Source organism: Canis lupus, chromosome X, assembly GCF_048164855.1.
Source record: "Canis lupus baileyi chromosome X, mCanLup2.hap1, whole genome shotgun sequence".
NCBI lineage: Eukaryota > Metazoa > Chordata > Mammalia > Carnivora > Canidae > Canis > Canis lupus.
This window is the reverse complement of record NC_132876.1, coordinates 37070109-37142197: the sequence shown is the minus strand read 5'-3', so window position 1 is coordinate 37142197 and position 72089 is coordinate 37070109. Positions and strand designations below refer to the sequence as shown.

The following is a 72089-nucleotide window of genomic DNA, read 5'->3' as shown; positions in this document are numbered from 1 at the left end:
ATTCTCGGACCATAATGCCTTGAAATTAGAACTAAATCACAACAAGAAGTTTGGAAGGACCTCAAACACATGGAGGTTAAGGACCATCCTGCTAAAAGATAAAAGGGTCAACCAGGAAATTAAGGAAGAATTAAAAAGATTCATGGAAACTAATGAGAATGAAGATACAACCGTTCAAAATCTTTGGGATGCAGCAAGCAGTCCTAAGGGGGAAATACATCGCAATACAAGCATCCATTCAAAAACTGGAAAGAACTCAAATACAAAAGCTAACCTTACACATAAAGGAGCTAGAGAAAAAACAGCAAATAGATCCTACACCCGAGAGAAGAAGGGAGTTAATAAAGATTCGAGCAGAACTCAACGAAATCGAGACCAGAAGAACTGTGGAACAGATCAACAGAACCAGGAGTTGGTTCTTTGAAAGAATTAATAAGATAGATAAACCATTAGCCAGCCTTATTAAAAAGAAGAGAGAGAAGACTCAAATTAATAAAATCATGAATGAGAAAGGAGAGATCACTACCAACACCAAGGAAATACAAACGATTTTAAAAACATATTATGAACAGCTATACGCCAATAAATTAGGCAATCTAGAAGAAATGGACACATTCCTGGAAAGCCACAAACTACCAAAACTGGAACAGGAAGAAATAGAAAACCTGAACAGGCCAATAACCAGGGAGGAAATTGAAGCAGTCATCAAAAACCTCCCAAGACACAAGAGTCCAGGGCCAGATGGCTTCCCAGGAGAATTTTATCAAACGTTTAAAGAAGAAATCATACCTATTCTCCTAAAGCTGTTTGGAAAGATAGAAAGAGATGGAGTACTTCCAAATTCGTTCTATGAAGCCAGCATCACCTTAGTTCCAAAGCCAGACAAAGACCCCGCCAAAAAGGAGAATTACAGACCAATATCCCTGATGAACATGGATGCAAAAATTCTCAACAAGATACTGGCCAATAGGATCCAACAGTACATTAAGAAAATTATTCACCATGACCAAGTAGGATTTATCCCTGGGACACAAGGCTGGTTCAACACCCGTAAAACAATCAATGTGATTCATCATATCAGCAAGAGAAAAACCAAGAACCATATGATCCTCTCATTGGATGCAGAGAAAGCATTTGACAAAATACAGCATCCATTCCTGATTAAAACTCTTCAGAGTGTAGGGATAGAGGGAACATTCCTCGACATCTTAAAAGCCATCTATGAAAAGCCCACAGCAAATATCATTCTCAATGGGGAAGCACTGGGAGCCTTTCCCCTAAGATCAGGAACAAGACAGGGATGTCCACTCTCACCACTGCTATTCAACATAGTACTGGAAGTCCTAGCCTCAGCAATCAGACAACAAAAAGACATTAAAGGCATTCAAATTGGCAAAGAAGAAGTCAAACTCTCTCTCTTCGCCGATGACATGATACTCTACATAGAAAACCCAAAAGTCTCCACCCCAAGATTGCTAGAACTCATACAGCAATTCGGTAGCGTGGCAGGATACAAAATCAATGCCCAGAAGTCAGTGGCATTTCTATACACTAACAATGAGACTGAAGAAAGAGAAATTAAGGAGTCAATCCCATTTACAATTGCACCCAAAAGCATAAGATACCTAGGAATAAACCTCACCAAAGATGTAAAGGATCTATACCCTCAAAACTATAGAACACTTCTGAAAGAAATTGAGGAAGACACAAAGAGATGGAAAAATATTCCATGCTCATGGATTGGCAGAATTAATATTGTGAAAATGTCAATGTTACCCAGGGCAATATACACGTTTAATGCAATCCCTATCAAAATACCATGGACTTTCTTCAGAGAGTTAGAACAAATTATTTTAAGATTTGTGTGGAATCAGAAAAGACCCCGAATAGCCAGGGGAATTTTAAAAAAGAAAACCATATCTGGGGGCATCACAATGCCAGATTTCAGGTTGTACTACAAAGCTGTGGTCATCAAGACAGTGTGGTACTGGCACAAAAACAGACACATAGATCAGTGGAACAGAATAGAGAATCCAGAAGTGGACCCTGAACTTTATGGGCAACTAATATTCGATAAAGGAGGAAAGACTATCCATTGGAAGAAAGACAGTCTCTTCAATAAATGGTGCTGGGAAAATTGGACATCCACATGCAGAAGAATGAAACTAGACCACTCTCTTTCACCATACACAAAGATAAACTCAAAATGGATGAAAGATCTAAATGTGAGACAAGATTCCATCAAAATCCTAGAGAAGAACACAGGCAACACCCTTTTTGAACTCGGCCATAGTAACTTCTTGCAAGATACATCCACAAAGGCAAAAGAAACAAAAGCAAAAATGAACTATTGGGACTTCATTAAGATAAGAAGCTTTTGCACAGCAAAGGATACAGTCAACAAAACTCAAAGACAACCTACAGAATGGGAGAAGATATTTGCAAATGACATATCAGATAAAGGGCTAGTTTCCAAGATCTATAAAGAACTTATTAAACTCAACACCAAAGAAACAACAATCCAATCATGAAATGGGCAAAAGACATGAACAGAAATCTCACAGAGGAAGACATAGACATGGCCAACATGCATATGAGAAAATGCTCTGCATCACTTGCCATCAGGGAAATACAAATCAAAACTACAATGAGATACCACCTCACACCAGTGAGAATGGGGAAAATTAACAAGGCAGGAAACAACAAATGTTGGAGAGGATGCGGAGAAAAGGGAACCCTCTTACACTGTTGGTGGGAATGTGAACTGGTGCAGCCACTCTGGAAAACTGTGTGGAGGTTCCTCAAACAGTTAAAAATATACCTGCCCTACGACCCAGCAATTGCACTGTTGGGGATTTACCCCAAAGATACAAATGCAATGAAACGCCGGGACACCTACACCCCGATGTTTCTAGCAGCAATGGCCACTATAGCCAAACTGTGGAAGGAGCCTCGGTGTCCAACGAAAGATGAATGGATAAAGAAGATGTGGTTTATGTATACAATGGAATATTACTCAGCTATTAGAAATGACAAATACCCACCATTTGCTTCAACGTGGATGGAACTGGAGGGTATTATGCTGAGTGAAGTAAGTCAGTCGGAGAAGGACAAACATTATATGTTCTCATTCATTTGGGGAATATAAATAATAGTGAAAGGGAAAATAAGGGAAGGGAGAAGAAATGTGTGGGAAATATCAGAAAGGGAGACAGAACGTAAAGACTGCTAACTCTGGGAAACGAACTAGGGGTGGTGGAAGGGGAGAAGGGCGGGGGGTGGGAGTGAATGGGTGTCGGGCACTGGGTGTTATTCTGTATGTTAGTAAATTGAACACCAATAAAAAAAAAATGAGCTTATCAAAATAATTTTATTTAATTTTCTTGTTTAATGGCTTTGTATTTTGTGTTTTCTTTTTTTTTTGTATTTTGTGTTTTCTGATGCTGATAATTTCATTAATTTTCTTTTTGACATCTGGTATAGATGGTATATTAGCTTATAATTCTCTATTACATTATGTAATATTAAAAATGTATATAATTCTGCTAAATTTGAATATTGGTTAGTTTTTTTGCTGAGAATGTTTCTATAACAATAAATATATACTTACTAAATGTAACTAATGATCATTATAATTAATGATAAATGTATATTGCTTATTATTTAATGATTCATGTCATAATGGAATAATTTGAGAAGTTGAATTAATAATGCAAGGGTATTATGCTGAGTGAAATAAGTCAATCAGAGAAGGACAAACATTATATGGTCTCATTCATTTGGGGAATATAAAAAATAGTGAAAGAGAATAAAGGGGAAAGGAGAGAAAATGAGTGAAAATATCAGTGAGGGTGACAAAACATGAGAGACACCTAACTCTGAGAAATGAACAAGGGGTAGTGGAAGGGGAGGTGGGTGGGAGGTTGGAGTGACTGGGTGATGGGCACTGAGGGGGGCACTTGGCAGGATGAGCACTGGGTGTTATGCTATATGTTGGCAAATTGAACTCCAATAAAAAAATAATAATAATAAAGTAGACTAACAAAAAAAAATAATGCGACAGTACCATTACAGAAGAGCAAAATCAAACACAAAAACTAAAACAAAACAAACAGAAAACTCAGCAGAGTATATGAACTCTAATGTGAAATGCCTCACCAGAACCAGATCCGGCTTTCTAACATACTTATCAGTACTTTTTTTATTAGATATATTAAATAACATGTTAAACATTGAGTTGCTTCTTATAAAAAATAATCTTTCTGTTAAATAAAATCTATTCCATTAAACAGAGAGAATTTAATCTAAAAAATTAATGACTAAATATCAAGATGTTAAATAGGTAACAGAAAAACTAAATGTTTTTGATAATTCTTGAATTTCCCTTTTATATCATAAGCTCATCAGAGACCTTATTTCTTCTCTGCTATTTTAGCATGGTGCCTACACAAAGCACTATTTGTCCAGTGCTAGCAAGGTTACACTGAATATCATAGCCCTTACTCAAGAACCTACAATGAAACCTAGTTTCTGATCACAAACAACCTAAACCCACCAAACTAGCCTAGTCTTGGAAGACATCTCTGTCCATTACTTATTGCACTTCTTTGCTGATGACCTCCAGGATTCTATTCCAATCCAGACTGCTCCTGATCTATCTGACATTTTATGGTTATTTCCAACTGAATATCCTATACATACCTCAAATCCCCCTTTTTTTTCTAATAAGAGAAGAGAAGGCATGAGACTAGCTTTTCCCCATCACATCTTTTCTCCTTAAAGTTGTGTATATTCTTTTTAAGCATATAGAGACAATTTAAAGATTATTGGCAATATATTATCTATAAAATCAGTCTTTAACAAATTTCAAGGAATTTGTATTATACTATATTTTCTGAACATGTTTCACTTAAAGTAAAAATCAATACTGAAAATAAAATTAAGCAGAGAGGATTTTCATATGAGCTGTTGTGTGTGATATTAAAAGGAGCTAGCAGGTCCTGATTTGCTTTTTGCCTATTTTGCTTACTGCTTATATCATATATTTTTTTTCATCTTTTTTACTTTCAGCCTATTTGTATCTTTGAATCTAAAATGTGTCCCCTATAGACTACATGTAGTCAGATTATATATTTTTCAAATCTATTCTATCAGTTTCTGCCCTTTGGTTGGAATGTTTGATTCATTGTAGCTTAATGTAGTTACTGATAAGATAGGATTTAAGTCTGGCATTCTGATGTTTTCTGTTTGTTTTATGTCATTTCTGCTGCTTTATTACTCCATTACTGTGTTCTTTTGCGTTAGATAGATTCTATTGTATCACTTACATTTTTTTCTCTATATTTGGAATACTTTGGTGATTGAAGGGCTGTGCTGGGAATTACAACTTTTTTAAAAGATTTTATCTATTTATTCGTGAGAGACATAGAGAGAGCCCAAGACAGGCAGAAGGAGAAGCAGGGTCCCTGTGGGGAGCCTGATGTAGGACTTGATCCCAGGACCCGGGGAGTATGACCTGAGCTGAAGGCAGATGCACAACCACTGAGCCACCCAGGTGCCCCCACTGCCAGATTTCTTTCAGTATTTCTTATAGGAGATGTCTCCCAGTAATGCATTTTCCCATTTTTGTTTATCTGTGAACATCTTAATTTCTTCTTATTTTTCAGGAATATTTTTGCTGGGTATAGGCTTTTTTGTTGACAGTTATTCTTTCAACATTTTGAATGTCTGCCACTACCTCTGGTCCCATGGATTTGGGTGAGAAGTCAGCTTTTTATCTTATTGAAGATCATTTGTTCTGGCTATTCTCTTTCTCTTTTCATAATTCTTTTTGCATTTGGGTTTCAGCAGTCAGACTATAATGGGTCTACATGTGGACCTCAAAGAGTTGATCTTACTTGGAACTCATTGAGCTTCTTGGATATATAGGTTAATGTTCTCTATCACATTTAGGAAATTTTCAGCCATTCTTTTTTTCAAATACTAATTCTGCCCCTTTCTGTCTCTCCTCTCTTTTTTTTGCATGTGGAAGTGTGATTGAAGATGGCTTCCAGATCTCTGAGTCTTTATTCAGTTTTCCTAGTCTTTCTGTTGTTGTTCCTTACACTGGATACTCTCAATTGACCTGGCTTCAGGGTGACCTGTTTCTTTCTTTTGTCTGTTCAATTAGGCTGTTGAGCCCCTCTAGTGGATATCTCATTTCAGTTAATACAACTTAAGCTCCAGGATTTCTACTTGATTCTTTTTAAAATAATTACTCTATCATTGTTGATATTTGGTACATGTTTCACTTAAAGTAAAAATTATGGCATTATGGTCATGCTTTCCTGTAGCACTTTTAGACATGATTTCTTTGAGTTCTTTCAGCATATTTGTAGTAGCTGATTTACAGTCTTTTTCTAGTGAGTCAAATGACTTGACTATATCAGGAATAGTTTCCACTGACAATTTTTTCCAGCCCAGGCCATACTTTCCTGTTTATTGGTATTTCTTGCACTATTTTTTGTTGTTGAAAACCAGATTTCAGTAATAATATATGACAACTTTAGATATCAGATTTACCTTGCCCCAAGGTTTATTGTTGTCACAGTCATTCTTGTTGCTGTTTGTCTATTTAGTGTCTTTTCTGGACTAATCTGATAACATCTGTATTCCATGTCTTCTCCAGCCACTAAATTCTGCTTGATTAGCTTAATGATCAGCTAACAATTGAACACAGATCCTCCGATGCCTTTAAATAATTATTCTTTGAACTTTTTCTGAGGGATTCTGTGTTTATGTATTGGGGCATTCTTTCAATGCTCACAGTTTTCATTTAGCCTTCATTTCCTAATTGTGCAGAGCCTCAAGATGAGCACAGATAGGAGATCAGCACCTTCTTTTCCTTTTTTCTTTTCTTTTTTTTAGATTCTATGAGTTTTATTTAAATTCCAGTTAGTTAACATACAGATAATATTTATTTCAGGTGTAGAATTTAGTGATTCATCACTTATGTACAACACATGGTGTTCATCACAACACAACAAGGGCCCTCCTCAAAACCCATTGCTTAAAAAAAAAAAAAAAAAAAAAAAAACACCCATTGCTTATTTAACACATCCCCTGGCCAACCTCCCTACCAGTAACCATCAATTTGTCCTCTATAGTTAAGTATCTGTTTCTTGGTTTGCTTCTCTTCTCCCCCACACATTTTCATTTGTTTTGTTTCTTATATTTCACATATGTGTGAAATCCTGTGGTATTTATCTTTTTCTGACTTATTTCACTTAGCATAATACTCTCTCCTCCATCCATGTCATTACTCTCTTCTACATCTATGCAAATGGCAATTTCATTCTTTTTTATGGGTGAGCAATATTCTATTGTGTGTGTGTATATATATATGCACTCACAATAGAATATATATATTATATGCCTATATATATATATGCAACTTCTTTATCCATTCATTAGTTGATGGATATTTGGGTTGTTTCCATGATTTGGCTATTGCTGATAATGCTGCTATAAATATCAGGGTGCATGTATCCCTTCAGATAAGTATTTTTGTATTCTTTGGGTAAATACCCAGTAGTGCAATTGCTGGGTCATATGATAGTTCTATTTTTTTTATAAATTTATTTTTTATTAGTGTTCAATTTGTGATAGTTCTATTTTTAACTTTTTGAGGAACCTCCATACTGTTTTCCAGAATGGCTACACCAGTTTGCATTCCCACCAACAGTGGAGAATGTTTCCCTTTCTTCATATCCTTGCCAACACCTATTGTTTCCTGTGTTGTTAATTTTAGGCATTCTGACATGTGTAAGGTGATATCTCATTGTTGTTTTGATTTGTATGTCCCTGATGATGAGTAATGTTTAGCATCTTTTCAAGAATCTGTTAAAAATGTCTTTTCATGGGACCCCTGGGTGGCGCAGCGGTTTGGCGCCTGCCTTTGGCCCAGGGCGTGATCCTGGAGACCTGGGATCGAATCCCATGCTGGGCTCCCGGTGCATGGAGCCTGCTTCTCCCTCTGCATATGTCTCTGCCTCTCTCTCTCTCTCTGTGTGACTGTCATAAATAAATAAAAATTAAAAATAAATTTAAAAAATGTTTTAAAAAATGTCTTTTCATGTGTTCTCATTCTTTTACTGGATTATTTGTTTTTTGGGTGTTGAGTTTGATAAGTCCTTTATATATTTTGGATACTACCTATATATTTTTTGGATACTACCCTTTATTGGATATGTCATTTGCAAATATCTTCTCTCATTCAGGAAGTTGTCTTTTAGTTTTGCTGATTGCTTGCTTTGCTGTGTAGAAGCTTTTTATTTTGTTGAAGTCCTAATACTTTATTTTTGCTTTTGTTTCCCTTGTCTCAGAGACATATCTATAGTAAGAAGTTGCTAAGGCCAATGTCAAAGAGATTACTACCTGTGTTCTTCTCTAGAATTTTAATAGTTTCCAAGATCAAGGCTTTCTTAATTCTTTCATTGTTATTTCCAAGTCCCTGCATATGCACTTAGCCTTCTAAATCCCCAGTACTATGCCAGAGTTTTTAAAAGCTTCCTATGGACATCTCTTCTCCAGATCTTCTGTTGAAGTTTTTGGCCAGCCTCTCATTTGTCCCTACTTGCATTTATATCTTAGGCAGCTAAAACAGTAAATAGTTGCCTTGGGATAAAATTTTTCCTGTGGTTTGAGCTGAAGCTGGGAGATAAGTCAAATAATAAGACCCAGTGAATGGGGTTTTTCCAGGTTTTACTTGCCAGTCTGGTCAAGTAGGGAAAATGGTCTGGAGATGACACTTGAAAAACTCCAAATCTTGTCTATCTCCTCTAGTGGATGTGAGCCTGCTGGTTCTCACAGCTACCATATTTGTGAGGCTACTAATTTGCAAGGTTATTATAGAACTAGGAAGAAGGGGGTGGATAGATATAGGTTACATTAAATACCACAAACTCTGATCTTCTTACCAAGATTCACCAGTGTTTCTTTAATACTCCTTGCATTTGTTACATTTGGTTAGTTTACAGAGCTTTGAAAAAGTTGATTTTGACCATTTTCCAGTGTTTTCTTACTGTTATGAAAGGATATATTAACTAAGGTCCTCTCTACCTTATGCCAAAACCTGACTTTTAACCACTGCCCTATACTTTTCTTTCTTTGGCCAGCCCAGAGTTTTTCTTTATTTTTTTTTAAGATTTGTTTGTTTATTTATTTATTTATTTATTTATTTATTTATTTATTTGAGAGAGAGAAAAAGAGCAAGGGGAGGGCAGAGGGAGAGGGAGAAGCAGAATCCCCACTGAGCACAGATCTCAACACAGTGTTTGTTCCCAGGACCCCAGGATCATGACCTGAGCCAGAGGCAGACATTTAACTGATTGAACCACTCAGGTATCCCCAGAGTTCTTCTTTAAGTTTTTTTCTTAGAAATTACTTCTTTCAGGAGTGACTTGGTCAGTTAAGTGTCCAGCTTTTGATTTTGCCTCAGGTCATGATCTCAGGGTTGTGAGATCGAGCCCTGCATTGGGCTCTGTGTCAGCAGAGAGTCTGCTTGAGGTTCTCTCTCTCCTTCTCCCTCTGCTCCTCCCCACCATGCTCTCTCTCTCTCTCTCTCTTTCTCTCTTTCTCTAAAATAAATAAATCTTTATGAAAAAAAAGAGAAATCACTTCTTTCAGGATGCCTAGAGAGAGCTTGGTTCTCCCTATGCCCTATAGTAACATCCTGTATCCTATTGTTCTTTAATAACAAATAAACAGGCAGTTATAATATGATGTGATATTCCTCCCATGAGACTGTGGCCTTCTTGAGAATAGGAACAGTGTTTCTCATGAGCACAAAATATAAAGCATAGGGATAATGTGCACTAAATGTAGGGGCACAGGTGTTTTATTCTGAATTTGTAAATGTCAACAGGTAAAAGGAAACTTGAAAGTGGAAACAGATTGAATACACTTTCTAAAAACAGTTCCCTTAAGAAAAACTCCCATTTCACTTATCCTTGTTACTAAATTAATTGTTGCTCTTAATCCTTTTCTAATCTATGCATAAGGTTCTCAACTGGCCCTAAGGCATTTGCTTCATTAGACTATGAGTCATTTTGAAGTATAATAAATATTCACAAAGTCTTTTCTCTCATCTCTTGATAATTGTCACTACTATAAAGGAATGTTTTTCCATAGACAAACACAATAAATTCATCTCTAATTCAATTTGTTGAGACAAAACTGGTATAGCAAAAAAGGGAGAAAAATCTTAAAGATGCAGCAGCCTACAGCCTTCTTCATGAAAAAAAAAAAAAAGATTAAGGAGAAATTCAGGTAAAATACAACAATATTCCAGGACCTAAACTTTGTGACAACAGCCTATCTCCAACCTAATCTCTGGGCCAGTCTACTAAATTAAACATAATAATTGCTCTGCCACACATCAGCATAGAAAGCTACCTCCAAGTTTTGTGTTCTCTGTCTTAGGATGTTGGTGCTCTTGGTTGTTATTGAGAATGAGCTGAGGCATTTGGAAGAACTACTTGACCAAAGGAAATTGAAAAAAAATATGCAGAAGAAAGGGGAAAAGATGACAGGACTAGCAAAGGAAGATGGAAAATGATGTTTCAAGAAGGAAAGTTGAGAGTGATAATTAGTATATAAAGGTTATGAGAGAATGCAGAAACACCAGCTACATGTTGAGGTAGAGGAACAAGAAAAAAATTCTTGTCTGTGTTTTGGCAGAGCCCACAAAGTTTGGCAGACTCTTGGGGCTTGGACCTGTGAGTTATAAATCAAAGTAATCTGAGCTGCTTTGGATTGTTTAGACTTTTCAATTATTATTATTATGGACTTCACTCTGATATTTACTACCCATTTCTTCTCCCTTCCTTTCTATTCCCTTTCACTATTATTTATATTCCCCAAATGAATGAGAACATATAATGTTTGTCCTTCTCCAATTGACTCATTTCACTCAGCATAATACCCTCCAGTTCCATCCACGTTGAAGCAAATGGTGGGTATTTGTCATTTCTAATGGCTGAGTAATATTCCATTGTATACATCAGAAAGGGAGACAGAACATAAAGACTCCTAACTCTGGGAAACGAACTAGGGGTGGTGGAAGCGGAGGAGGGCGGGGGGTGGGGGTGAATGGGTGATGGGCATTGAGGGGGGCACTTGACGGGATGAGCACTGGGTGTTATTCTGTATGTTGGCAAATTGAACACCAATAAAAAATAAATTTATTATTATTTTTTTTTTTTTTTTTTTTTTTTTTAAATAAATTTATTATTAAAAAAATAAAAATAAAAAAATGGACTTCACTCTGCTTCTTTACTTTTATTTTATTTATTTTATAATTTTCCAAAACACCTCAGATTGAGAAGATAGTTTTCTATATAGCATTTAGCTAAAAGTGAGACCAATGGAGGCACCAACTAAATGGAAAATAGTTTTCATAATTTAATAAAACTGTAAACTATACAGCAGCTGGAAGCATTTTCTTAGGAACCATCAAGGCTGGGTTCCAAGACAGGATGCTATGTTCGTAGCCAGGTTGTACTGACTTCTTAGTGACTATGCCATGCCATGCCATGGCTCTATGCTTATGCTTTTCTTTTTGTCTAGAATATCTTTCTCCAACCTAGAATACCTGACAGATTTATAACACATTCCTTAATAGCAAGTGAAATACCTCATACTCTATTTTCTTCCTTCCTCTAAAGTATGGCGGGTATGCTTAAATCTTCTGGAGCCAGATTGCCTGCCAGCTCTGCTAGTTCAACTCTGTGAGATCTTGGGCAAGTTACTGAAGATCTCTGGGCCTCAGTCTCTTCATCTATAAAATGAACACGATATTAGAATCTACTATACAATGTGCTTGTGGAGACTTAATAAACAATTATACAAAGGCTTTAGACATTGGTAATGATGTATTAGGTATTCTATGAGTGTATGCTTTTATTCTCTTTTCCCCATAGTTCAATGATTCTTTGTATCTACTCTGTCCCTTCAGTGTAGATAGTTGCTAGAATATCTGTTTTCTGGGACTAAACTGTGAGCTTAAGGGCAGAGACCGTATTTGAGTCATCTTTGTATCCCCAGCATGTAGCACAGTACCAGGCAAAGTGTGTATGTTTAAAATGGGCAACCAAATGTGGTTGCCCTTTCTCTCTCTCTTTGATGGCTCTTCTTTCTCCTCCGAGCCTGTAATTCCCAGAATTCCCATGGGATATCTTTTTATCTGAACTAATTCCCTTGGTTTTGACTGTCTAGTCTCTGCTGATGACCCTCCAGTTTACTCACTAGCTACATATTCCCAGCAGTCTCTAGACGCTGGCTTTATACTATTGCTAGGATATCTCTTTTTGGAAATGCTGTCACCACCTCAAATAAACTCTGTTCCCAAATTCAACTTTGTGTCTTCCCTCTCAAGCTCCCTGTTTTCTTGCCAACATTGTGATTGAATTGCCTAGGCAAAGCTGCTTTCATCATAGTACATCATCTTGTGTTGGTGTTTTATGCTGTTGTAATTCAAAATGCTAGAGATCAGAGCTTTATATTTCTGAGTATCAAATTTGAGCACAAATATGCACAGTAAACTATAGATAATTATTCCACAGAATCCACAGAAGCAAGGAGAATAGTATTGATTGAAAATATAATCACCCTCTGTGCCTTCCTACTCCTGCTGCAGCCTTCCCTCAGTGTCCCACTTCCTTATATCCCAGTTCTTTTTCTCTTTTATTCTTTACTCCTTTGTATGCCTTTTTCCTCTCATATTCTGTCAGAGTATTTGTCTCATCTTCTCACTCTGTCTTCTTTTTCTTTATTTTTGTTCTTATACAAAGCTTATTTTAAGAGGTTATACTTCACCTAAAAAGACTTCCCTAGCCCTCTGGCTTCCTACCTCACCTTCCAAAATAAAAAAAAAAACTCAATAACCTGAAGTCAATTTAAGATTTTGGGGACGTTTCCTATGCTTTGTTGTCATATACAAACCATATACATATGGAGTAAGAAGGACTTTTTTTAGCAGAAATAGTTAAAGCAGGGGTGTAGGAATGCAGTTTCAAAGATTACAGAATAGGTAAGGGCCATTTCATAGTGCCATAGGTAGGGTACAAAATTTTCTGGCTAGAGAAAGTAAGAAAGATAATGGTGATCATGTATTGAAATTAATCTAATTCAGTTTCTCACTCTCAATGTCTTCCCTGACCATCACTTCTAGGGTATTCAGAATGAGCAAAACTGATTTGCCAGATTCCTTTTCTACAATTGATAAACAACAATTCAATAAACTAAATAACATAGATCTAGTTACTAGTAAGTATGTTATGGAGAGTAGTTATTCCACCTAAATCTTATTTTAAAAAAAAGATGTATTCATTTATTTGAGAGAGGGAGAGAGAGAGAAAGAGAGAGAGAGAGAGGAGGGGCAGAGGAAGAAGGAGAGAATCTCCAGCAGACTCCTCACAGAAAGGAGCGTAATGTGGGGCTTGATCCCAGGACCCCGAGATCATAATCTGCTTGAAATCAAGAGTCGGATGTTTAACTGACAGAGCCACCCAGGCATCCCCACATGATTCTTAAGATCAGCAACAAAACAGTATTATTTACAGTAAATAGAATCCCAGAAGGGCTTTTGTGCATGTCTAATTCTCTGTCATTAGTATGACAGGTAGTAAGAAAACCTCTGGGGATGACATAGACGATGGTATTATTTATTTATTTATTTATTTATTTATTTATTTATTTATTTATTTATTTATGATAGTCACACACACAGAGAGAGAGAGAGAGAGAGAGAGAGGCAGAGACATAGGCAGAGGGAGAAGCAGGCTCCATGCACCGGGAGCCCGATGTGGGATTCGATCCCAGGTCTCCAGGATCGTGCCCTGGGCCAAAGGCAGGCACCAAACCGCTGCGCCACCCAGGGATCCCGATGGTATTATTCAAATGAGCACATCAGACTTATTCCTATTCTTGAAACTCCAGAACAAGAAGAGGGAGAATTAAGTGTGTCAGCCTTTCAGGAGACAGATGAAGACAGAGGGAAAGTAGGATTAAGTATAGAAAATCAACCGAAGCAAAACTCAAACAAAAGAGAAACCTTTAACAAACCAATCAAATAGAATATAAAATATGCAAAAATAGTTTGAGATTTTTAAAGCCTTGCAAGCATAAAAATCTAGTACAGATATAAAATAATCTAGATATTTCACATGTCTACTGATGCATGCTGAGTATGTTAGTGAACTTCATTAAATATATCCAGTTTCTTAGCATCAAGGAGGGTCTGGTACACCCAGAGAAAGAATTGCTGATACTGGTGTAACTAAGAGAACAGCGAGGTCTGATTGCTTCCAGATAATGGTTCTTTCCCCACCTCTCCTCTTCTCCATTTCTCCACATTAAACTAACAAGCCTTTCCCTTTTCTCTTTTACATGTTCAAGTAATCCCAGTAAAATAACTTGTAGAGGGCTTTTGAGAGAGGCTTTCTTCTGGATGGAATGGATCTATTACACAGCATAGATTGTGAGTTAGAGAGAGGTCAGAAAACAATACCTGCACACATGCTACAGCTTTTACAATTTCACTGACCTGGTGTACATGCATGCACACACGCTCATTGTGTGTGTGTGCATGCACGCACATGTGCGTGTGTGTGTATATACCAGCACACATCTAAGATCTAAAATATTAGCATATTTATGGAGCATGTACCCTCGCTCTCTATCATCTTTCATTCTTCTTTTTCAGAAACTGTAATAAAATAAAATTCATAATAAACCATCTCTCTCTGTGAATAATATCCAGCCCATGCAGGCATAGCACTTTTTCATGTAATATTATGTGCTTTGTACTGATATAGTTTTCTTATCTGTATGATGCCGTTGAGCCCCCCGAAGATGCTTTCTTCTCTTCTTTGTTGTTATGAGGGATAATTCAGAAACATACTAAACTGTGGGAGTTCATTTGATGCATATACGTGTATCCTGTTGTATGTATAGTATATATTTTTACATATGCACACCTAAATGTATTTACGTGTTAACTAGGAGTTAGTATATCTTTATTTTATTTTTTTTTAGTATGTCTTTCAGAGGAAAAGGTTATTTGATATTTATACATTTTCCTAGCAATTTGAAAAAAGTAATGGTTCCAGAACATGTTCATTATTTGAGACTACCTAGGTGTTACAGAAATAATATTGAGACCTTAGGGTGTTTTTCTCACCAAACGTTATTAATTTATTTAAGAGGGTTAGAAGCAAAAGCTGTAATGACATTTAGCAAACATTTCTGCCTGCAATCAAAACCATTTGTGCTCCTTTTCCAATCACCAGAGAGATTAAAATCATAACCATTTTACAAGACTCCATTTTTGACAGATTCTCTAATAAAAGGAATAGAGCTGATAGTACAGGTGGTAAGAAATTATTCCCCCGAATGCTGCTAAGGTTATGAAGGCTGCCTTTTTCAAAGAGCTAGTTTTGGTGGATAGATTTCAATTGTGCTTGCGATACAGAATCCTCCTACGTTGGAGATTAAAGACTCCTTTATCAGCGATGATTTGGAGATCTGAAATGAAATATAGATCCAATTAATTTCATATTCCCATGTCAGTGATGTTCTTTTCTCCTTTCATGAGGAAACTGGCCATTTGGATTCTATAGAGTTTTATGTGAAGCTTCCGTGGTGACACCCTTATCTTGGTAAAACAAAGACCTTGGCTGGGCCTTTAGTTGAATCAGATGTGACTGAGGATTTGAGGATTTGAAGCATCTTGTGTCAGGCTGAAAATAACACTCTTTTCCACTTGTAAAGTGATACCTGGACTAGCAGAATTTTTCAGTCTTATCTAATTCCGTTGTCCCATACTGATTGTTATATTTCCACATACTGAGAGGAATCTATTATGTACTGGAACTTTTCAGAGGAAAATTTCTTTTGTTTTCCTTTCTTACCCCTTTTATTTTATTTTTTTTCTTACCCCTTTTAAAGGTACTTCCAGTTCTGTTTTAAAGTTCAGCATGATCTTTTAAAATGAGGAACTATAAGGTTCAATTTCTACCTTTGTCATGAACTTGTATGACTTTCAGCAAGTCCATTAACCTCCCCGATTAAAACTGTATTGTTACCTTAGGTTAATATTTCACTGTCCCTGTTGAAAATGATGATGATGAAGATGATGATGATGATGACAGTGTTTTGTTTTGTGAAGGTGAACTATTAATAATAATTTTCAGAACATCATTCCTCTGAGCACATAGAGAGTAGCTCCTTCCATGAGAAAGAGAGGAAGTAGGAATAGCTCATAACCTGAGCCAGAAAAGAATCGATCATTCCTTGAGCTTGTGTTAATCATTTCTGCTTCGTAACTCTGCCAAAAACAAAGGGGAGCCCTTTAGAAACCAATATGCAGTGGAAGATTTAGTGGGTGATGATTTGGGTAAGGATGAGGTAGAGATCTTTAGTGTGGCTGTGGAACACTGATGAATATCGCGATCAGTTGTGCTCTGCATTAATGTTTATTACAAACTATGTTTTGTCGGAAGTTTCCAAAAGGTTTACACTTAAAGGTAAGATAAAATGGACAGAATATGGTCCCAATGGTAAAGTCACTCAGGCTTGCACTATGAAGTGTTCTTAGGAATGGGAGAAAAACAAAGAGTGGAGTTACAGTTAACTCACTGGAGAGCATATACATCAAAAGTAGTATTCCCACTCTATTGCTCTCAATCCCTACTCTGTTATTTTTCCAATATCACACACACACACACACACACACACACACACACACACACATATTTTAGACTTTATTTATTTATTCATGAGAGACAGAGAGAGAGAGAGAGAAAGGCAGAGACACAGGCAGAGGGAGAAGCAGGCTCCATGCAGGGAGCCCGATGTGGGACTCGATCACAGGACCCCAGGATCGCCCTGAGCCAAAGGCAGATGCTCAACTGCTAAGCCACTAGGGCTGCCCCCATATATTTTGTTTATTTATTTTCTCTCTCTCCAATCAAAAAAGTAAGCTCTGTGAACTCTAGTGCCTGGAGCCTGCCATATAGTTGGCATTCAAAAACTATTTGCTGATCCAGAATATGACACCTCAAAATATGCCACTTTGGCATAAGTATTATTTTGAGTTGCAGGCAACTCAAAAAAAAAAAAAAAACAGACACAGGAAAAACTTTCTGCACTCCCCTTATCTATCTAAGAGCAGGGTAATATATTTCTTTTGTGAACATGTTGCTCTCTCCTATACCAAGAAGAGGAGAACAACTCTTAATACCAGAGATGGAAATAACACTGAGATGAACCTGCAATGAACAAATCTTACTAAATAACCCTATCTACCCTTCATTTTCCCCATATATTTATCACAGTTACCACCCTTAGAAGCCCAAACTCCCTTTTCTTTTTCTAATCATTTCTTTCCAATTTATTGCCCTTTGTTAAAATGGTATGTCAACCCTGAGGTCTAACCATTTCTTTTGATCCTTTTATTGCTTTGTGTATGTGAAGCCCCTATGCATGTAAAATAAAATTTGTATGCATTTTCCCCCTATTTGCCTGTCTTTTTTAAGTTTAATTTTCAAGTCCCAGCCTTAAACCTAAGCAGGTAGAAGAAAAATTTTCCCTACCCTACAGTTCAATGGATAATTACCCGGATCCTGAAGGGTATCTTTTTCTATGCCACAGCCTATATAAACTACCATTTCCAGTGTTAACCAATGGGGAATTATAAATGATGGGAGTGCTTTACTTCCTTGCCATTTGGAAAGAAGTATTATCAAAATCTGATTACATCCTGGTGGGTATATCTCACATACAGATGCTGGTTGTCTAATGTGAGTAAAGTTAGCATAAAATAATAAGTATAGAAAATATGGTATTAACTATCATTTGAGTACTTTATAGAGGCTTTTTGAGTTTTGTATTGTTTAATCCCCTAAGAGGTAAATAAGATTACAAGTCCTGTTTTACAGATGAGGAAACAGGCACAAAACACAGTAACTTGCCCAAGAGCCAAGATTAGGCTCTGATTTTGAACCTAGGAAGCCTAACTACAGTACATACATACTTGCCTGCCACACTGCTGCATACTGTGTGCTGACTCTTAGCTATAGTAACATGATTGAGGCAAAATTATGTTTAAAAACGGAGTCAAAAAAAAAAAGGGAGTCAGGGAAGATGTCACTTTCTGAAATCATAAGCAAGCGAGAGTTCATAAGGGCACTAAGTATCCCTTATCCTTCTGCATTTCAGTAAACAATGGGGGCCAGTTGATAAGAAAAAGAAAATAAAACTAGTAAGAACTCATCTTGCTCTCTAAATATTTTTTAGAACAATTCTTTTATATTATTATGTTTTGAGCAATGATTAGAAATGGGGTAAAGATGGCTAGCATTGTTTTATAGGCAGCTGGGGGAGAAGGATCTAGATGACAAAATAAATGACAAACAAGATAGAGAAAGAAGATGAATCAAACCCTATAACTGAAACCCTATGAGTGAAGAAAAATAAGTGAGTAGACTAATGGTGAATAATTGGCCTATAGAAGTTTCCATAGGAGAATGAATAGCAATGAAGAGAAAGGCCAGAGATTTGCCCAAATAGGCACTTATGGAGGACTTTCAGTTTTACTAAGAAATAATTTTCAACAAAACAAACTCACATTACACTTAATATTTTACAGCAATGTGATATTAAAAAATAAAACTGTCAAGTGGAGCAGGACTCTGCTTCTCTCACCATTTTGTTTTCTCCCTTATATGGAATACCTAAATATTATCCAAATTTTAACTGATGAATCTGAACTTAGGATAAGAAGAGTTTATTAGGCTTTCTATTTAATTGCATTCCTGTAATAAAGATGTACTTGCTACAGGGACAAAATATTTTATCTCTGGGCCAGGGCATTTTGCATTCTGCTTGTTTAGGATTATCTTTGTTTGTTTTAGTGATGTTTTTGTTATATTTACTGGTCAACTCTCTTAATTTAGATTTTTACCTAAAGTCCATTTTAAAGAGATTTAAATAATAAGAAAATAATGGTATACATTAACCCAATGTAGTTACTATTTCCAATGCTCTTTATTCCCTTTGTGTAGATGCATGTTTCCATCTGGCATTTGTTTCCTTCTGTCCTATGACCTTCCTTTAACATTTCTTGTATTAATGGTCTATTGGTGATTATTTAATCTTTTTGTATCTCAAAAAGTCTTTGTTTTACCTTTTCTATAAAAAGATATTCCCATTGGGTTATAGAAGCCAAAGCTGATTAATTTATATTTTCTTTCAACACTTCAAAAAAATTGCCCTACTATCTTCTCACTGTTTTGTTTCTAATGAGAAATCTGCTACCCTTCTTTTCTCTGCTGCTCTGTACATTTGTTGCTTTTTTTCTAGTTGCTTGTAAGAGTTTCTCTCAAGCACTAGTCTTAAGCAATTTGATTTGGTATGACTCAGTATTGCTTCCTCTATTTCTTTTTATTTTTTATTGTGATAAGGGCACTTCATATACAATCTATCCTCTTGAGTGCACAATGTGATGTTCTTAACAATTCCTTCTTTTCTTTTTTTTCCAACTAGGCTCCACACCCTACATGGAGCCCAGTGTGAGACTTGAACTCATGACCCTGAGATCAAGACCTGAGATGAGATCGAGTCAGATGCTCAACCAACTGAGCCACCTAGGTACCCCCAATTCCTTCCTTTAGATACAATACTAATTGCAGTCAAGTCCCTGTCAAGGCTTGCAAATCTGAGAGTCATTTTCTTTCCTTGAGTAGCCTGAAACAGCTTTCTACTCTTGTTAATGTGTTTAAAGATTTTATTTATTCTTTTGAAAGAAAGAGAGAAAGAGAGAGAGAGAGAGAGAATGAGCGGGGTGAGAAGCAAAGGGAGAAGCAGACTCCCCGCCCAGTGGAGAGCCCAATGCAGGGCTCCATCCCAGAACTCCCAGGATCATACCTGAGCCAAAGGTAGATGCTCAACAGACTGAGCCACCCAGGCACGCTTGTTTATGTGTTTAAAATTTCAGTCTCAGAGGACAGGTTCCCTTGTCTCCACGTGTCCCTTGGTTAAGAGATGCTATAACTCTAGCCGTGTTTGTAGCCCTCATGTCACTTGCTGTCTCATTCATTCTTCTCTAACAATAGCTTTCCTTTAGTTACTTGAAAACAATGAGCTCTCTCCCATGTCAGAGCTTTCACTCGCATTTTTGTCTTTTCCCAGAATAGTTTTTTTCCTGTCTGTCAAGAAACTAATTCTTGCTCATTGCTCAGGATGCATCTTAGATTAACCACCCCCCCTTATTATTCTTATAGAATGCTGGTTTCAGAGAATTTATCAAAATGTATAACTATATTTATTCAAGTTTTTACTTATTATTATCTTTCCCCACTTAATGATATAAGAGCAAATACAAATTCAAATAAGTGACTTAAACATTCTCCCTATTGAAAAGAAAGGAAGAAATCCTCCTCCTTTTTCTTTTGGAATTTCTTTCCCTGTCCTCTCCATAAATATGTAAATCTTTTTAATGACTAAATAAAACTCTTGCCAGTCTCACAAGTCAGGAATATTTCCTTGAGTATCTGAGAGCCATCCTGTTGAAGTATAATCATCAAGGAATATAACACCCTTTCTCCCAGTGTCCTCATAGGACATATGCTTAAATTCAGCTGCCACCTTACTCCAAAGGGCAAAACCTACCTTCAGTCCTAAAAAGAGTAGAAAATTAGCCTTTTTTATTATTTATTTATTAATGAGAGAGAGAGAGAAAGAGAGAGAGAGGCAGAGACATAGGCAGAGGGAGAGGCAGGCTCCAGGCAGGGAGCCAGATGCGGGACTCGATCCCAGGACTCCAGGATCACGCCCTGGGCCGAAGGCAGGTGCTAAACTGCTGAGCCACCCAGGGATCCCTGAAAATTAGCCATTTTATCTTGAAAATATCAATTTAATGTCTTGTATCTATTTAGCTATATAAAAGAGTGATATTTCTTGCTGTCTTTGCAATCTCTTTAGTGGATTGCCTTTAATGTGCATTGCATTCTTATTTATTGCTTATTCAATAATAAAATTGTTTTCTTTGTCTGCTACTTTTGTGGAAATGTTTTCTGGGCTGGGAGGAGATTTTGTTTATAATTCTATTTCCCCAGTAATGGTGAGCTCCATGATAACAGCAACCAGGTCTGTTTTATTTACCACTATATTCTCAGTGCATACACAGAGTGACCTGACTATAGGTCAAATAATTGTTTAATTAAAGAGTAAATGAAGAACCCAGCAGGAGACTCCATTTTCCACCCACTTTTCCTACAGGGCATTATGAGGACCAAATGGAGTCAGACTAACCTAATTGGGAGCTTTAGTTCCATCAGTATTTTGTAGTGTGATAAGGACATGTTGCTTAAACTCCCTGAGCTTGAATTTTCTTATCTGTAGAACAGGGATAATAATAGCACTTATCTCAGAAGACTATTGTGCACATAAATTGATAGAATAAGCAACATGGTGCCTGCCTGCACAGAAGGAACAATAAATTTAGCTGGTAAAGTGTCATTATGATCATTTACCCCAAATATATAAACATTTTTGTTGGGACCCACGCATCACAATGATAAGGATGACTGTGGATTGGAAGAGGTTTGAAAATTGCCTTTGACATTTTATCAGAAAATTTTGTAATTCTATCACCCCTGTCCTCAGATTTGTTATGGTTTTTTCATTAAGCTGACATTATGGGACTGCAGTCTTTACCCTAACCATTCTCCCTACCATTCCTCACTGATCCATAACTGATACTTCACTCAGCCAGGAATTCAGAGTGTAAGTGTGAGATATGGCAGGGTGCCTTTAAGTCATAGGTAAGCAAAATATAAACCTAACGTTCTTAGAGTACGGCCTTTCCCATGTTTTCTCCTGATCAGTTGGTATCTTCTCTCTGTGGATCACTGTCTTCCTGTCTCAACTCAGGTAAGAGAGACTTCTATTTGTTCAAGTAGGGTGAGCCCAATAGGGTTATTTGTGAATTTACAGTCTTTTAAATTTTTCTTTAACAGACCTAGCATAGATCAGGCTATGAGTTCACTTTCCCTCCCCACATTTCACATCCCCATACCTCACTCTGAACATCCTTAAGTAGATGCAACATAGTCAGTGCAAAAGCCATCAACTCAAATAGTTTTAAATAATTTAGAAAATAAAGCTACAAAGTGTGTGTGTGTGTGTGTGCATGCACATGCGTGCACTTGTGTGTACACATGAACCCTTAGATTGAGAGAGAGAGAAAAAAAAAAGAGTTATTCGTGAAAGATCACTAAGTTAAGATTAAGAAAGCTGGCTTTCTCAGTGGGATTACCAGTGTGTCATTATGTGAACTCAGGCTAATGATTTAATTTCTTAGTTCATCTATTTTTCATTATTAAAATTGGAGCTGACAGTATCTTTCTGCAAACTAATTGGCTGCACCTTCCACAGTATTAGGCACAAATTCATCACTCAATATCTATAAATTAATGGATAGATCCATAGGAAAGTAATATATGAAAATGATGAGAGTATTTTAAATCCCCAGAATAAATGCTTCCAATGAATTTAATGTAATATGCTATGTAATAATGTAATACTGTACTTCATTATAGTACTGCCCTCAGAATTCCACATTTTTGAACACTTCAGTAAGGAAACCTCTAAGAATGGGAATCATGTAAGTATGTCAGTTTAACACGGAAACACTGGACTCAGAAGTCAGCATATGAAACCTGTGTGAAGACAATGGGTTGCTGAGATGCTTTTATGCTCATCCATAGGAACATATACCACTGTGAAATTAATAATAATGATTTCCTTGTGTGACTCATAAGCTGATTCGGGTGTCAGTTACCAGAAAAATTCCACACATTATTAGAGTGACTACAAGGTTTCTGCAACCATATTTGCTGAACTCCAAATCACAACATGTGATTCAATCAAGTGTTTTTCCAGATTTATAAATATCTGCAAAAAGTCATGAAAATTATTCAGATTAAGCAATGTTGCATTCTACCTTGAATGAATCACCTTTATTGAGTATAATAAAATTATAGGACATCTGGATTATATGTCCTTGACAATTTGGAACCGATAGTTATCAAGTATACAGGCAAGATGATTACTTTGAAGAGGATAAAACTAGTCCTACTCTTCTACAATCCTATCTTGTATTAATATATGTAAGGTGCTCTCAAAAGAGAATAAAAACAAAATGACTGAATCTGTTGGTTTTTTTTCCCCAGAGTTAATTGATTGCCATAGTAGGTGATAATTCCTTGTTTCTCTGTATTTAAAAAAAAAAGGGGGGGTAGTTATTAATAGACTACGATACAGTTGTGATTCAATCACATCTCTATACTTGACAAAACAGCTTGGCGTTCATCTATTATTTGGCATAATAGAGTTCTTTGTCACTGAACTTTCACAAAGGATCAATCCAATATTTTCAGGAAGAAGGTATCCTGGCTTCCTCCTGACATTTACATAGCTATAGGAGACCATTATCCCTGTGACAATACTGTTTTTTAAACTATCATTATCTTTAAAGAAAATAACATCTGCAGCCCTTTTAACTTTCTTGTTTTGGAAATCACAATTGAGCTTTTCTCTTGTTATTGTCAGCATACATAAGACATTTTTCCCTCTAAGGAGTTCTAGCTTCTCCATATGTCCTCGAGGGCCCCATGTGAAGTACTCAATTTCTTGTTTTCAACAAGTTAGAAGTCACTGTTGCTGATCATGTTTGTTCCTTTCTCTGACTGTACTAGCCTCAAGCCTGAGGAAGGTAGAGCAGAGATGGCTGACAATTCAGTCTGGAAGGAAACATCTGGGCCTGCCTTTACCTTCCTTCTACTTGTCAAATTCTTAAGCCTCAGGACTATACAGCCCCATAACTCCTGAATTAGTACATGTTTGGGAGCTTTCCCAGATTTAACTTGAATTAGGGGCCACTTTTTATAAATTTACAGCACCAGAAGACTGTGCAAAGGTATTATCCTCTCCAGGCTTCTTAAAATTAAAGACATTTCGTTTATATCCAAAAGAGAAGTGCCTTACAGAATAGATGGTTGTGGATGGGGGAGTGGGCAAAAATCAAATTATTATTCAATTCTCTGTTATTACTTTCAGCCAAAATAGAATTGAGAGCCCTAGAAGTATTACTAGAATGAAATAGGAAACATATTTTATTAGCATACAAACCTAATTTTATTGTGCTATCACAACATTGTCAATCAAATTGGAAACTCAGTTCCCACCTAGTGAGTAGACATGAACATTATTGTTTTTTTTCATGGAAAATCTTTCTTCATAATGATGGAAAAAAACAAGAGGAACTCTTTTCAGTTCTTTTTGCTAAATCATTCTGATTCTAATTCTGCCCCTCAGAGAGCATTGCAAAGAGCCTTTACACAAAAAGAGAGAAGAGACTATGTTGGGACAGTGTTGTCACATCAGAACAAGGCCATTTGAAAATGAAAATCAGTCAAGGTCAGATTGTGTTAGTGGTCATTAGGGGGCTCTAAATGCTCAAACTCTATCTTCACAACATCCACTAGCTTCATCAGGTTTTTTTGTTCAAAGTGTATTGTTCCAGGGGTACCTGGATGGCTCAGTTGGTTAAGTGTCTGACTTCAGCTCAGGTCATAATCCCAGGATCCTGGAATCGAGCCCCACATTGGGCTCCCTGTTGAGCAGAATGCCTGCTGCTCTCTCTCCCTCTCCCTTTGCCATCCCCCTGCTCCTGTTCTCCCTCTCTCTGTCTCAAATAAATAGAATCTTAAAAAAAAAGAAAAAGAAAAAAAACATATTGTTTCAGCACATTTAACTAAACATAACTGATAGTTTGTTTCCACACCCTTGGAGCCTAATCTCCTTGGTTGCCTCCTAGTTTGCAAGAAGCCAGGACCAGGGACACCTGGATGGCTCAGCGGTTGAGCGTCTGCCTTTGTTTGGCTCTGGGCATGATCCCGGTCTTGGGATCAAGTTCCGCATCCGCTCCCTGCAAGGAGCCTGCTTTTCCCTCTGTCTATGTCTCTGCCTCTCTCTGTGTGTCTCTCATGAATAAATCAAAAAAATATAAATAAATAAATAAATAAATAAATAAATAAAATAAAATAAATAAGCCAGGACCAATTGATAGGTAACACTGAGTAGAATAAGACTACGTGTAAATAGAATTGATTGCTGCAGAAATACTACTACGAAATACTTTTTGTAAACACTGAGTCCTTGATAGAATATATCCTCAGTTTGCTTAGTGTTTTTAACCCTGAGGCTGTGTACAGGAGTATGAAAATGTTTTTATAAAGTCCAATAATTTTGTGATCCTCCCTAGGCACATCCAGAGAGTTCCAGATTAATGGGCAGATGACACTGCAGCGTCATTGAAAGAACATGGGCTTTTGACTCAGCCAGATGGCCTTTGACAAGTTATTAACTTGCCTGAGTGTCAATTTCTTTAGGTGGAAAATGCATATCACTGTTAATCCAAAAGATTGTAGAGAAGATTAAAATAGAAAGTGTTTGCAAAACGTCCACCACAGTGCATGGTGTACACTAGGAGTTCAAGAGAAGATGCTCATTATATGAAACCTAACTTCCAGAACATTTAAAAATGCACTTTAAAAATTACAATTTTTATTTTCTATGCATTTCCAGGTTAGAAAGTGCATTTAATGTTAATAAGAGCCCTGTTAGATAGGAAATGTACTTATTATATTGTAATTTTACAAATGAAAGATCTGAGAACCCAATAGGTATACAGCTTACCCTAAGTAATCCAGTTAGCAAGTGGCGGGCATTGGGGAAAAATGTGGTTTTTCTCCCCCCTAAGTCAACTGCTGTCTCAATGTGTAAAATAGTCATGACTTTGGAAGAATTAAAATACAAGTATAAAAGGGGGAAAAATTGTAACTGGGGATGAATAATTTGTTATTTATAATCACCATGCAATTTCTATGGAGAGCTGATCCTAAGGTTAGCCCGTTGTTACCAGAGTTGCATTATAATTGTGAAGTTAAAAGAATAAGAAAAAAATGAATTGCTCTGCTGCACAGGAAAAGGGAGACCTGTTGGAGGTGTGGCATACTTGATTTGGTAGGCCCAAGCCAACAAGGTAGCCCAGTGGAAAGCTGGGTCTGAGGGATGAGGGTGCTGGTGGTTGAAGAACTTTAGAGGGACAACAGAGATACCTCATTGATTCTTTCTTAGAATTTTGCTTTTGGGTGTAATGTAAAACTAACCTCCACTCCCCAAACAAATCATCAGCAAAATATCAGTTTATTAATACTGCTGGTAGAGTGAATTCTCTATCAGGGTATAGAAAATGACAAGATATATTACAAGTTAGTTGGAATTGTTTCTGTCTTCACCCCGTTGTATCTGGGTTACAAAAGAGTGAATTGCCATCCTAATCTTTACAGACAATTAAGGGTACTCTTTAATGATCTTTGTGTGTTCACAGATGCAAATGCTATGAATTCCGAAATGACGGAGCAGCTGATATAAGGAAGGCAGGCAGGCTGAGTGGAGCGTGCATGCATCTTCCAAATGGGACTGCCTCAACTCAGACCTGACAGATGGCTTCAGTGAAGAAATGAGTATCAGCCGATCTGATTTTTTTTTTTCCAAAAAGAGAAAAAAAATTACAAAACAACTGCTGGTCTGAAATATTATGTGGACTTTTTGGATTTTAAAATATCTACCATATTTTAAATACACAATGAAATAAGCAAACATCAAACACTGTGTTGGCCAAGCAAAGCAATATACAAGCTGGGTATGCCTCTGAACCACCTGCTTCCAACTTCTGGTGCCAGTATTCCTCTTCTTCCACATGCTACAAATGAAGTTGACTTCATGTATACTATTATATATACATCCTAAACACCCCCGACTAGGGTTTTCATAAGAAATCGTATGACCTTGGGAGAGTGTCTTCTCTGTGCTTCTGTTTCCTAATCTACAAAGTGGGAAAAATCATTGTCCTTACCTCATAGGATTGTTGTAAGGATTCAATGTATTAATGCATCCTTCTCTTCGTTCAATTCTCAGTTGTCTTCTTTTATAATCACTCAAAGTCTGTATTTAGCTCTATCTACCTAGTTCATCTCTAACCAACTATGACATCACTCACCAATAGTGGCATTGCCCAAAAAGGAAGTTTTCTCTATATATTATCTTTTAGTCCCTAGCCCTAATCAATATCCAAGTTATGTTTTTGACCAGTACCATGTCTCTCCAAATTTACTTAAGGCCACAGGTACATTTCTTTCCTTTTGCAGGGGTGGGAGGGTATGGAAAGGCAGAAGAAGAAGGAGAGAATCTTAAGCAGGCTCCAAGCCCAGTGCTGACCCTGACTCAAGGGTGTATCTCACTCTCTGCAGATCATGACCTGAGCCATGACCAAAATCAAGGGTCAGGTACTTAACCAACTGAGACACCCAGGCGCCTCACCACAGGAACATTTCTAACTGAACTCTAGTAAGATATTCCTTGCCAGTGTTCCTGCTATATAATGCTGGGCAGGTGGGCTTTTTACTGGCACTGTTTTAATCTCATTGGTTTTGTCCTAAAAGTTCTGTATTCACTCTTCATCCACTACTTATGACCAAGCCAATTTTGTTATCAATTTTTTTTTTAGTTTACAAAAATAAATGCTTAGAAAAATTCAAATAATGTGAAAAACTAAAACATGATTTTTTTAAATCAGTGAAATCCTCACAAGATAAAACTACCACATTTTACATGCTGTTTCACAATGTGCTTTTTTTTATGCATCATTGTGTTGTGGACATTTTCTCTAGTCAATCAATTTTATTCACTAAACAAAAGTGGCATCATTTGTAAATAGCTTCCTAACATTCTCTTATGTGGAAAAATCATGACAATTAACCAAATATCTATGGATGGGCATTTACCTTATTCTCATTTTTTTTGCATTTATAAGCAAGGCAAAGACAACTATTTTTATACATGTCTTTCTTTTTTATGACGATTTAATGATGATATATTGCTATACAGGAATTTCCGGAGTATATATACATACATAAAAATTTTATCTTACTATTTATTTTTTTTAATTTTTATTTATTTATGATAGTCACAGAGAGAGAGAGAGAGAGAGAGAGAGAGAGAGAGGCAGAGACATAGGTAGAGAGAGAAGCAGGCTCCATCCACCGGGAGCCCGATGTGGGACTTGATCCCGGGTCTCCAGGATCGCGCCCTGGGCCAAAGGCAGGTGCCAAACCGCTGCGCCACCAGGGATCCCCATAAAAATTTTATACTTATTGGTAGATAACTTTCTGGAATATTTTACTATTTGGAACTTGAAGATACCAAGAATGTGTGTTCATTTTCCTACATGCTCACCAATACTGGATATTTCAATTTTCTCTTTAATTCTTTCACTTTTGTTAGGCTCACAAAAGCAAATGACATCTCATTGTTGGTTTTCTGTTTGTCTGTCTGTTTGCATTTCTTTGGTCAAAGAGCTTTTCATACATTTATTGACAGATTTTTGTTTTTGTTTATGAATTGTCTGATGCTGCTTTTTGCAAACATTTCTATCAGAACATTCATTCTTTTTCTTATTAATTTATAAGGACTCATTTTTAAAAATAATTATTCATTTATTTGGTGGGAGACAGAGGGAGAGGGAGAGAAAAACCCAAACCGACTCTGTGCTGAGCACTGAGCCCAACATGAGGCTTGATCTCACGACCCTGAGATCATGACCTGAGCTGAAACCAAGAGTAGGGTGTATAACCTACTGCACAACCCAGGTATCCCTAAAAGGACCCTTTTTATATAAACTCTTTGACAGAAATACTGCAAATATTTATGCAGATATTTCCCTGTTTGTCAATTTGCCACCAATTTCTAGTAGGTTGCTGAGGAACAGTGATAGTAATTAGTAAAACTGTTATGTAGCCTTCACTGTGTGCCAGGCCATGTTCTAAGTTAATTGCATGTGTTAGCTCACCTAATCCTGTCTACAAACCTAGTATTATTATTCCTATTTTCAGATGAGGAAACGGAGATATAGAGCAGGTCTGTGACTTGACCAAGGTTCTACAACTAGTGGTTCTGCCGGGATTTGAAACACTGTCATCTGGCAACATCCCATGCTCTTAATCACTGCCAAAGGTCAATAAAGTCAGATACCAGCTAAAGTGGTAAGGATAGATTTTATTGAGTAATACTATTACAATACAGAAAAGAGTTCAACATGAACTAAATTCAACTTCAATTTGTGCAAAAGTGACTGAGTAGAAGCCAAACACAACAGAGTATATACTGTATTCTTCAATTTATATACAATTTTAAAACAGGCAAAATTAATAAGAGATGTTGGATGTCAAAATAATGGTTACATTTGGAGAGGAGGTGGGTAAAAGAGGTGATTCTGGGGTCCTGGTAATAATGTATTTCTTAATCTGGGTGATTTTATAAGTATGTTCATTGTGTATAAAATTCATTAAATCATGTAAACATTATTTGTGTACTTTTAAGTACACATATGTGTAAACACGTATAAACAATTACGTTTATATTAATTAGTATTAATATAGTATTATCTAATAGATCAATATTGTAATAATTATTTATAAAAGAGAATATTCCAGAAATTCATCAAGTTAAGGATTTTGGCATTTAAAAAATCCTGAACCTGGGGTGCCTGGGTGGCTCAGCGGTTGAGCATCTGCCTTCAGCTCAGGGCATGATCCCACGGTCCCGGGATCGTGTCCCACATCGGGCTCCCTGCATGGAGCCTGCTTCTCCATCTGCCTATATCTCTGCTTGCCTCTCTCTGTGTGTCTCTCATGAATAAATAAATAAAATCTTTAAAAAAAACAAGTATATGTATATAAATGTATATATATATATAAATATATAGTTCATAAAATTTTCTGATATTACTTTTATATTTGGCATCTGGTATTGTTGAAAATATAAGAATAGCCTAACCTAATCATTTTTTCCCTTAGTAGATGACTATAGGAGACACTTAGTTGCCTGTGTATTAGCCAATTCCCTTTTACTTCTTACTTGTCATCAGAGTCCATTGTTAATAACAGAGCATGAAAATGTCAGGTACTCACTTCCATAGCCTCCCTTATAGCTATAAGATAGTGGTAATATGGCCTTGTTCTAACTCAATAGATATAAGGATATTTAGCTAGATTGTTCTAAGAAAGATTTTCCTTGGGGCACCTGGGTGGCTCAGTTGGTTGAGCGTCAGACTCTTGATTTCGTTTCAGGTCATGATTTCAGGGTCAAGGAATCAAGCTCCACATTGGGCTCTGAGCTCAGTGCAGAGTCAGGAATTCTCTCCCTTTCCATCTGCCCCCCACCCTCGCCCTGCTACTCACACACATGCATACACACTCTCTCTTTATAATACTAATAATAAAAAAGATCTTCCTCACTAGTAAATGGAGACAGAGGTGTGGAGAGAGAGGCTGAGTCGAGATGCTATCTGTTTCCATCTGTCACATAGACCCCACTGGAGCTGCCACCACTATGGATGCTCATGAAGATCTGGTGTACCAGGTAAAGCTGGCCAAGCAATCTTTGTGATAGGACGAAATGGTAAAATTAATAAAGAAAGTAGCAGGGATGAATGTTAAGATGACACTCAAAGAATGAACCCTTCTATCTGTTGCATACAAACATGCGATTGGAGCTAGCTAGAAGATCCTCTTGGAGACTAATCAGTAGCATTGAACAGGTAGAAGAAAACAAGGAAGGAGTAGACAAACTGAAAATAATTCAGGAATATTGGCAAGTGGTTGAGATTGAGCTAGTGTTGGTCTTTTATGACAGTTTGGAAACATTGGACAAACACTTCGTTCCAGTGGCTAACACTGGAGAGTCCAAGGTTTTCTATAATAAAATGAAAGGGCACTATTACAGGCATCTGGCTGAATTCCCTATAGGAAGGAGGCTGTGGAGAACAACCTAGTTGCGTTAAAGCCACTAATGATATTGCAGCTGTAAAACTTGGGCCACCACATCTCACTCACTTAGGTCTTGCTCTCAATTTTTCTGTATTCTACTGTGAAATTCTTAATTCCTCTGACCATGCCTGCAGTTTGGCCAACGTGGCTTTTGGTGATGCAGTTACAGAAATGAATATGTTAAGTGAAGGAAACTCTAGAACTCTATACTTATGATGCAGTTGTCACGTGATAATCTGACACTGTGGATTTCAGACATGCAGGGTGATGGGAAAGAGCAGAATAAAGAATTTCTGCAGGATACAGAAAATGAAAATCAATGAGACCTAAATGCCAACAAGAGAAACCATCTCTGACCTCCCTACTCCTCCTCATCCCCTCCCTGCGACTGCCCCGTTGCCTTTGGAAATTTCCCACTGTCACTGAGGAACCCCAAATCTGACTTTTACATTTGATCTCAGAATTTAGGTTTCTGCCCTGCTGGGTTTTTAAAAACATTTTTTCAAAAATTCTTAAAGGCAAGAATGCACGTCGGTGGGTTTTACTGGTTCCAGTTTTTCGGCTCTTTGAGACACTCGCAGAACTGCACAGAAACTTTTTTCAGCATTACTGTATTATCTTCTGCCAGATGGGGCAAGATCACCATTAGGGATGGAAATTAAATTCAAAAGCCATTTAACTCCTAGGTAATGCAAGCATCTAAGAGAGAGGTTAATCACACTATGGAGGTACAAGTGGTATCATTTTTCCTTTCTTTAAGTAGTTAAATCAAATTTTATGTCAATGCTTAAAATTAATTGGGTGTTAGCTTGAGGTGGTTAAGGTTGTTTGGGAGTTTGTTGTTATGAATTTGTTGTAAAAAGTGCTTTCAGATGGGACGCCTGGGTGGCTCAGTGTTGAGCATCTACCTTCAGCTCAGGTTGTGATCTCCGAGTACTGGGATCGAGTCCTGCATCAGGTTCCCCTTGGGGAGCCTGCTTTTCGCTCTGCCTATGTCTCTACCTCCCCCTCTGTGTCTCTCATGAATAAATAAATAAAATCTTTTTAAAAAGTGCTTCAGATTCTTCTGAAATGTTGCTGAAAAGCATGATGCTGGTAACTGGTCAACAGTTATGAATCTTATTCTTGCCTCCTTTTTACTCTTCCTCTAAGGGAGGTTAGCACTGAAGGTGATATGGAAATGTCTGCATGGATATTCAATTCTTTGTTTTTTTTTTTTTCTCTTTCTCTGGCACGTGCCTTCCCCCACTTCACTTCCTCAACCTTTTTTGTTCAGTGTGTGTAACTTGAAGCTCAGTTGTACTATGGGATATCTGCCTCGAGCCACAGATACAGAATCTGTATTGTTCTCACCTCAACACCACATGGATGTAGCATTAAAATTAAATAAAACAAACATGAATGAAAAATTCCAAATATTATTGCACCTCCATCCTTTGTACTGCTAAAATAAAACCTCTAGTCAAATAAACAGCTAAATAGATTGGTGATAGATGGATAAGTAGATAGATAGACACACAATGAGGAGAAATATCTACCCTTTATTTCTATTTTTGGCAAATAGCTGTGTAAGGACTTGAGACATGGCATAATAGTCATGTTGACCATGAGAGAAACAGCTGAATACAAAAGTCTTCATGCTAAGGATGGTGATGTGGAAACTTATAAAGAGCCTAGATCCTTGTGGACATTGCTTAGCCACTGTACCAATTTGGGAACAACTTCTTTTGGACTTCTTCTAGTGTCAGGAAAACAAAAACAGAACAAAAATAGAAACACTAAATTTTAAGCCACTTTAAACCATTCATTCTTTGACTTGTAGCCAAAAATATCTCCATACTATAGTGGTCTTCTTCTTATATCTGGGTATCTGTAACAATCCTTCTCCATTTCCAAAGTTAAATAATGAGGAATACCTCTGTGTTGTTTTATCATTATAAACTTTTCTTGGAATAACGAATCCTTTTGATTTACAGACTCAAGACTTCTGTCATTTCTGGAAGATTTTCTTCTTTTATACTGGTCAATATTTTGTCGTTGTTGCTCTATTTTTTTCTTTTTATCAGGCATATCAGTTATTCAGATTTTGAATCCCCATTTTATGAGTATTTACCCTATTTTGCTCATAGTGGGTTTTCTTCTTTATCCTTTTTAGCATTATCTGTTATGCACTCATGCTTGTCTTCCATTCTAGTTTTTACCAATAAAAAAACAGCAGCAATTTTCTACTTTAATCGCATTTTAATGCTAGGTGATACTATTATAGTTCCTCAATTTGTTTCTTGGCTGACATCATACTCTGGGCTGCCCATCCAATTTGAAAAATAGCAGTGAGGATTTTTTTTTTATTCTTTCTTGTCCTTGTATCCCACCAAATTACATTGATCTCTCTATAGTTGATTCTTAGTGTATATTTTTTTAATTTAAATTTTGTTAGTGAACATACAGTGCAATATTGGTTTTTGGAGTAGAATTCAGTGATTCATCACTTACATACAACACTCAGTGCTCTCTTTAATGCCCATCACCTATCCAGCCTATCACCCACCCACTTCCCCTCTATCAACCCTCACTTTGCTCTCTATCATTAAGAGTCACTTGTGGGGATGCCTGGGTGGCTCAGCGGTTGAGAATCTACCTTCGGCTCAGGGTGTGATCCCAGAGTACCGGGATTGAGTCCTGCATCGGGCTCCCTGCATAGAGCCTGCTTTTCCTTCTGCTTGTGTCTCTGCCTCTCTCTCCCTGTGTCTCTCATGAATAAATAAATAAAATCTTTTTTTAAAAAAAAAGTCACTTGTGGCTTGTTTTCCTCTCTCTTTTTTTCCCTTTTCCCTCTTCCCTTTTCCCTCATCTGTTTACTTTCTTAAATTCCCTTAGTGTATACTTTTAACTTCCTCCAAAATATTATCTGTGTGATATTCCTCCAAGTTGTGTTACATGACCAGGATACTGTCTTAATTTCAATGATACTTTAATTTTGTTTACCCTTTCCGTGTCCCCCTTGGGAAGAAGTGATACTATAAAACCTAAATTTATACCACTTTCATTTTTTTTAAGATTTATTTATTTGAGAGAGAGAGTGTGCATGTGTGAGTATGTGCAGGTGCCCAGGAGGTGGGGCAGAAAGAGGGAGGGAAGCAGACTCCCCACTGAGTGCAGAGCCTGACCTGGGGCTGGATCCCAAGGACCCCAAAATCATGATCTGAGTGGAAATCCAGAGTCAGATGCTTCACCAACTGAGCCACCCAAGCACCTCTATACCACTTTCATTCTTAAAACATACTACTCTCTGCTTTGGTTATTTTATGGTCATAATTTGTCTTTTGTCCATAAAGAAAGTAAAGTTTTCTTGACTACCACCTAAGGACATTGAATGTTGCTTTCACATGCCATCTTTACACTAAGTAATTCTCAGAAAGAAAAACAAAAGATGTGAAATAAAAAAGGAATATGAATTATTTAGTCATGTGATATATTTTTATTATGAAATTTCCTCAGCTTTTTATGACTTTGAAATTGGTATTTTTACAATTTCATATGAGAATAGAAGCCTGTATTCTTGTCCATTTTTATGTTTCTGTCTTTGTTCACATCATTGAATGATTTATGGGGTGATGGTTAGTAGACCAATATATCTGAAACTCATAACCAAAACAAATACATTGTTTATTTCATACAGTCACCTTATGAGACCATACACATACTCTAACTTTATTGACATCGCTGCAAATCTGGGTGCATTTCAATTTTGGTAGCTGCCATCAGCGCCAGTTGATGTGTCACACAAGAAAATAACTTTCATTATCTTATAATTACACTTCAATTTAGATCCTAAACAGTAATGTGAAATTTGTCTTCTAATCTCTTTTTCTAGACTTGACTTTTGAAGGCAATTTACACCTTCATGTTTTGTACTCCTATTTATGCTCATTTATTCTCCTCTGCCATCTAAGGCAGTGTTTTTAAGATAAGTGCTTTAATCATAAGAGCAAACAATATCATATGCCACGCTGTGGAAACTAATGTAAATCACAAATATAAATTTTTAATGTTAAAAAGTTTTTATTTCTGCATTAATGGTGTGCTATGTCATATAACAAGAGTGTTCCTTGAACAGAGAACAGTGTTTTTTGTTTTGTTTTATTTTGTTCTGAGTTCCATACCAAAGAAAGTATGCATCAAGGGAGAAATTTTCACATCTTAAAGTATCTTAAGTTGCAGATTTTTATGTTCCATTTGAAATATACTTAGAATATAAGCCAGCATCCCAAACACTGAATTTTTTATTGTGCTTAATGAGTCTTCCTTCCTTCCTTTCTTCCTTCCTTCCTTCCTTCCTTCCTTCCTTCCTTCCTTCCTTCCTTCCGTCCTTCCTTCCTTCCTTCCTCCCTTTTTCTCACTTTTTTTAAGGTATCAGTAAATTCACTGTAGATATTTCTTGGAAATAACAGATGGTTGTGCCATCATAAATTAATCTTCTGGTTTGAAGATGTGAAAATAAAAATAGTTTGCACTTCTGGATTGTAAGAGCAGACAAGACACAGTAGAAAATTTGTATATATATTTTGACTATGATTAGGAAAATCAATCATAGGAAAATCAATCAAAATCAATCATTGAGGGCAGCCCCGGTGGCTTAGCGGTTTAGCGCCGCCTTCAGCCCAGGGTGTGATCCTGGAGACCCAGGATTGAGTCCCATGTCTGTATCCCTGCATGGAGCCTGCTTCTCCCTCTGCCTGTGTCTCTGCCTCTCTCTCTCTTTCTCTCTCTCTCTCTGTCTCTAATACATAAATAAAATCTTTAAAAAAATCAATCATTGGTTCTTGACTGTTAAGGTGACAACTGTGACCCAGATAGGCTAAAGTTCAAAGCTAGTGGGGAAAGAATAGGAGAAAAGGTAGAATGGGGATGATTTGCTGACATCACTATAAAACCAATTCCTGAGAAGGATAATCAATAGCTTTAAATTAAAGTGTTCAACCAAACATGGTTAACTTGTGCTTTATCTTGGCTGGCAATGGAGTCCTAAGGAATCTGATCTACTGTGAAAAGTCACGGAAACAGGAGGCTTCAGAAAGCGCGATTGGCAATTTCAGATTTATTGCAGCACTATGTGTTTGTAGGTGTTATATCAAATTTTGAGCAAGGCTCTGGGCAGGTGGAGGAAACATAGACAAAAGTAGTTGATGATACATGGAAAGTTTTTCAAGGCCCCAAACATACTCTGTTTTCCAGTATTCAGGATCCAGACAAGGCTTCAGTTACAGTGAACAGATTAACAATCAGAAACCAAGACCTAACTCAATAGCACAAATTGTACATATATGTGGTTTAACAGAGAAATTGGGGGATATCAGACATTTGACTTATAGCAACGGGATTAATTCAAAATCTGTGTGCACTTTTCCCTGGTTGTGTATGGCTTCAGAGCCTACAGTAGGAAGATGTGAGTGCCTACAGATGAGATACTAAAAAAGGATTATAAAAGGAGCTAGTTTTCTTGGAGATTAAAGATCCCCCTTTTTTATATCTTACAGATTTTATCTTACAGATTTTATCACTGTGCCCAGCCATTAGTAGGTGGCTCTTGAACTGGAGAATATCTGACTTTAATAAAGAGATTGAGGAATATCAGATATTTGACTTATAGCAACAGGAATCATTCAGAATCTTATGTACACCTTTCCTTGGTCTTGTGAAATGTAAGGGAAGCAAGGGAGAGAGAAGGGACAGCAGGGGACTGCTTGAGAACAACAACAGAAGGGATAGAGAGATGGGCGAACAGAGGACCAACTTGATGTCCTTCACCACTTTGCTAGAGATTAACTTTGAAAACAGAGATGAGGGATCAACTGGTTTGGTAAAAGCCCAATTAGCCCCTCAATTCCCAGTGAGAGTTCTCAAACATTCAGAGATAGGGAGGCCACATCAAAATGAAAAATCTCCAAAGAAAAAATTTACTTCATTTATAGTTTGGCCTCTGGCCAGCCTTGTAAAGAAGTATTGCACAGAAAATACTATTTCATTTAAGCCTTACCATGTTATGCTCTGTATGAAGTCAGATATTCATTTTAGAGCTTTTTCTCTATGTTCATACTCATTCCATTGCTTCCTGGACATTGACATTAAATTAACAATAATATAAATTCCTACAGTACGGTTACCAACTCCTCCTCCAGTGTAAAGGGCACCTAATCCAGTCAAAAATCTTCTTAGGAAAACTCCTAAAAGTTGATGCAAATGGTCTTGGCCTTTTTAGGAATGCAGAAGTAATATTGGAGAAAGAAGACCTTTTTGAGCTTTTAGAAGCACAGCATAGAGGCAGTTACCTAGCCTACAACATTGGTCATGACAGTGTACTCAAATACAACTCAAAAACATCAAGAAAATGTTTCTGCTAGACTTATAGATATAAATGTAAAATACAAATGTAAAAAGTTGGAGATGGAGAACTGGCGAATAGTTTATTGCCATTCTATAAATAACAGCATCAGCTTCTCCATTGAAGAAAACATTTCTTTTACTCTGGCATTTATGAAAAATGAATGACTTCTGTATATGCTGATATATTTTAGTAGCTTACCTTCTGCCATCCACTGATGTCTAATTGGACTGTTGGCACTGATGCTATTACTGTTGGCTCCTATGTTACTATGCTTTCTGATTAAAACTCAAGCTGAAAGAAAAATATTAAGAATAGCAGACCATATTATTATAGTGCTTTTAAAGTTTTCAATGCCTGTCCTTATCTACCAACTTCATTTTCTTTTCAAAACAACTCTGCCAGTTAAGTAGAGTGCGTATAATCCACATTTTATAGATAAGGAAATGGAAGCACAGAAGCTGTGACTTGTGCATAATTGCATAGCTAATTAGTGGCAGAACTGGCCTGGGTGTTCATATCTTCCTGTTGTACACCATGCTGTTTCTATTACAAACAAATAAAACTGGAGGGAAAATGAAAGAAAAGTATTAGTTTTCATTTTCTCTTTCCTTCTGAAACAGAAGTAGTCATCATAATAATACCTATAAATCAGTGTTTTGGGACTACTCCTGTCCATCCAGCAAGAAGGATACAGTAAACACCTACTATTTATCTGACACGGGGATAAAAAGAATAGGTAGCTATCCAATAATAAGATAATTGAATTTTCCTTTAAACTAGTTGTAATTGTTACAACAAAGGTTCTACCTATATTTATTATACTGTAAATAACAGCTAGCATTATTTGTTATATGGTAGAGTATTTTACTTTAAAAATACTTTCCTATACAGTATGATATAAATGTGTGTACAAATTAAGACAACTTCACTGTAGGGACAGTTATTTAGCATCTGAAATAACTTAGGTAGGAATCCACAAAACAGAAATAATTATTTAACATTTCCAATATTATTGTCAAAATCAATACATAGAACTTGCAATTAAAATAAGAGATGTTAGAGATGTTAATATGTTTCATTACTAGAGAGATGGCTGGTTAGAAAGACTGTACAGGTCCTGCTATGCTTAGAAGAAGCAGGTATAAGAATCTGACAATCCCAACAACCTATGATCCTCTGTGCAGAGTTCAATATCTAGATCCACATTCCCTGTGGATTCCCTGTCCCTCCTCTTCTGCCCCCTGATGAGACTACCCCATGGGCTGTTCTTGCTGGAGGAATATCATTGTATCTACCCCAGACTAAACCTTTCCTACAAAGTGTCATTCTGTGTACCTCAGTGCAGAGTGGAAATTCACTTCAGCTACGTGGAGTCATAAATGTTTTTGTGCTTACAAATATTTGTACATATGACAGAATTTGGTCAAAGACCTATTTTCAATGAAGCATACCATAGAGTGGTGAGGTTTTGTGGTAGGAACTGCATAGCCTCTGCCACTTTCTAATTACCAAAGGCTCTCTTTATTTACCAAAAGGACTTGACAATTGTTAAAGGGTGAAATTGCCAATGGGCTCTTGTGAAAGACTGTGTGATGCACCAGGCACTCTGCTAAGCATATTACCTACTTTCCTTTAATCTTTACAACACTCCTATGATTTTTTTTATCTTATTTTGATTGTCCTCATTTTTCTGTTAAGGAAACTGAAGCTGAAAAGAATTAGGTAACTTGGCCAAGATCTCACAGCTGTTAAGTGGTAGAGCTGAAACTTTTATTCAGATCTATTTACTGTAAAATGTAAATACAGTCTACTGTTTGCCAAAGTGTAAGACACATACATCTGTGCTATACATGGATTATTTTGGGTGACACACAGAGATAGCTTTTACAAATAATAACTGTGAGAAAGCTATTTTCTTAATCTTCTTTTTATTATTCTACTCGCCCAATCAAAAATGATCTCATCCCAGTCACTCTCTTTCATATTACTCTATTTTATTTTCTTCAGTGAATTTGCTCCAACTCAAATTAACTTATGTGCTTATTTGTACTAATTACTAGTTTCTGCCAGTTAGGGTCCTAGTGAGACCAGGTATCTTGAGTATCCACGCACAGAGTAGGAGGACAACAAATATCAATTGTATGAATGACTGGATCACGTTGAGGAGAAAGTCCCAGTTTGGTGCTAATGAGTCTTTAACTTCATGCTAACATTTGAAAATCTTCTTATTTCATAAATAGGAAACGGGCTTGGGATTAGAGCATTTTGACAGAAGCTAGAAATCAGAACTGTTCTTTGTGACTAGGAATCCTGACTTTCTACTTAAGCTGTATATATATATCACTGCCATAACTTTCCAACATCTTGCACCCATTTACCTATTATTTTCTCTCAATACACTCATTATATATATATGATTAAAATATCCTTTTTTGTTACATTCCATCATCAATTAAAATAAAGGAAAGAGGGATCCCTGGGTGGCGCAGCGGTTTGGCGCCTGCCTTTGGCCCAGGGCGCGATCCTGGAGACCCGGGATCGAATCCCACATCGGGCTCCTGGTGCATGGAGCCTGCTTCTCCCTCTGCCTGTGTCTCTGCCTCTCTCTCTTTCTCTCTGTGTGACTATCATAAATAAATAAAAATTAAAAAAAAAAATTAAAAAAAAAATAAAGGAAAGAATATTTTGTAGTGGAGAAATAAGTAAAATGTGCTTAAAAATGCAATTAAACAATTCAGTTGAATAGTAAAGGTCTAGGGTAGTTCCTAAGGAAATCTGTCATGGTTCCTACTCTCAATTCAAATGGGAAGACAACATATATTAATTGCTATTGTTATATGACAAAAGATCAAGATATAGATCATAATGCAAAAGGAAATTTTAAAAAAAAGGAAATTTTTACAAAGGGAAAAATTGATTTGGGCTTGTGTAGAGAGGAAAAAATAGCTTCATAGGGGTGTAATGCAGTTGTGTTCTAAAAATAGACTCCCACTACACACTCACCTACTGATTCAACCATCAGTTGAAAGCCTACAGTGAGGAAAATCATGTCCCCAGCATTCTGGGAAAAACGACCCTAGAGGTGCTTCCTCCTGCTCTTAGAACAATCACAATCTAGTGAGGGCTTAATTTACAGTACCTATTCCCTTATAAATTAATATAAGGTGAAAGCTGATTCAGAGAAAAGAGTGGCCAAATCGCATCTGAAGGGGAATGATCAAATCAAGGAAAACAGATGATGGCTCTTGAGTTAACTCTTTAAGGAGGAAGAATATATGCATAGTTGGGCAACTGAAGGATGCCATATTGGGAAGTAGAGGGAGATGATGTTAACTAGGTAACGAATGGTCAGAGTGGGAGCACATCTAGGTTTGGTGGGTTTTAAAGCTTATATAATTTGAGGCCCTCTGTAAGGGAAATAGTATGAAATTTTGAATGCAATTTTAGGTGCAAGCAAAAATATTTAGAAAAAGAAAAGCAATCTCAACGAACTTCAAGTTTTAGAAAGTTGACAAACATTTTTAACATCTAGAAACAACATTTTTATTAAATTGAACACCTCTACAATACTTTTCTTTATACAAGTTTTGCCTGACACTTGTTGATTGCCTCTTCATTAGACAATGGTTTTGTAATATAATGTTCATGGAAAGAATAGAGGGATGATTTCTTTTAACCTGTAGTGTGATAGATAGGAATTTTTTTTCTAGTTTAAAACCACTTCATTCAGCTTCACAAGTCATTATAAATAATGTCATGTAAATTTTTAGGATTGTCAAATTTGATAAAACTGCTATCGAATTTCTTTCAGATGTAAGCTGAAAGATTCTTTGACACCAGATTTTCTTGGGCAATGACTGATCTTAGACACTCTTTGAATTGATGGCACCCATTAACAAATTTGTCATCAGTATACTCATTATAATGGCAAATTATGAATTTTGTGTTATCCTTGTCAGCTTCTGATAACTTGTCAACTTCTCTTTAGTCAGATTATAAAAAGGCCTATGACTATGATCCCTCCAATGCCATCTGACGTAAGGCAAAATCAGAGTGGAAGGAAACAGGGGTCCTAACTGAATTTAGTTAAAGTATGATACTTTTGCAGAATTTTCAGAAATTCATGGCCATATGAACACAGAATCCTTTTTTTTTTATTCATGGGAGACACACACACACAGAGAGAGAGAGAGAGAGAGAGAGGCAGAGACACAGACAGAGAGAGAAGCAAGCTTCATGCAGGGAGCCGATGTGGGACTCTATCCGGGATCTCCAGGATCACACCCTGGGCTGAAGGCAGGCGCTAAACCGCTGAGCCACCCGGGCTGCCCTGAACACAGAATCTTGAAAAGGGACCCATGCAAGTCAGGTATCTATAGATTAAGTTCAATTAGCTTCACAGAAATTGTACCTCTGGGTGAGATTTTTGAGATTTTTGAATGCCAAGATGAAGAGAGTAAACCTAAAAGTTATATTTGATGAAGAAATAAGACACATAGAATAAGGGATATAATACACTAAGAGAATATAAAATGTTAGTGTGGATTTTTAAAATGTAAATTCTAGAGTAAATTTCCATACAAAGTGATATGCTAGGGGCCCAAGACCAACTGCTCTTTTAGGGGTGAACTTGCTTACCACGAAGATGCCACTCCTATAAAAGAACTATGACTACAATATCTATTACCTTATTTTGCAGCAAACTGCATGAGTCAGGTTAATACCCTCCAGGATACTGACATGCTTGGGGAATCTAAAAAGCAATAAAGAATGGTTAAGAAAAATGTTCTAATGTGTTAAACGGTGAAAAGTACAGATCATTTTAGGGTTTATTAGCTAAATGCATCTTGAAGCTAAAATTTTTGTGGAAGAGCAAGCTCTGGATCGTGCTGCAGAATAAAACTTGAAGCTAAGTTTCTCCAGAGGGCAGTTCTGGAAGAAACAAAGAAACTGAGGTATTTTTTCTTTGTTATCACTAGTACAGTAACCTTTTCAGTGGTAGGCCCTGTAAGACTCTAGAGAATCTCTTTTACCTTCTGAAAAGGGAAGCATAACAGTAAAGCAACTGATGATACACAGGAGTAAGATTAAGCAACAAAAACTATGGCTTCTGTTTGTTTTTCTGTTCCTTTATTTTAAAGTGTGATATAGTCACATTCAGCAGGTATAGTCAGACTATTTTGTAGTGTTTGCTAGTGTTTATTGAATAAGTTTATAATGGTCACCAGATCTCAGCATTACAATGAGGCTTTCTAACTCTGCATTTCCAGCTCGAGGCAACATGTCTGAATGAGGGTCACAAATTTGCTCACATCACAACTCAGACTGGCAAAGAAAAGGAAATGCCTCTTGCAGAATAAAAGAGACATAAGAGAAATAACAACTAAAGATAATGTATATATAGACCATGTTGGGATCCTGATTGGACCAAACTCAACTGTAAAAATGTGTTGAGAAGATCAGATCAATTGAAATTTGAACTGAGTATTAGGTGATAGTATGGAATTAACATTAATTCTGGGGAATGAGATGATGGCATGGTGTTTCTTGTAGCAAAAAGTCTGTATCATATGTCCTGAAGTATTTGTAGGTGGAATAACATGATGTCTGGTATTATATTTAAAATAGTCCAATACCCACACATTACAGAATTAGGACCTGATAGAGGAAACAGAACTGGCCAAAGGTTGATGATTATTGAAACTAGTAATGTGGACATAGGAGTTCTCTACATGATTTTCTCTGATTTTGTGTAGGTTTGGAAAGATAGAGGGTTAGTCTTCTCATCCCCAGTGTTCCCCTTTTCTCCTTGTTGTGGCCCCAGCACTGTGCCTGTTCTTCTCAGCAGTATATTGAGTGGTGGCCTTTGTATGTCTTGAACAGCAGCACAGAAGACACACTAATATAGGCTGAGGATCAATCTGAAAGCAACCCATAAATACATTCTGTTGGGCCGTTGGGATCAAGGAGGATTGGGAGGCACCAACAAAATGGCAGTGGACCCTCCATCTTGCACCCTCGCCTTGGGACTTTCCCACCACCAGCAGACCACCAAGGACACGTCATCATAGGGAGACAGGACCTATGCAGGAAACAGAAACCGCACCTTACCCAAACCCCATATAAGGGCATAAGCAATTATCACCCCATACCAATTCCACCAGTACTATGCCCTATCACCCTATACACACAACCCCTTACCCCTCCCCCTTAAAAAAGCCGTTAGTACTCCCCTGGGCCTGACTTCCCAGCCTTGCGACTTCCCCTGTCTCACTCCCTTGCAGCCCGCAGAACGTCGCCTGAGACTGTGTCCATTAAAAGCCTGTTTTGGGGCAGCCCGGGTGGCTCAGCGGTTTAGCGCCACCTTCAGCCCAGGGCTTGATCCTGGAGACCTGAGATTGAGTCCCGCGTCGGGCTCCCTGCATGGAGCCTGCTTCTCCCTCTGCCTGTGTCTCTGCCTCTCTCTCTCTCTCTCTGTGTCTCTCATGAATAAATAAATAAAATCTTTAAAAACAATAAATAAAAGCCTGTTTCGACCAACTTTTGCCTGGCCTCTCTATTTCATTTCACTACCAACCGGATTAAACCAGACATTCTGTGCAGGGTCTACACATACTGCCATGGGTATATCATAAATAGAGTTAGACAATATTATCTCTTAATTATAATGTTAGAACTGATGAATGTATTAAAAATTGAGTTCATACTCATAGAGAAATTTGGTTTAATAAATCACTCCAATAATAAATATCATGTATAGATCATTGACTGAACTAGGGACGGCAGCAATTGCTTTACTTACATGATTATTCTCACTTGCTCCTCCCATTAGCTTTGCGAGAATAGTAATATTATCTTCATTTTATAAATAATGAATTGCAGTGAAGTCACTTGTTCTGTGTGATTCCATGGCATGATGTTTCGTTTGATTTTCTGTTGAGGTCTTCCGGGTCATTTCTGTGATTATTTGATTCTACTTTAAAGGAAAAACAAAAATAGAAAGAGAGAAACAGGAAGGGATGTTTATTGCTTCTGTACATTGTGGGAGGTGGGAAATGTGCTAGATATTTCACAAATGTTATCTCTTTTCACAGCAAGCTTGTGAGATAGAATCATTGATATTTTTCTCAATAGTACAGGTGAGAAACTGAGTGTCAGCCTTGTCAAGTAATTTCTGCAAGACCACACAGCTGGTAAATTTGTATCATCCAATCTGAGATTGTCAGTCTCTGAAGCCTGTGTCCTTCATAAAAACAATCTAGCTATTATCTTAGAGAGAAGTAATAAATCTGTTCATTCTAGAATTCTATATGGAACACTGACTACATAGCCAGCCATGTGTTGCATGCAGGGAAGAGTACAAGAAAGCTTTGATGAAATGATTCCTACACTTAAAGAAGTGTATAATCTATCTGAGAGAGGAAGCATAAGCATACACAGTAACAACTAATATGAGAATGCATGCATGAGACTAACATTTTAAGAAACAAGATTGGTCTTTATTAAAATGCAAATAGCAATGACAGAGTTTTGCACTGAAACCCTAATAGTATATATCAAGAGATTTCTCTTGTCCAAGGATGTACCTGGACCCCCAAAATTGGACACATGCTGTAGTTATAGTTTCCTTCTTTTCACTTATTCTTTGATTCCTAGCTAAAGGATTGATAGCTCTGAGACAGAGAGTAACGTTTTAGGCTTCATCAGACACTGATATCTCATATTCATTTATTTGACAGCATGAGGATAGTGAACAACACTAATGGGAAAGAGCACCAAGGGGATGACCTCCAGTCTCACTCCAAGAAAACTTTATTTCTCAGTTATAACAAGTGGTAAGGGGATTTTTCCCCCTGAAAGGATACTTTATCTCTGACAATCAGGACACCCTCAGTAGTTCTTTGACAAGAATTATGGAGGGCAATTCTGGAAGCATACAAATTTATCTTGAAAGAGGAATTCAACCTCCCTCTTTATTGTTAATATCATAAGAATGTAGAAGACCTTCATTATAAAGAACCTCAGTATTCCACACAGTATTACCCTGTGAGTCAATGTGGGTCTACAACTACTCACCTACTTACCTACTTGTCTGTTTCTCTGTCTCTCCCTCCCTCTCTGCACCATATGAGCATCTTTAATGTAACTGCTATCTTTTTTTTTTTCTCCAGACCAAGGCATTCTACCAGGCTTGACTCCATATTTCATCTGTTTGGCTGGGAATTATTTTATCAATTCACTTTGTATTTTTCCCATATGCTTATAACTATGCTTCTTTAAAACTATTCACTTAGAACAGATTTTTTCCCCCTAATTTACTGGAATCGATTTTAAAATCTGTGGCCCTTCACCTAAAGTTAATGAGTATTATTACTGTGGCTGTTCATGGCAGTTAGACATATCACCTTGAATATTATTTCTTTTTCCTGTCTCTAAAACAGTGACAGCAGGTCTATTGAAGCTTTCTGCTTAATAACTTCATCCTGCAAAAATGAAAATTATTCACGGAGGGACCATTTATTCACTTGTTATGTGTACAAAACATTAAAATTCCGGCTGTCTTAAAAAACAGGAGCTGTCACAGAGTTAGGGTAAAATTGCGAGAATGTTCTGGTTAAAAAATGACACTTGGAAGGCAAATACAACGCTTTAATAAGCTTAGGAAAGATGCCAGGAATTTAGTCCCTTTTGAAAAACATTGGCTATGCCAATTCCAAAGGATGCCAGGCATTTTCTCCCCTCAACAACCCTGGAACTGCAATATAAGTACAGTACTTTGAAAGGTGTTTGCAAGATTATGGAAAGTGCACATAGAATTCAATTGCTGAAATCTGTTTCTGTCCAGATTAATAATTGGAGACAGAACATCTGCCAGTAACCTCTGTTTGGCTATATTCCTTTAGATTGCCTGAGAGAGGTACAGATGCCTTTCTTTTTATTTCACTACACATTCAAAAGCTTTCTGAGAAAAAGAGGACTTTAAAATTATTTCTAATTTTTTTCACAGTTATCTGGTTCTTTTAATCTAGCATATTCTTTTAGTCTAGCACACTACATCTAAACAGTTTTAACTCTCTGTATGGCACTGCTACCACAGATATTAGCCTGGCTCTAGGATTGGAGCATGTTGACAAAAATCATCCTTCTGACTGTCATCCTTAAAATGAATTATATGGCAAACATTTTGCCCCTAGAATGTCCCACAAAAAGAAAATGTGGATCATTTTATAGTTTGGCCTTTTCAAACTATAGGAATATACCTACTTATACCTATAGACTAGCTATAGTTTTCCCCAAGTAGATATTAGCTTTCTTATTCTTCCTCTTGTTTTTATTGAAATAAAGTTCTCTCCTTTCCATGACTTTTGATTTTTCAAATGTTATAAGTCTGAAAACCTACACTGACATTAACCAATACCCTTTTCAATAAGGAGGGTCCTCCCAGGCTACGACAGAAGCAATGCCAAGAAACAGAAAACATAATTAGCTATTTGGGGCAGGAGGTGAATGTCAGAACTGAAACTTCTAAAACTGACTCCTAAATTTGGGAAACAGGAAGATTTTCTGTACCTGCTGATGAGGTAGTAAAAAATGCTCATAGTACTTTTGCTCTACTGGCAGTGAAACATCAGTGCGTGAAAAAGTATTTTAGAAGCTATTCCTCATACTAGTGTTGGCTGAATGAAACTCAATATCCAAGTGTTGAGTCTCTATTGCTGTCAGCTGAATCTATCTGTCACTGCCAAATGCTGTACAGTTTCATGAGCCTTCAGTAGAATGCTCTATCAGCTGTAGTTGATGTGAGACTCATACCTAAAGCACAGAAGGCTGCTAATTTATCATTTTGACTTGAAACACAGAAAAAGAAAAAAAAGCCATATTTAACTGGCATATATTTTTGGAAGTTTGATTCTGATCATTTGAACTTCAGGATAGCTAAAGATTAGCAGAACATTGCCATTTATTTATTTTTTTTAAATAGGCTAGTTTTTAGAGAAGTTTTAGGTGCACTGCAAAACTAAGCCAAAGGTACGAAGGTTCTTTCATATACAGCCTGCACCTACCTACATATGCACCACCTCCCCCAGCTATCTTATTTTAATATTCGAATAGCACATGCTGCCCCTTTTCCCACTGGGAAATGCCAAGGAATGTGCCAAATTGCCTGACTTTATAATTAAGGAAGGTTTCAAAGTTATCATCTTGATTGAAGATCCATCCTCATTATTCAGAACATTAGATGTCAACACAGTAGATTTAGGAAATTGGGGTGAAAGTATACTGACTACAGGTTGACTACTCTGGATTAATTTTTCTGGGTTTTTTTTGCATTTTAAAAATTAAAACTCTGATCTCTTCTTTTCTGGTGGAGTGCAGATAAGACATACAGTAACTTGAGGATAATGGTTACTTGAGTTTGGTTAATGGATGTGTATTTTGATTGATAAGTAAAGCTGGAACTAGGGCAAAGGGACTATGACTTTGTCTCAGGACATTAAAATTGAAGGGAGGCAAATAATGCTAATACTGTTCATTTTCAAAGTATAGTAACCAGTATAAATAGGAATCTGCCAGAAAGTGGGTTGACTCATTTTTGTGAGCTACATCATGAATTTTAATTCAATTAATTCAAGATTATTGCATTGTCTTTAGTATTGTTTACCTTTTGAATAAAACATCTGGCCCCCAAAGTCCTACTTTGACATCATACAAATGTACATCAACTCTTACTTGTTTACAGACCAATTTTACTCTCAAAATGTTCTTATTAAATGTCAATTCTATCTTGAATTTATTGCTGTTATTGATTTTATCTCAGAGGCACCTGAGCTGCTTTGAGGTCACGGAATTACAATAGTAAGATTTTGTCAGCAAAAGTCTTTACAAATTAATACTGCATAGAATTTAGTTATTTTAAAAATAAGAAACATAGTTGTTCAGTACTTTTTCAGTTCACCTGACTTGGGTAGATGACATAGACTGAGAAAGAATGCCAACTCTTTTCTGTATAGGGATTTTGAAGACTAATGTTTTGCCTATCTTGGCCATCAGGAAACTTATAAGGATACTACAGCATGGATATCAAAGAGTCAATATATCTCCCCTGTGGGATTTTTAATATGGCACTAATCCAGTTGGGAAAGAAAGGCCTTAAACAACTATTTTTATTAGGTTAAAAATGCTCTTGTTAACCCTATGCCACCCAAACACAGAAAATGTTCTCTAGTAATTTTCAACTAGGGAATGGTGATGATCAATGGCCAGCTTTTTGAACTAACATACCCAGATTCACCTTGTCAGATTCTGATGCCCTCCAAAGAGGGACTGCCTCTCAACAAAGAACTCAAACATAAATAAATGCAATAAATTTGATCCACACTCCCTGTCTGCAATACTTAATTGTCCAGCAAGTACAAGCTGGCTTGTGATAAATAAGTTTGAGTGGGTACATAGTGACAATATCAGATGTATGAAAGAGACAAATATTAACATAAATTTTCTCTCTGCAAAGATATCTAATGAGAACATTTGAGAAAAAATATAATTTCTGCTGTTGGGTATAGAATATATTGGAAAGGAACAAACATGGAGAAAGTCTTGTATATTCATAGTTGTAATATCTAATGATTAAACAAAAGGCACATTTTTATATTTGGAAGGAGACTTGTAGTTATTTGTTATATTTTTCACAAGACAGAAAGATTTGCCTCTGTAGCTATTTTTACTATGAGGTTCTTATCTCTAAATTTTAATTCTCCAAAAGTTCTTTTCTGCAGAGATGTGCAGATGGTTTCAGGATAACCTTTGATAGTATAATCAGGTCAAAATGAAGGAAGCAAGAGAGACAGAATTTTCAATTTAGGAATACTGTGTTGGAGATGCAAAGCCTTATCTAGTGTCATTACTTGATTTGGAGCTTTAGAATTAAAGAAGAAAGAAAAATTTAAAAAAACTTTGAATAGTCTGCAAAAAAAAAAGAAAACCATTATAAGTTCCCTATTCACAGAGTTGTAGTGTAAATCTAATGCCAAAAATACTCATGCTGCATGATTATCTATGTAGAAAATCATGAGGAGGGATATATATATATTTAAATAATTATGCATATAGTTATATATAACTATTACATAATATACTGTACATGTATATATAATTATATATAGTTATTTTTTAAATAACTCCTGGTATTAATGAATGAATTTAGCAATTGCCTAGGTACAGAATTGTCACATAAAAATGAATCATATTTTTATATACCAGCAATGAAAAACTCAAATTTTAGCAATATAAATCAAAATCTAAAATACAATACCATTTACAATATTCCCAAAGTGAAATATTTACATATATGTCTAATAAATTATGTATGAAGAAAGTAATGAGAAACTGAAATAAATGGAGAAGCATACTGTGTTCATGGATTGGAAGACTCAGAAGAGCAAAAATGTAAATTCTTCCCGAATTGATCTACAGGTTTAATGAAAACCTCATCAAAATTCCAATAAGATGTTATGTTAATATAAACAAGATGCTTTTAAAATTTATATGGAAAAGTAGAGAATGTAGAATATACAAAACAATTTTGAAAGAAGACTAAGGTTGGAGGAATCTTGCTACCTGATTTTGGGACTCACTATATAGCTATAATAATCAAGGTAATGTGGTATTGGTGAGTGATAGACATATAAATCAATGGAAAAAAATAGAGTCCAGAATAGATCCAAACATATATGGCTGACTGATTTTTGACAAATGCAAAAGCAATTCAAAGAAGGAAGGATAGACAGTCTTTTCAACAATTGGATATACATAGGTTCAAAAGAAAAAGAAAGTTCAACCTAAGCCTCATACCTTACATAAAAATTAACTCAAGGGGTGCCTGAGTGGCTCAGTAAGTTAAGCATCTGACTCTTGATTTTGGCTCAGGTCATTATTGCAGGGTTGTGAGATCAAGGAGTCTCTTTGGGATTCTCTCCTTCTTCCTCTGCCCTCTACTTGCACATGTGCACACTCTTTCTCTCCCAAATAAATAAGTCTTTAAAAAATTTTACTCAAAATGGATCATGCTACTAAATGTAAAGTGTAAAACTATACTACTTTTAGTGAAAAATAGGAGAAAACCTTCATTGTTCAGAATTTGGAAAAAAGTTCTTAGGTTCAACCAAAGGCATGATCTCAAAAGGAAAAATTTTAAAATTAGATTTCATTAAATTTAAAACCATTGCACTATGAAAACCCCATTAAAAGAGGGAAAAGGCAAGTCAGATTGGGAGAAAATATTTGCAAATCAACCCTCCAACTAAAGGACATATCCTGAACATTTAAAGAACTCTCTAAAATCAGCAATAAAAAAGGCAATTAGAAATGGGCTAAAGACAGGAATAAACATATCATCAAGGGGAATACATAGATTCCAAGTAAGCATATGAAAGGATGTTCAACTTTATTAGCCATTAAGGAAATTTAAATTAAAGCTACAATGAGATAGTACTATATACATAAAAGAATGGCTAAAATAGAAATTAGCAACAACACAAAATTTTGACAAGGATATGGAAAGAATGGAGTACTTTTACATTACTGGTGGGAATGAAAATGGCACAGTCACTCTGAAAAATATATTGGCAGTTTTAACAAAATTAAACATACACTTACCAGATGACCCAGCAATTCCAGTCCTAAGTGTTTACTCAAGAGAAATGAAGGCATATATACACACAACATCCTGTATAGAAATGTTCATAGCAGCATTATTTGTAATTCACAAAGATGTATAAAAACTAAATGTCCTACAACTGTTGAATGGATTACCATGGAATACTACTCAACAATAAAATGTTGATACATTGAAACGTTGATACATACAACATGTTTGGATATCAGCAATATACTGAATTTTAAAATGCCAGTTTCTTTTCTTTTTCAAGATTGCTCTATTTGGGGTCTTTTGTGTTTCCATATAAATTTTAGAATTGTTTGTTTTTGTTCTGTGAAAGATGGTGTTGGTTTTGTGATAGAGATTGTATTAAATCTGTAGGTTATTTTAGTATAGACATTTTAACAATATCTGTTCTTCCAATCCATGAACATGTAATGTCTTTCCATCTCTTTGTGTTGTCTTCAATTTTTTTTATCAATGTTCTGTAGTTTTCAGGGTAAAGATCTTTCACCTCTTTGATTAGGTTTATAGGTGTTTTTTTGGTACAATTGTAAAGGGGATTGTTTTCCTAATTTTTCTGTTGCTTCATTATTGGTGTGTAGAAATGCAACAGATTTCTGTACATTGGTTTTGTATCTTGCAACTTTACTGAATGTATTAATCAGTTCTACTAGTTTTTTTTTCTAGTAGTTTTTTTTTAATGGAGCTTTTAGGGTTTTCTATATAGAGTATCATGTCGTCTGTAGATAGTGAAAGTTTTACTTCTTTCTTACCAAAATGGATGCCTCTTATTTCTTTTTGTTGTCTGATTGCTGTGGCTAGGACTTACAAAACTATGTTGAATAAAAATGGTAACAGTGAACATCCTTGTCTTGTACCTGACCTTTGGAGGAGAGCTCTCAGTTTTTTCCATTGAGTAGGATGTTTGCTGTGGGTTGTTTATATATGGCCTTTATTATGTTGTGGTATGTTCTCTCTAAACTGACTTTGTTGAAGGCTTTTATCATGAATGGATGTTGTACTTTGTCAATTCTAAGCTTCAGCTTATATTACAAAGCTGTAGTATTCAAAACAGTATGGTACTGGCACAAAAATAGACACATAGACTAATAGAATGAAATAGAGAACCTGGAAATAAACCCATAATTACATGGTCAATGAATCTTTAACAAAGAAGGAAAGATTATCTAATGGTAAAAAGACAGTCTTTTAAGCTATTTGTGTTGGGAAAGCTGATCAGCTACATGCAAAAGAATGAAACTGGGCCACTTTCTTCCATACATAAAAGTAAATTCAAAATGGATTCAGGACCTGAATGCAAGACAGAAAACCATCAAAACCCTAGAAGAAAACATAGGCAGTAATGTATCTGACGTTGGCCATACAAATGTTTTTCTAGACATGCTTCCTATGATAAGGGCAACATAAGCAAAAATAAACTATTGGGGCTATTTCAAAATAAAAAGTTTCTGTGCAGCAAAGGAAAAAACCAACAAAACTAAAAGACAACCTACTGAATGGAAGAAGATATTTGCAAATGACATATCTGATAAAGGGTTAGTATCCAAAATATATAAAGAACTGATATAATTCAACATCCAAAAAACAATCCAATTTAAAAATGGATAGAGGACATGAAAACATCTCTCCAAAGAAGACATGCTGATCACCAACAGATACATGAAAAAATGCTCAACATCATTCATCAATAGGAAAATTCACAACAAAACTACAATGAGATATTACCTCACATCTGTCAAAATGGCTAAAATCAACAACACAAGAAGCAACAAGTGTTGAGAGGATGTAGAAAAAACAAAGGAACCCTAATGCAGTGTTGATGGGAATGCAAACGGATGCAGCCATTGTGGAACACAGTATGGAGGTTCCTCAAAAATAGAACTAACTTATGATCCAGTAGTCACACTACTGGGTATTCCCCCCCCCCAAATACAAAAACACTAATTCAAAAGGATGCATGCTCCCCTATGTTTATATCAGTATTATTTACAATAACCAAATTATGGAAGTAGCCTGTGTCCATCAATAGATGAATGAATAAAGAAGTAGTATGTATAATACAATGGAATATTATTCAGCCATAAAAATGCAATATTACCATTGGCAGTGACACGGATGGAGCTAAAGAGTACAATGCTAAGCAAAATAAGTCAGTCAGAGAAAGACAAATATCATATGATTTCACTTATATGTGGAATTTAAGAAACAAAACAAGTGAGCAAAGGGGGAAAAAGAGAGAAATGCAAACCAAGAAATAGACTCTTAACTATACGGAACACATAAACGGTTACTAGAAGGGAGTTAGTTTGGGGAATGGATGAAATAGATGAAGGGGTTGAAAGTACGCTTAATCATGATGAGCACTGAGTAATGTATAGAATTGTTGAATCACTGTATTCTGCACCTGAAAATAATGTAACACTGTATGTTAACTAACTGGAAATACATATGTATAGAAATAGCCAGTTTCTAAAAATTACCTTGTCTATGATCTCATTTGCACCACATTCTCAAAATAACAATTATAGTGATGGAAACAGATCAGTATTTGTCAGGGATTTGGGTTGCCAGGAGTGTATAGCTCTAAAGGGACAGGATGAAAGAATTTCTTTGGTGGATGGAACAGGTCTGTGTCCTGATCATGGTACTGGTTACACAGACCTATGCATGTGATAATATTTCACATAATTATTCACCAAAAAAAAATCCATGTAAACAGTGTTGCAGTCTGAATAAAATCTGTGTTGCAGTGATGTTGGTTTCCTGGTTAGGTAATTGTACTATGGCTTTGTTAGATATTGTCACTGGGGGAAGCCAAGTGAAGGACACATGAGACCTTTCTGTACTTTTCTTGTAATTACTAAGTTAATTTCAAAATTTTTCAAAATAAAATATTGAAAAATGAACATATGACTGAATGAGTGCATATATACATAAAGAAAGAAAGAAGTAATAAAATAAACAGAGGCCTGCAACTATGCTCAACTGTTGATTAGTGACAAGAAAAAAAGAAGAAATGAGAATTTAGATATGATTTGTTTTATAATTTTTTCCTTTATGTAGAAGATATTATGCAATGGTCAAAGCTTAGTATCCTGATATCATTGGGAATCCAGAAGCATTGAAGATAACTGTTAAACATTTTACAGATCATTTTTAGGGTTGGCACAGGAAGACTGCAGCTGGGCTCAAAGATGAACAAAATATACAGGTCTTTGCAAGACATCCCCAGCAATGGCATGATCTATAAGCCATTTGTTTCATTCAGGCTAAAATATCTGGAAAGCAGGAGTGGTCCTTTGGGACATGAGAAGAAAGAAAAGACTGGAGTGAAATTCTGTCTGATTACTTAGTGTTTGATTTTTGTCTTCTGGTGCTATTTATTACAAAGTAAATATTATACAAATAAAATTTTATCTTTCTAGTCCTTTTAAATAAGAACCAAAATGGCATGTGATTAAGGGAAAATCTTTACTTAATGCTTAAGAATTCCTTTAAAAATATCATGCTGTATAGATGCTACAGTTAATATATCCTTCCCATTGGTTGTGACTCTGTTCACTTGCCCAACAAATGCATATTTTCCAGGAGGACCTGTTTTCTCCCAAAGTTTGTATGAAATCAGAGAAGTGGGTACTGACAGTAAAGACAAAAGTGAATGGTGGCTGCCAGTGAGTTGTTAGGGATGAAGGACTTACTAGTATGCTTCACATGGGGACCATAGGTTAAAAAATTAGTAATATAATCTCAAAATATTTGATACTATTCATGATTATTCTTTCAAAATAAAGGTTTAGTCGCTGCTTGCCCTCATAAAGTAGTATTCCTTCCTTTATCAAAAGAGAACATTGATACTTTTGATAAAAAGCAGAATGCCCCCAATTAATCCGACAAACATTTATTGAATGGCTACTATGTGTCAGTTACTGTGATAAGCTTTGGGCAGAGCCCAATAAACAACACATATAAAGTCGTTGCCTTCATGAGGTTTATCATATATCAAGGAAAGCAAGCATTAAAAAAGATCCTTCATTTGTTTTTTTTTTTTAAATAAAGATTATAAAGACTGACATTTTTTTAAAGGGAGAAAAATCAGAGAAAATGCCATGATATATATAACATACACGGATGGCCTTCCTGAAGAAGTGATATTTAATCTGAGAGCTAAAATATGAGGAACAATTAGCCAGGTGAAGGCAGAGGAGTCATTTCAAATAGAGGCACTAGCATGTACAAAAGCTCTAGACATAGGAAAAAGCTTGGAGAATTCAAGGAAGTAGAATAGATGTATCGGAAGGGCAGTAATTGATAGGAATAGTAAATAGAGGTTGGTAAGATAGGTATTAGCCAGATCAGGCCTGGTCTTGTAGATCGTGGAACAAAATGTAGATTTTATTTTTAGTGCATTGGGAAGTCATAAAGCAATTTTAGGCAGGGGAATGACATGATAAACATTTTCATGGTTTAAAAGCTTACTCAGGCTACTGTAGCTCCAGCATGAAATCGGGGAAAAACAGGAAGACATTTGAACATTTCCATTTGTGTGATCTTAATATCATGGTAAAAAGCACCAGATTCATCTATGAGGGTTGGTTCCTCATACTGACTGCATCCATGATGAAGTGTAGAGCTGTGAACAAGTTAATAAGAACACCTCACATTTGTTTAGTGCTTATACTATTCAAAGTATTTTATCTGCATTTTAAGTCACAACAACCCCAACAAGTACATAGCACAGATTTTATTTTTTCAAAAGATAAATAGACAACTAAGCAACTGTAAAACTTATACAGCCAGGTAATAGCTGCTAGGGAACCAGGGCATAGGTTTTCTCATCTTCATTCAGTTATTTTCTGACTCTGTCATGCTAACATCCATATTACTTCCCTCTCTTTTGTCCAATAATCATAAAATGAGATACAGAACATGCAAAATAGGAAGTACTATCCAAATATAGTATAATTCTAAAACCGAGTGCTCCTATAAATATTGGTCAGAATTAAGGGGGATGCATAATTGCATTCGTAAAGAAACAGAAGGATAATTTAGCCCTGTGGAGATATTACTCCTAGATATGCTTCCAGGTAAGAAAATTGCTCTATGATTCTAGCCCTGAATAAGATGATTTTTGCACAAGTGAGAGCTAGTCATGCCTCCAAGCAACTCTAGAGGAGGGCTTGAATCTTTTATCTCCCCTGTACCCATTGCAGGGAGGGCAATACATGAGTCATGCAGCAAATAACTGTTGAGCAGAGGATTCTTCTCCAGCCCCTCTAGAGGGAAGCAATGGGCTCAGCTCATTTGGCCATAGGGAATCCCTTATATAACCATGCATGTATTTCTCAAACTGGGTTCTAAAAATCACTGATTTCAAAAAGATGTTACTAGGTAGTCTGAGAAAACAATTTCTTGTTCACCAAGTTTGGGAAATAAAGTATGCATCATCACTAACACCAGACTTCATAAAATAGTAAAAGTCCCAATAGCTACCCAGGAATCCCACTTTAGGGTATACACACAAAAGAAATAAGTGTAGGGGCATCTGGGTGGGTCAGTCGGTTAAGTTTCTGACTCTTGATTTCGACTCAGGTCATGATCTCAAGGTTGTGAGATCGAGCCCGCATCAGGCTCCATGCTGGATGTGGAGCCTGCTTAAGATTCTCTCTCCTCTCTCTCTCTAAAAAAAGAAGTGCATATTTGATATTTGTACCAAAAGACATGTAAAAAAACTTTATAAAACTCTACTTAAAATACACAAAACTGAAAATAACACAGATAGCCAACTATACCATTTTTAAATTAATTGCTGTAAGTTCATATGAGGAGCAACAATGAAAATACAAACTACTACTACATGGAACAATATTGCATCTTATTTACATTAGTGCTAAAAGAAATAGTATATGCTACATTACATTTATGTGAAATATTTCTTAAAGATTTTGTTTATTCATTCATGAGAGACACAGGACAGAGGCAGAAGCAGGCTCCATGCAGAGAGCCCAATGTGGGACTCGATCCCAGGACTCCAGGATCATGCCCTGGGCTGAAGGCAGATGCTCAACCGCTGAGCCACCCAGGTGCCCCTATTCATGTGAAATTTAAGAAGAGCCAATACTAGTATATGATGGTAAAAGATTATCGGTTACTTCAGAGGGCATTTGGGAAGTAGGATGAAGGTTTTGAATATATTTCTATCTAGTGTGTGTGGTCGTTATAACAATGCAGCAGGCATTGTCTCTGGGCTTGCACAGAAAGGGAATGGCAACTTGTGAGGCAACTGTGTTCTGAATTTTATAGGGTGACAAGTGGTGAATACTGGTCTAGAGTTGAACCAGGAGCACTAAGCAACATTGCCAAGGGACAGACCTCAGAGAGAGGAAAGGGAGAATGGGATAAAGAGATAGGAAGGACCAATGCCTTGGTTACATGTAGCATGACCACCCAGTTTCTTTTTCTATAAGAGAAATAAGTTGTGGGGCACCTGGGTGGCTCAGTTGGTTGAGCATCTGACTCTTGGTTTCCACTCAGTCATGATCTCAAGGTCCTGGGATCAAGCCTCTCACCTGGCTCCTCGTTCAGTGAGGGAAGTCTGCTTCCCCCTCTCCCTCTGCCCCTCTGCCCGTTCATGTGCACTCACACACTATCTCCCTAAAATTAAAAATAAATAAATCTTTTTAAAAAGGAAAGAAATAAGTTGTATATTAAGTGGAATGAATTTTCTGCTATAACATAATGCTTGATGACAAAGGTAACATGGAATTTTTTTTTTTTAAATTTTGCTTACTGATGGTGTTTCTTGATTTAGGGATTATTTTGCTAGCCTGTCCTCATGCCCAGAACTCAAATAAATTCACCTGTTAATCACAATTTCTTAATCAGTATTGAAATCTCCTGTGATTTAGCTAGGCAAAGATGTGTTGAAAGGATGATTAAGGAAGAAGGTAAAGGATGTGACATGGTGTAGAAGTTGAGAAGGCATAATTCCTTTGGATAATTATAAGGATTTCATTATGACTGGAATCAGATGTATTTGACAGATTGGTGGCAGAGGGCAAGAAAATTATCAGGCGACAGGTTATGGAGGAAGATAAATGCTCTTAGTCATCTATTCCCATTCTATTGGCATTGAAAACACTTTGTAGAAAGACAGTGATCAAGTACATAGGCAGTTCCTTGGCTTTATATATTTTTTTTTATTTTTAAAAAGATTTTATTTATTTATTTGTTGGAGAGAGAGAGAAAGCACACAAGTAGGGGGAGCAGCAGGCAGAGGGAGAAGCAGGCTCTCCCCTGAGCAAGGATCATGATGCAAGACACAATCCCAGGACCCTGGGATCATGACCTGAGCTGAAGGCAGACACTTAACAACTGAGCCACCCAGGCCTCCTGTTCCTTGGCTTTAAAAAGTGAGGTAGCACACAGACAATATACACAGACCAATGTATGCTGGCCCAACTTGAGATTTTTTGACTTTATGATGGCACACAAGTGTTATATATTCCATAGAAACCATACTTCAAATTTTGAATTTGGGTTCTTTCCCAGGCTAGAGATAGATACACAGTTCAATCCTCTCTCATGATGCCTGGCAGCCACAGCTCCCAGTCAGCAACCAATCATGAGGTTAAACAACTAACACACTGACAGCAGTTGTGTCCCCATATACCCATTCTGTTGTTCACTGTAGATGTAGTATTCGATAAATTGCATGAGATCGTCAATACTTTCTTATTAGATTAGCTTTGTGTTAGATGATTTTGCCCAACTATAGGCTACCAGAAGTGTTCTGAGCACTTATTAAGGTAGGCTAGGCTAAGCTAGGCTGTTTGGTAAATTAGGTGTATTAAATGCATTGTTGACTTAGGATATTTTCAACTTACAGTGAGTTCATTGGGACATAACCCCATCCCAAGTCAAGGAAGATCAGTATTAGAACTTAGCACATCTCTAGAGAAATATAGCTGTAACATAGCCTTTGTCAGAAAAGAAGGAAATTTCATCCAATTTTATATATGGTGTTTACTATGTGCCAAGCACTGTTCTAATTTATGAGTATTAGCAATTCTATGAAATAGGTTCCAATATCATTACCCCTTCTAAACAGATCAGAAAATTGGGCCCAGGGAATTTACCTGATTTATCCAATGTGGAACAGCTTGTAAGTAGTACAACCAGGATCCAACTCAGGCAGTCTGGTTTATAGTCCGTGCTCTCAACCATTACACAATGCTGCCTCCTTACTGTCTGATTGATTCAGAAACCCTTTTACGTATACATATCTAAAAAGCATTCATGAATTTAAGAGTAATGGAATATTGGGGACTCACTAAGTAGTGGCTCCTATAGAGTATATTTGTTGGAAAAATCATGCTTGTAAGGATAACTAGATGATCATGCAATTTAGATTCCAGCCTATTCATGTTTAAAATACAAGGACAGTAAAAGGTTCATCAGCTTCAAATTAGTTTTTAAAGGATCTTAATGCATTCAAGTCAATTTGAGAGGATTAAGGGATAATATGGATTTGCCAAAGTACTTTAAGATACTAAGGAACCATGAGGGCACTTGTAGGATTACACAGGATATTTAACCGCTTCAAGTCTAGCTCTGAGTTTTTAATTATTTGCATTAACTTTTGAAACTCACTTTACTGAACAAAATGATGGCTATACTGGTTACAAGCAGAAGCTACAAGTCTGAAACATTATAGGTTTGAAGTGGTGATATTTTAAGCCATTTGACATTGTTGACTGCTTTAGACTGTCTCTTTAGGATGCCACCAGGAGAAGAACAAGGCTGAGAGCCTAGAAGTTTGACCGAGCTTTGTTGCCCCCATCCACACTTCAAACAGAGTGGCCATGTTGTTATCTCTTTCACAGAGTAAGCTTTTGCATACAGTTTGTTAGAACCAAAGGTTCTATGGCTCAAATGCTCTTAAACAACACTGGGTATCATTTAATTAAGTTTTCATTCATTTCATGTAGTCAGTATTCACCAAGGTTATATAATCACAGCCATCAGGATGGCTGTCATTGAAAAGAGGAAATTAACAAGTGTTGGTGAGGATCGGATCTATAGGAATTAGAACCCCTGTGCATTTCTGGTGGGAATGTAAAATGGTGTAGCCACTCTGAGAAACAGTACAGTGATTCTTTAATAAACTAAACATAGAATTACCATATGAACCAGCAATTTCACTTCTGGGTATGTACCCAAAAGAAATGAAAGCAGGGACTCAGATGGATATTGGTATACCCATGTTCATGGCAGCAATTATTCACAACAGCCAAATGTCCATTATTGGATGAATAGATAAAGCAAAAAGGTGGTATACACATATAATGGAATATTACTAACCTTAAGAAGGAAAGGAATTCACTTGCTACATGTATGAACCTTGAAGATACTATGCTTAGTGACATAAGCCAGTCACTAAAAGCCCAAATATTCACTTACCTGAGACATCTGGAATAGCCACATTGAAAGAGATGAAATGTAATATGATAGTTGGCAAGGGCTAGAGGAGAAGGGAATGGGAAGTTAGTATTTAATGAGTACAGAGTTTTAGTTTTGTAAGATGAAAAATTTCTGAAGATAGATGGTGGTAATGGTTGCACAATGTGAATGTATTTAATGCCACAGAACTATACACTTAAAAATGGCTAAAAAGATAAGTGTTATGTATATTTTGCTACAATAAAAATATGTTTAAAAATAGCTCATGGGGTGCCTGGTTATCTCTGTCGGTTAAACATCTGACTCTTGATTTTGACTCAGGTCATAATCTCAGGTTCATGAGATCGAGACCCACATTGGACTCCATGTTGGGTGTGGACCCTGCTTAAGATTCTGTTTCTCCCTTTCCCCCTCCTGCGGATTCTCCACTCCAGCTTGTGCATACTGTCTCTTTCTAAAAAAAAAAAAAGCTCATAGATACAAAGAAAGATTGGTGGTTGTCAGAGGTGGGGATTGAGGGTGGTCAAAATGGATGAAGAGGGTCAAAAGGTACACATTTCTAATTATAAAATAAATAAGTCATGGAGATGTAATGTCTCACATGGTGACTATAGTTAATAATATTGTATAGCATGTTTAAAAGTATCTAAGAGAGTGGATCTTAAAATTTCTCATTATAAGAAAAAACTATATGTATGTCAATAGATGTTAATTGGACTTATTGTGGTGATCATTTCACAATATATACAAATATCAAATCAGTATGTTGTACACCTGAAACTAATATAGTGTTATATGTCAATTAGATCTCAATTTAAAACGTTAAACATACCTATCTACCATGGTTAAGCAGTCTATTCCTAGGCGGCTATGTAAGAAGTGAAAGCTTATTCCCATACAAAGATTTGTACATAATTATTCACCAAAGCTTTGTATGTAATAAGCAAAAATCTGAAAGCAACCCAATGACCATCCACTGGTGAATGAATAAACACATGGTGATATACACATTAAATGGAATACTACTTAGCTATTAAAAGGAATTAACTACCGATAGCCCAACAATGTGACTACATTTCAAATAATTATGCTTAGTGAAAGAAAGCAGACAAAAAGAGCACATACTTATGACTCCATTTATATAAATTTCTAGTAAATACAAATTAATCTGTAGTGACAAAAAGCAAATGAGTGCTTGCTTGGGAACAAAAGAGCAGGAAGGGCAAAAATGACGCAAGGAAACTTTTGGGAGTTATGGATGATATGGTCATTATCCTCATCGTGGGGATAGTATCATGATCAAAATTTATCAAACTGTACCTTTTAAATACATGCAACTTATTCTATGTCAGTTATACTTCATTCAAGCTATTAAAAACAAAAATAAAATGAAAAACAGCTTGACAGGATTTAAACCTGCAGATTAAAGATAAAACATTTTCCCAAAGACTATCAGGTGACAGCTTCTACTGTATGTAAAGGACATTGAAGACTACAAGATAGTTTTTTTTTTTTTTTTTTTTTTTAGAAAGTGCTTGTTCTGGATAAGAATTTTGGTTTTTGCTTACTAAACAATAATTAGTAAAGACAAAGGAAATGCAAAAAGAAAAAAAAGATTGGGATCCCTGGGTGGCGCAGCGGTTTGGCGCCTGCCTTTGGCCCAGGGCGTGATCCTGGAGACCCAGGATCGAGTCCCACGTCGGACTCCCGGTGCATGGAGCCTGCTTCTCCCTCTGCCTGTGTCTCTGCCTCTCTCTCTCTCTCTGTGACTATCATAAATAATAATAATAATAAAGATTATTAAAGGTTATACATAGCAAACACTTTTACCAATCTGAAATAATTGGTCTTTAATCATTCATTAGGCAGATAGCACTAAATTATGAATAGGCCACGTGATGGACTTGACCATCTTAACATACCCATTAACACAATATAGTTCAAGTAGCTCTTGTGCTTGGATATATATTCCTGACGGGCTAAAAGTGTTCTTGCACTTTTACTTTCTCTTCAGCAGGTTAAATCACATTAACTTGTATTGTTAGAGCCTAAGGGACAGTTTCAGAACCCAAACCTATCCATTGATTAAACACGATTTTGTTAAGAACATTACAAAGAGATGGCTTTAAACCATTGATTTTAACCCAATTTGGAAAGATTCAGACTTGGGCATCAAAGCATTGTGAGTCATCCAATGTTATAGAGATAACTGTTTATGATCCTGGAAATAAATAGCAGACCTTGTAAACATTAAAAAAAATATATCTTCCCAATGATTAAATGAGACTCGTGTTACATATCACCAAACAGTAACTTAGAGTGCAAATTGCATTACCATTTGGAAAAAAAAAGAGGTATTAAAGTCCAAGAACTAATTTATCATAAGAAAATCTTATGCATTTAAAAAGATTTCACTTGAATTTTTAAAATGTATTCCTTTTTTTTCCCAACTATATTAACAGTTTCATTTTACTTTGAAGGACAAGGTGGCTCAGTATAATAGAAACATAGCAGGCTCCTCCACTTTTGTTTTGGGTAGAAGACATAAGGATTCAGAGCTCAAATATCTAAACTAACCCTTAATTTTCAGCTCTTCTCTTGATGAAGGATTTTTTTTTTTTTTTTGGTCATTGCTTTTCCTTTTTTAGTTTTAAAAATTAAAGTATACTTATTTTTCCCTTTTTTAAATATTTTTTAAACTTATTTATTTGAGAGAGAGAGCGAAGAAGCAAGGAGAGGCAGTGGGAGAAGGAGAAGCAGACTCCCCACTGAGCAGGGAGTGCGACACAGGGCTAGATCCCAGGGCCCTAGTATCATAACCTGAGCTAAAGGCAGACACTTAACTGACTGAGCCACCTAGGCACCCCATACTTTTTTTAAAACATTTTTTCCATACTTTTTTAAAAATTTAAATTCAATTAGCCAACATATAGAACACCATTAGTTTCAGACATAGTTTTCAATAACTTATCAGTTGCATATAACACCCAGTGCTTAATGCCCATCACCCAGTTACCCCATCACCCCACCCACCTCACTTATATTTTTAAATAGGTAACATTCTCATGATTCAAAATTCAAAATGTAAAAAAGTTTATAAAATGAAAAAAATCTTTCTTGCTTCTGTCCCCTAAATACCCAGTTCTATTTTATAGAACCTAGCTATATGTTTATTTCTCGTTTTACTTCCAAAACACTTTTATGCACGTATATGTGTATGAATACACAAACATCCACATACAAAATCAAATACAATGATCTTTTTTAGGCAATGCTAATATACTATACACTCATTTGTGTATCAATTTTTTTTCATTTTACAATATATTCTTGGAGATTGTTCCATTATGACATAGAAAGCTTCTATGTGCTTGTTAGGCTTTGTTTGTTTGTTTTTTTCAGCTGCATAGTATTCTATATGACTGTATTATAATTCATTGTAAGCAATTCTGTACAGATGGCATTTAGGTTCAATTTTTTGCTATTACAAAAAATCCTTCAGTAAACAACCTTATGCATACATCATTTCCACAGGATAAATTACAAAAAGTAGAAATGCCATGAAGCTGTTGATCCCTAATGCTTTCTTAGGATCAATTTCCTATGTCTTCATGAGTGACTTTTGGTGTATTTTTCTAAAACACTATCCATTTCATTACGTTATTCACATTTATTTTCACAGTGTTGAACAAAGTGGTCTCTTACCATTCTCTGTAATGTCTCCATCTGTGATTATTTTATTCTTCATTTTAACCCCCTCTCATGTTTGTTTTTTATTAGTTGCTAATTGCCAATAAAAGTTATGGTTATTCAAAGAACCCACTATATTCTTATTTAATAATTTTTTTTTTATCTTTTTAATTCCTAACTTCTGATTTCATTTTACTTATTTTCTATTTGTCTTTTTTCCCTTTTCTGGCTTGATGATTCATATATTTTTAGTTTTTAATATTCTGGTCAAAAGACTTAAATTTTTGGAATTTTATCTGGACACTGTTCTAGAAACATCACATAGGTTCTGAAAGTAGTGTTTTTATTATCATCAAATTAGATATTCTAATATAAGGTTTTATTTTCTCTTTGAATTGTTTAAGATAAAAGTGTCTAGAGCATGATTTTTTTTTGTCGTGGTTTTGTTAACAAGTTCCACTTTTATTGAATTTTAATTAGTAAATGTTGTTTCCATTGTTTTGCTTTTCAGGTATTTTGAAAAACAATGATATTTACCTTCTAGCAAAATATAGTCATTTTTTGAGAATATTCCAAGATATCCCTTAGTACAAAGTGTATTCTGTATTTCATGGTATAGAATATAATATATATCAAATAACTATACCTTACTAGTTGTGTTTTTTAGATCTTTTGTATTTATTCCTTGTCCACTTGGCCTCAAATTGACTCAGTGAATAAATAAATCTGCTGCCAATAATGCATTTCTCTTTTCTTTTTCTTTGGTATCCTGTAGTTTTAACTATATAAATATCACTTCCATTTTATTTGATGCATATATATTTATAATTGTTATAACATTATTGTGGCTATAACTTTCAGTATCATACAATGCTATATCTTTGTTTCATTTAAAACTTTTGCCTCATATTCAATGTTGTCTGATATTAAGGCTATAAATTCTACTAGGTTTTATGTACACCTTTTCATGTTATTTTACTTTCAATCTTCTTAAATCACTTTGTTGCCACTATCTGTTCTTTTTTCTACTGTGGTATAATTGGCATTTAATATTATATTAATTCAGGTGTACAACATAGCAATTGTACATTGTATATACACTGAGCATTTGAATACATTGCAAAATGGTTGCTACGGTAAGTCTAGTTACCATCTGCTGCCTTACAAAGTTAATAAGATATTATTGACTATATTCCCCATGCTTTACATTAAATCCCTATGACTTACTTATTGTATAACTGGAAGTTTGTAACTCCTAATCTTCTTCACTCACCTCCCCATCCCTTCTACTCTGGCAGTCACCAATCTGTTTTCTGTATCTAAGTCTGGATTTTGTTTGCTTATTTGTTTTGTTTTTTTTTTTGAGGGTCCACATATAAGTGAAATCATACAATATTTATCTTTCTCTGTCTGACTTATTTCACTTAGCATAATTCCCTCAAGGTCCGTCCATGTTGCCCCCAATGGCAACATTTAATTCCTTTTTATCCTGAGTAGGATTACATTGTGGATATTTACCACATCTTCTTTATCCATTCATCCATCCATGGACACTTAGGTTGCTTCCATATTTTGGCTATAGAAATAATGCTGCAATGAACATAGGGGTGTGTATATCTTTTCAAATCAGTGTTTTTCCCCTGGATAGATACCCAGTAGTGGACTTACTGAATCATATGGTAGTTATATTTTATTTTTTTAAGGAACCTCCATACTGTCTTCCACAGTGGATATATGAATTTGTATTCCCATCAACAGTGCTTGAGGATTTCCTTTTTTCCACATCCTTGCCAACACTTGTTATTTCTTGTCTTTTTGATACTAGCCATTCTGACAGGGAGTAATACTTCATTGTGGTTTTGATTTGCATTTCTCTGGTGATTAGTGATGTTGAGTATCTTTTCATGTGCCTGTTGGCCATCTGGCTGTCTTCTGTGGAAAAGTGTCTATTCAGATCCTCTGCCCCTTTTGAATCAAATTATTTTTTGTTATTGAGTCGCACAAATTCTTTATGTATTTTTGATATTAAGCCATCATCAGATATATAATTTGAAAACATAAACATAATACATCACATCAATAAGATAAAATATAAAAATTATGTGGTCATCTCAATATACACAGAGAAAGCATTTGACAAGCACAACACTCTTTCAAGTTAAAAACCCTTAACATACTGGGTATTGAATGAACATACCTCAGCATAATAAAGGCCATATACAGCAAACTTACAGCTAACACTATATTCAATGGAGAGCAATCAAAAGTGTTTCCTTTATAATCAGGAACAAGGAAATGATGTCCACTCTCACTACTCTTTTACAATATAGTACCGGAAGTCCTAGCTAAGACAGTTAGACAAAAGAAAGAAATAAACGGTATCCAAATTGTAAAGAAAAAAGTGAAACTGTCATTATTTGCTGATGATAAGATCTGATCCTATATATAGAAAATCCCAAAGAATCAGTAAAGTGGAAGGAAGCAAAATCAACTTACAGATATCAGTGGCATTCCTTCTCCCTAATGATGAAGAATCTGTAAAAGAAGTAAAGAAAACCATCCCCTTCACAATAGCATCAAAAACAATAAAATGCTTGGGAATAAATTTAGCCAAAGAAACAAAAGATTTGTACAAAGAAAACTACAAAACCTTGCTGAAAGAAATCGAAGAAAACACAAACAAATGGAATGATACCCCATGTTCATGAATCAGAAGAATTAATATTGTTAAAATGGCCATTACTATCCAAAGCCATCCACAGATACCACACAGCCCCCATCATAATACAAAGGCATTCCTTGCAGAAATAAAAGAAACAATCTTACAATTTGTGTGGAACTACAAAAGACAACAAATAGCCAAATTAATCCAAGAGAAAAGAACAGTCAGAAGTATCATGCTTCCAGATTCCCAACTATACTACAAAGTATAGTGATAATTCAATATGGTACTAATGCAAAAATAGACACATCAAACAATAGAACAGAATAGAGAGCCCACAATTAAACCCTGGCATATATGGTCAACTAATAGTCAACAAGGGAGCCAAGAATACCAAATGGGGAAAGGATAGTCTCTTCAACAAATCACACTAGAAAGACTGGGGAAACACATGCAATACAATGAAATTAAATTTCTATCTCATAGCACTCACAAAAATTAACTCAAAATGCATTGAAGACTTGAATGTAAGACCTACAAGAAAATGTAGGGAAGAGGCTCATCAATATTTGTCTTGGCAAGAATTTTTTTGGCATGATGCCAAAAGTATAAACAACAAAAGAAAAAATAAATAAAGGAGACTGCATCAAACTGAAAAGGTTCCACATGGGAAAAGAAAAAAATTAACACAATGAAATGACAACCTACAGAACAAGAGACATTTTTTGCAAACCATATATTTGGTAAGGGAAATGAACAACAGACACATGATAAAGTATTTAACATTACTAATGATCAGGGAAATGCAAATCAAAACCACAATGAATTATCACCTCACACTTGTTAAAATGGCTACTATCAAGAAGATGAGAGTCAACAGGTGCTGGCAGGATATGGTGAAAAGGGAACCCTTATCTATTGTTGGTAGGAATGCAAATTGGTGCAAGCACTAGAGAAAACAATATGGAGGTTGTTCAAAACATTTTAAATAGATCTTCCATATGACCTAGCAATTCCACTTCTAAGTATATACCCAAAGAAATGAAAACAGAGTTTTGATGAGATTTATGCACATCCATGATTACCACAGCTTTATTCACAATATCAAGATATGGAAACAACCCAAATGCCCATCAACAGATGAATGGATAAAAAGATGTGGTACATATACAGAATCGAATATTATTCAGCCATGAGAAAGGAAGATATCCTCCCATTTGCAAAAACATGGATGGAGCTTGAGCACATTATGGAAATATAAGTCAGACAGAGAAAGACTAGTACTGTATGATATCACTTTTGTGTGAAATCTAAAAAAAGTTAACCTTGTAAAAGTCAGAGAGAAAAATGATGCTTATGAGGGGATGAGGGGATAAGAGCGATGGTGTGTAAGGCTACAAACTTATAATAGGTAGTAAATAAACCATAGAGATCTAATGCACAATATAATGAATATAGATAATAATATTGTACTGTAATTATGTAATGTGATAAATATCACGATATCAGCAATCATATTACAATATGAGTATCAAAGTAACACTATGTATACCTTAACCTCATACAATGATATGCATCACATTTATTCAACAAAAAACAAACTCTTCAACACACCAAATATAACATATGTTTTATATATAGTGTACTTATACATATATGATACAAAAATGGGTAAAACTACAAGGAAAAATGGATAAATCCACACTAACAATTTAATCTTTTAAAAAACCTCTTTCTGTTACTAATAAATCACACCAAATATTATAAAAATATAGAAGACTTGAACAATGCTACTAATAAGATTTATTTCATAGGCTATTATATATACTTTCTCCACATATTTACTTTCCAAAAGTAAGTTTGCTTTTGATGAATGACTTCTTTTTTGCTTTTATTTTCACTAACTCCCCGTCATCATCCATACGTGGCCAGTACATTGTGGTTAGTCTTTTAGAATCATTTGGATTTGGAGGAAAGCCAAGAATACTGAAAGAATATTATAGTTAAATATGTTCAAATTGTTTCTTAACTATCTAGACTTATTTGTGATGTGGATCTTAGGAGAAACAAAAAACACACCTTTCTTTTCCTTTTTGATCAATGATGTGAAAATCCCAAGAATTAGGAATACATTTGTAGCACTGAGAGCTGAGCCTCATGTGGACATTAATGAAGAGTGTTTGGCATTTAACTCCTATAAATAAAGCTTCTGAACAGAATTACTTCAGAGATCGATATTGTCCAATTCAGAACAATAAGCCTTCTGAGTTGTAAAGAACAAGGGAAAATCAATCAATCAAGAAAATGTTCTAACTCTGTTGTTAGAATTCTCAATTTTGTTTTTAAAAATGTGCTGTTTATTCTTTTATTCTCCACCAGTTTCTGTAAAGTAGTGAAATAAACATATTTTAAAAATAACAGGGATCCCTGGGTGGCGCAGCGGTTTGGCGCCTGCCTTTGGCCCAGGGCGCGTTCCTGGAGACCTGGGATCGAATCCCACGTCGGGCTCCCGGTGCATGGAGCCTGCTTCTCCCTCTGCCTGTGTCTCTGCCTCTCTCTCTCTCTCTCTCTGTGACTATCATAAATAAATAAAAATTAAAAAAATTTTTAAAAATAACAGTATGCCAATCCTTCTATAGGGATACTTGAACTATTCTGGGTGTCTGTCAAGACAGGATGTGTCTTATAAGTAGTGTCAAATTATATTCACATAAAATTTGTTACTGGTCGTATAATTAGTACAGTGATGATTTGTTTCATTTTTATAGTTTAGAACAGGTTCAAGACTGTCTCTAGGATGATGACATTCTCACTCATGAGTATTCTGGTGTGTTTGAGTGGGAGGGGAAACAAAAGTTCTATGTGGTTGAATGTTGGTTATCACCAGCTACATCTTGTGGCTTTAAGTGAACTCACACTGTATATACAAAAGAACTGCCACTTATTTCAGGTGTCAAACCATCACAGGGAACTATAGCTTTTCCTCCCATTTAAAAAAATTAGGATTTTCTAATTGACCTACTATAAATAGTTGCTATTATGAATCTTCGTAGTTCTTCATTCCCTCACCAAATTTTGTGAATATCATAGCATTTTGGAATACACATTTGAATGAGCTTATTGTCAGATGACTTCTCAGTGCTTTGTACAAAACTTCTCTTTTACTTCTTGTTGGTTTTAGGGTTGTTTTCCTTGCCATTCTACAATCTCACTACAATACATCTGAGTATCTTTTCTTTCTCTGTGGGTCTCACTGTGCTTCTTGAATCCAAAAATACATCTATATCCTCATTATGAAAAATTTTCTATAATCTCTTATATTGCCCCTCTACCTTAAACAGTCTCTTCTCTTCTTCAAGATCTCCTACAAAACATATGCATTTATTCTGCTTGATGTTCTCAGAGCTTTCTGGATATATGGCTTGGTGTCTAACATTAATTTGGGGAAAATTCTGTTATTAATTACTGATTCCTTCTATTCCTTTCTCTCTTCTCCTTCTGGAATTCCCATTATTCATGTGTTTTATCTTTTGTAGTTGTCTCACAGTTCTTAAATATTCTGGTCTTATTGCCCCTCCCCAGGCTTTTTTTCTCTTTGTTTTTCAGTTGTATTGGTTTCTTCTAAAATATCCTCAAGTTCAGAGATTCTCTCCTCAGCTGTGTCCAGTATACTAAGCCCATCAAAGGCATTCTTCATTTCTGTTAGTGTTTTAGATCTCTAGCATTTCTTTTGGTTTTTCTTAGAATTTTCATCTCATTGCTTACATTTTCCATCTGTTCTTGCATAATATAGACTATACATTAGAGGCCTTAGCTTCTTAATCATAGTTGTTTTAACCTGCACCCCAGTGTTTACAGCAGCAATGTCCACCATAGCCAAACTGTGGAAGGAGCCTCAGTGTCCATCAAAAGATGAATGGATAAAGAAGATGTGGTCTATGTATACAATGGAATATTACTCAGCCATTAGAAACGACAAATACCCACCATTTGCTTCGACATGGATGGAACTGGAGTGTATTATGCTGAGTGAAGTAAGTCAATCGGAAAAGGACAAACATATGGTCTCATTCATTTGGGGAATATAAAAATTAGTGAAAGGGAATAAAGGGGAAAGGAGAGAAGTGAGTGGGAAATATCAGAGAGGGTGACAGAACATGAGAGACTCCTAACTCTGGGAAACGAACAAGGGGTAGTGGAAGGGGAAGTGGGCGGGGTGATGAGGTGACTGGGTGATGGGCACTGAGGGGGGCACTTGACAGGATGAGCACTGGGTGATATGCTATATGTTGGCAAATTGAACTCCAATAAAAAAGAAATTTAAAAAATCATAAATCATAGTTGTTTTAAATCACCAGTCTGACAATTCCAACATCCCTGCCATATCTAAGTCTGGTTCTAATGCTTGCTCTCTCTTCAAACTGTGTGTGTGTATGTCTTCTAATTTTTTTCTTGATAGCCAAACATGATGCATTGCGTAAAAGCAACTGTTGTAAATAGACCCTTAGTAATGTGGCATTAAGGTGTTGGGGAGAGAACATGTTCTATAGTCCTATGAGTAGGTGTCAGTCTTTTAGTAAGTGTGTACCCCTGGACTCTGAACTTCACATGTACAGTTGGCCCTTGAACAATGAGTGGGTTAGGAGTGCCCACTCCCCTGCACAGTAAAAAAAATCGATGTATGGATTTTGATTCCTGAAAAAGTCAACTACTAACTTCCTGCTGTTCCTGGAAGCCTTACCAATAACATAGTCAACTAAAACATATTTTGTATGTTTATGTATTATATGCTGTATTCTTATGATATAGTAAGCTAGAGAAGAGAAAATGTTATTTAAAAAATCATAAGGAAGACAAAATACATTTGCAGTACTGGACTCTAAAACCTCACTGTAAGTGGACCCATGCAGTTGAAATCCATGTTGTTCAAGGGTCAACTGTACTTCTCAGTCCCCAGCCCTACCTTCAGTGGGACAGGATGATTAGAGTGGGCTGGAGTTTGGTATTTCCCTCTTCCCTGCTAGAAACCCCAGCTGTTTAGGCTCTGGTTAAGTAGTTTCTCCTGAGGGTAGGCTTTGTTAAGAACAAAGTGGACTGCCATTTTAAAATGGTTCCTTTTCCCCTCCACATGCCCAGAAATTATCAGGGAATTTTTGTCCGATAGTCACAGTGAGAACCTGGTCAAGCTCCTGGAGGTAAAATTCTTGAAAGTGTTTGGGC

The 72089-nt window shown here is 36.1% G+C and overlaps 1 pseudogene; it reads left to right on the top strand.

Annotated features, from left to right (window-relative positions):
- Positions 1–30555: 30555 nt before the first annotated feature.
- On the top strand, positions 30556–31315 carry LOC140628354 (14-3-3 protein epsilon pseudogene; annotated as a pseudogene).
- Positions 31316–72089: the final 40774 nt, after the last annotated feature.